Here is a 72089-nt window from a genome sequence, read left to right as displayed (position 1 = left end):
TCCACGTTGTTTCGTACTTTTTTCTGATGGTTGCTAGTTTATCTCTGTCAAATTGTATGTGTTGTTTTGATTCGAGTGTGCATTCTGGCGAAGTCCTTGGTTAGTAACCAAATAATAAAAAGTTTGCAGAATATTTGGCCCTCTTTTTACGTACGTATTGATGCCAAAAATAACGTGCGGTAACAATTTTTGCCAGTCCGTATGGTGTTCTTGTACGAAAAACTTAAGGCAATTCTGTATGATTTTATTAGTTTGTTCTACTAACCCTATATAGCATGATTATATGCGGGTGAGTACTTACAGACAAAATCGTACTTCTGCGCCAAATTTTGTAAACGAGTTGCTCCATGCACTGGATGTCGGTCCCAGTATAATGTTGTAAAAGCTCCAAATTTGAGTATAATATCGTGTTCCAAGAATTTCTCTATATTTTCCGCGTTTATGGCGTCTACTATCTTTGCAATCACATATCGTGTGGCTAGATCTGTGGCTACTAATATGTACTTATTTCTTCCTTCTCTGCTTGGGAAGAGCCCTAACTTGTCATATATCCATGTTGTTGCTATCTCTCCCACCTGGTGATGTAATAGTTCGGCTTGTTTCTTTTGTAGTAGTTTCTTTAGACGTTGGCAATCTGCGCACGTGCGTATCTTGTGAGATATGGCATATGTTTTTGAGATATGGCATATAAAATTTCTTGGTAGCGGTTTTGTATGATTTTGGAAACCCGAAATGTGGACTGGCCGCCTGGTGGTGGAAGGCTGTAAACCACAAATTGGCTAGGAACTTCGGTATGCATAAGAGATGTAGTAATTCACAGTCAGGGTGGTTTTGTTTTCGATATAAGATGCCGTTTTTAAGACAAAAAGACTCTTGCTGATCTGACTGTGGAGATCTTGTCCGGCTCCCTTCCCTCTAAAACGGAATTGATGTCTTTGTAAGTGCCATCCTTGCGCTGTTCCCTTGCGATGTTCGGTAAAAGGTCGTTATCTCCTTCTTCTAGAGTATTAACTTGGAGGCTGTTTGATTTAAAAGCAGGATAGTGCTTACCCTTTTCTTCAGCATTTTCTTCTTTTCCCTCTTCTTTCTTAATATCTTGGGTTTGTTCGAGCCTACTGATTATATCTACTGGGTGTTTGGATCGACTTCTTGCCTGCTAGGTTGTTTATAATCAATAGCACGTGTTGAGTGGGCACGTGCGTCTGTCGTGATGTGGGGATCCTTGCAATACTGATCAAGTTTTGTTTTATTTCACTTTGAATATTTGTAATTCGTACTTCTTCTGAATTTTATGCAATTTACATTTTTTTATTTATTGATACAAATATTGTTTATCAGTGTTGTACTTATGGTCAAATGGAAAAAAATTAGTTATATAGTATGTAAACATATAGTGAGTTGATTTGTCAACGAACTCCAATAATATTGATTTGAAGAATTTATGTTAGAACCTAAATAATTGATAAATTGATCATATTTTTTTTTATTTTGGTCCTCTTCATCGATACTTTTATACAATTAAAGTGGAAATGATTATTAAATAAATGAAAGAATGAGATGAAATGAAATTAATACATGTATTGTAAAGTATATATACGAGGACTATTCGGAAAGTAATGTATCCATATATGAATAAATATGTAACGGCCCAGGATTCTTTCTAGAATTGTAACCAATTAAAAAGTCTGTCGGGAGCCATTGATACAACGATATCGTGTATCATTACATTATATTACTTCTATTTTTATATTTTCATTTTGGGATAACGGTGCTTAAATATATACAAACTACTTGATAGAAGAAGATGAAAAAAGAAATTATAGGTTGTTGAATAGATAGATAAGAGGACAATATAAGAAAAAAAATTATCTGTAACGAAGTTGTAAGAAGAGAAAATAATAAAAGGTAACATTCATAAAATGATATGTAAACATTTATGAAATTAGTCCGTGTTGATACATTATCTGGACTGTGGGCTAAAATAAGCAATAACATGTTTGTTATTGTTATAATACGTCCACACTGTATTTATATTGAGCCCTCCTGAAGTTAATCTGCATGTAATACTGGAGCTTCTCATTTAGTGCATGCTCTGCTAAAAGAAATACAAAGCTCTAACCTAACCTGAGAATACGTCAAACCTTGATAGAACAATCTACTCGAGTAATACCAGTGTTTTTTTTTTGTATTGTAGCTTTTATGCCACAGATTCGAAAGGCGTATTTATATGGCAATCGTAAAAGAATTGCATTTTTTCAACTAATAGTTCTGGTGGTCCCTTTAAATTTATCTATGTCAGTGAGTAGGTTGGTAGCCAGCCCAAAAATGTAGGGGGTCAATCCAACCATATTATAGTTCATTTTCAAGCCTACCGTGAAACATTCTGGAGGACAGTAAAAATTTAGGAGTAGCCCGACCCCTAGACCCCCGTGGATACGGGCCTGCAAGAGAATTATTTTCATGTCGCCCACCACAAATCTTTTAGGGGACAATAAGAAGGAAATTAGTAAAATAATTGTATTTCTCCAACAGTTATTTCGAGTGGTACGCCAAAAGTAAACCTGCGCGCCCCAATTCACCTAAAAACATTGGAAAGTCGCATATCACAAAAAAAAATGTCTAACATATAGTGTGTCCAGAAGCATAGAGTGAGGCTTCTGGGCATTCTATCTAGGAACCACTACCTAGAAGCATTACTCATGATTTTCGAAAGAAAATAATCCATAGTCGTGATTAACCGTCAATCGATTACAATGATCGCACACAAACAATGCATTCACACTCAAAACTACATATTAAATTCATATTGCTAGTAGTACTTGCTTGCGAAATCTTCTATGATGTCAATAACTCATTTATCTTCTTTCTTCACACATATTATTGATAAATAAACACCAATGTTTTGTATTGCGACCATGTTGTCTTGTTCTCTATATCCATCCGCTAAGTACCTAGTTCCTCCATCATCCAGAATGAGAACATATAGTTCAGGATTATAAGGAGCTTTGTGCTCTTATGTTAGCTCGTTCGTACTTGTTTTCCATAATATTGGATTTGCAAATTGTTTTTTTTTTCATATCTCATGATATTCAATCAAATCTATATGTCATAAAACAATATTTTTTAAGAATACATTGTTACTCGTTTTTGAGAACCAGTCTCTGACTCAAATATGCAACTAAAATTAACAGGGGGGGGGTAAAAATTTCCTAGGAAATTATTACTCCTTACAAAATCTTCGGATTTAAAGCCATATTGCCCAAAGTGACTATATATGTTAAAATATACTAAGGAGTGGTATCAATATATAATGTAACATTTGAGTTTGTCTTTGAAGTAATCAATAACCGACAGGGGGGTAAAAATGTCCTAGGAAATTATTACCCTTACCAAATCTTCGGATTTAATGCCATCTTACCCAAAGTGACTATATATGTTAAAATATACTAAGGAGTGGTATCAATATATAATGTAACATTTGAGTTTGTCTTTGAAGTAATCAATAACCGACAGGGGGGTAAAAATGTCCTAGGAAATTATTACCCCTTACCAAATCTTCGGATTTAATGCCATCTTGCCCAAAGTGACTATATATGTTAAAATATACTAAGGAGTGGTATCAATATATAATGTAACATTTGAGTTTGTCTTTGAAGTAATCAATAACCGACAGGGGGGTAAAAATGTCCTAGGAAATTATTACCCCTTACCAAATCTTCGGATTTAATGCCATCTTACCCAAAGTGACTATATATGTTAAAATATACTAAGGAGTGGTATCAATATATAATGTAACATTTGAGTTTGTCTTTGAAGTAATCAATAACCGACAGGGGGGTAAAAATGTCCTAGGAAATTATTACCCCTTATCAAATCTTCGGATTTAAAGCCACCTTACCCAAAGTGACTATATATGTTAAAATATACTAAGGAGTGGTATCAATATATAATGTAACATTTGAGTTTGTCTTTGAAGTAATCAATAACCGACAGGGGGGTAAAAATGTCCTAGGAAATTATTACCCCTTATCAAATCTTCGGATTTAAAGCCATCTTACCCAAAGTGACTATATATGTTAAAATATACTAAGGAGTGGTATCAATATATAATGTAACATTTGAGTTTGTCTTTGAAGTAATCAATAACCGACAGGGGGGTAAAAATGTCCTAGGAAATTATTACCCCTTACCAAATCTTCGAATTTAATGACATCTTACCCAAAGTGATGCATACACTGAGAGATCACATTCAATGTTATGAATTTTTAATGTGACTTCTGACTTTTCCTTTGAAATTACCAGAAACCGACAAGGGGGTAAAGATTTCCAGAGGGTAAAAGTTTCCAGGGGGTAAAAGTTTCCAGTGGTAAAAAATCTCTGTGACACCGGCAAAAAACGTGGGACGTAAAACTCGAAGATTTCAATTATTTTTTTCTAATACCTGTGGGTAGGGTGCATAGTTACTCAGTGGTAGAATGCTTACTGTTGGTGCATGGGATTACTGGTTTCATCCCGGTGAAGTAAATTTGTCGTGGACAACATCACACTCCTGTTTCCTCTCATTTCCTCTTTCCACCAAGTCTTCCATTATTTATTCACTTGCCGTAATCACCGTTTCTCTTCCCAAGGGCATAAATATGGGGTATTAAACCGAAATATTTTTTTTCTTTTTCTGTAAGGGCAGCATCATAGTGAAGTGGCTGTTTTTTTTTACTCCTTCCACAGTTTTATTTTATTTTAACTCCTAGTAACAAGAAAGCTTTCGGTCACTTGACGCGTACTTGGCTTTTGGCTTTCTACGCTTGCACTTGAAACGCATGCTTTCATATAAACTCCTTTTTGTTGTACTTGCAAGAAATGCTTTAGACCCTTCGCAGAGCGTCATAGCTTCACTGCCCGTTCATTGGCTATTGACTTGACCTGATTTGTAAAACGCTTGCGTCAAGCTTGAATGGAACACTGAATGTAACTTTGTTACTGGAATCCAGCTTGCGGCATGATTGCACGTTTTCCAATCAAGCTGGATGCAAGCTTGGCTGAGTTGCAATTCAAGCTTACAGCAAGCGATTTGCTACTTGTCTCTGCTAGTTGGGACTCTTCTTTTAGCAAACACCCGAAAGTTTATTTTTGTGTTCGGGATCCTTAATGCAATTCCGTAGTTATGAAGCACGAAGCATAGTACGGAGCATACGTTAACGTATGCTACATAGGCACTGCCTTTAGATGTTTCATCATGCCGTTGCAGGTTATCTGAGATCTAACACTTTTCCTTATATTACATATAGATATATATGTATGTTACATTTGTCAGCAGTTTGTTATATACGTTCATTTGTATGTGAGATCCTGACCGACTATATTGTTTCAACGGGAAATATGTACACAGATGGAACAATTAGGCCTATGCAGAAAGTATTCTAAAACATATGTTTTCAGTTATACGTTTGCTGTACGTTAAGTCCAAAAACTACACGATTTACAATTGTAACATACGGTTTTACTTATGTCAAGTACGATTCTTTTTCTCAGTGCTAGTCGCTTTCTTCAGTCGTTACCTTTCCTATGGCATTATGATCACCGATAGATGTCATTCCTCATGCGTGATGCACTTACGTAGGTATAAACGCCGAAAGCCCAGAAATCCAATTGTTAATCCTAGTCCTTTTATTTTCGTTTCAGTGATAGTCACTTCTCTCTATTACTTATTTTAAAAAAATCTTCGCAGTCATATCGTTCCATGACATTTTTTCAATATTAATAAATAACTTTAAAACATTGAGGATTATCAAAAAAATGATATTGTCATATATTATTAAATAATTTAACAGTTAACTGCAAAACCTAACGTATAACACAGAAATTTGAGTCTTGATAATTAAGATATCGTAAACTTTGCAGCCATTTTTCTGTTCTATAAGTAAAGATCTCGCAACAATTTAATTTGTGTAATACTACTGTGTAGGTACTAACCGATTGAATTTATAAATTTTCGATCTCTATCATAACCTCAAAGATATTTTCAATAATTGAAATCTTTCAGTTTAACATGCTACCATTCTTCCCTTTAAGCTAAGGGAGACGGAAGATTAAGGCAAAGTAAGGAACTGGGAGAAAACGGAAGTATCGCTATAGAAGCCGCAGACACAAAGTTGTCTACTTATTGACGAGAGATAAAGCCAGGGACCTCATTCACTATAATTGAAAAAGTGGATGAGGCATAGCGGAGAACTTTGACCACTTCGTTTATATAGTACTGTCTTATTCGTTTTTTCGCACCTTTGTAGTAATGATAATGCTCATTATTTTATTTTGCCATAACAAAGGGGCGTCATTTGGGGAGCGCAGCGTTCAATTGCTCTTCCCTGCTGAGTTTCAGAAATATATTACTTTTAACTCATTGTATATTAATATACTAATAAAGAATCTCAAACTCTAATATCGATGGAGCTGCGGTGGCTCAGTGGTAAAGCGTTCACTTCTGGTGCGCGGAGTCTCTGGTTCAATCCTAGCTCGTGCCAAGTGAGCTTTGTAGTGGATAAACACCTTTGTCCGTGGGTTTTCTCAAGTTTTCCCGTTTCGTCCCACTTTCTTCATTCGAAATTACTGTATTCATTCATTTCTCATCACTACCGGCTTCCTTAGCCTCAATGTATTATCGTAGAGCCTTAAACTAATATATATTTCATTTTTTCTAATATCGGTAGACAATCTTACCTCCCGTGGCAAACCTGAAACAAGGCTGCTGCCATAATATTTTACGCCATGTGGATTTGTGTTACTATATTTCCTTATTATTATTAAAAAAAAAACTCAATTTAATTTTGTACCACATAAAATAGGTGTTTATTTAGTTCCATGGTAATTACCCTTCTTGTCATCATTCCCCGAACGCGAATCTCATGGCATTTTCCCTTAAGAAGAATACACTGAGAAAAATCCGTTCATCCGACAGCGGTACGTTGTGCAAATATACGGCATCCTCTTGCTTACTACAGAGATCAGTACGGAGCATACGTTGCCCGTATGCTACATAGTCACTGCCCTTACATGTTACATCATTCCAGTCTTCCTTATATTACATACATATATGTATGTTATCTTCGTCAACCATATGTTACATACGCCCATTTGTATGTGAGATCCTAACCGCCTATATTGTTTCATACGGAACGTACGTACAGATGGAACACTTACACAGAGAGTATTATAAAACACGCGTTTCCAGTTATACGTTTACTGTACTTTAAGTCCAAAAACTACAGGATTTACAAATGTAACATACGATTTTACATACGCTACGTACGATTTTTTTTCTCAGTGTACCATCGTGGCCTTTGCCCTCAAAAGAGCTTGTCTTTCTCGAGGATACTTTCTAACGCTTTCTGAAATTAGAGTTAATCATTAGTTCATTTACATCTCATACTGTAAGTAGTAGTGTTGCACATATTCAGCAAAAAATTCCTGTCATGTCTCGCTTCTCATCCCAAAAACAATACGAGAACTGCATATTCAAATTCGAGACGAGAAGTATGATGAGACTAGGAATGTATCTTCTCGTGTGCAGTACGAATTCATTCAATACTTAGATCTGAAATATTGTTTTAATGTTACATGAATAACACTAATCATCATCATCAGAGGCATTCTGCCATTATTGGCAGGTCACTTGCTGCAAATAAGAAGCTTCCATGATGCACAGTCTTCCGCTAACCTCTTCGTCTTCGCGTAAGATTTTTCTGTCTTGATATTGTTAATTAATTATAGTCTCATTCGCCCGCCCCCTCTCTTTCCTGCCACCATACGCTCTAGCACGTCCCTCATGATACAGTTCCTTTTTAGCCAATGTCCCAACCAGTTTCTCTTCCTCTTACTAATAATACCTAAACTTGTTCTTTTTTTTCCTCACCATTTCTAATACTAAGTCATTCATTTTCCTCTCGGCCCACCTAATTCTCTTCATTCTTCTCCACACCCACATTTTGAAAGCTTTGAGTCGTTTTTCATCATTTTTGCGTAATGTCCATGTTTCTGATCCATACAATACAATACTCCATACAAATGACTTTTAGGAGTCTTTTTCTGAATTCTTTATTCTTTCAACTAACACTAAAAGAACTATAAATTGAAAAAGTGATTAAACGAACACAATCAAGAGCATTTATTAACGATTAAAGATACGGAAGTTATTACATAATACACTCCAGTAATAAATATGGTTTAATAATGTTACATCGTATCCTTCTTGGAACTCTCGTTAAGCGAAAACATTCTGATAAGTTCTTGATAAAATTGAGAACAACAAGCAGGAAACAAATTTTGTTTAGAATTTTACGAAACTAGTCTAGAAAATGTTTCAGACAAGAATTCGACAAAAAAATGTATGCGACATGTCGAGGAAACCTTATTTCCCCTCTTGTCTCGTGGGAAACTCTATGTAATTGAGACCCTGAGTTGAAATATAAAGTTAAACTACTGCAAAACATGAACATAAGTCAATACTCCTAAACTAAATTACTACCTCCTAACTGTCAATAATGTAATTGACAATTCTATAGTTCCGTAACCCTTTCTCACAGTATTTAAGAACACACAACTATAATGGAATTATGCAAATATAAGAATCATTTTTACAAATGTATACTAGAGACTCTAAAAAGAGTCACATCGGTAAAATTTTAAATGTTATAGTCATAAACTGAGGGTAGAATGCTTATCTAACTAAAAAAAACTCTTGTTTACAGTTTTCTGAAGTTGTCTGAAGCATAAGCAAGTAACTTAACCCTATAGCCTATAGAACCCAGAGTCTCAATGCCACATCTAAAAAGCTCTTAAATAATATCTGTCTTTAACTCACTGCATTCACTTTCTACTTTGTATTCTATTTCTGCGAGATCCATATTAAATTTGGCCTCCCATCTGCGCCTAGGTCCTCCTAATGGTCGTTTCCCGATAGGCTTGTGGTTAATACTTTGAAAGCGTTCCTACTTTCTTCCATTCTGGCTACATGACCGATCTACATAAACCTTCTAGACTTAACTCATTTATGCCCAGGTGGTTCGTTATCGATCCAAGAACTACTTACGATATTTCATGTTTTAGGGTTTGCAACAGTGAAATGACACCAGAGTTTTGTTAAAAACAGACCAAACAATAAGTGGTATTTTTGTTGTTTTAGTTGTGTGTCTTGCTGATTCACAGGAAGCCTGAATCTGCAAAATGTAGAGACCTGCACGGGACGGGCCCGGCCCGAGGCCGGGCTTGGGCGGGCCGACTCTTCTATTTCTTTGGGTTGGGCCGGGCTTGGGCGGGCCGACACTGTTATTTCCTTGGGCCGGGCCGGGCTTGGGCTGACCGACACTGATTTCTCTTCAGGTCCTGCCGGGCTGGGGCCGATCAATTGCAAATCTTTAATAATTATTGATTTTCGTTAAACGATAATTGGAATAAAGCCAAACGTTGAAGAAGTGTGTTCGTGAAAATGTTACAAAGAATGCAATAACTATTTACAATTTGTGTTGCTTAGCGGCTCCACTTTCACTATAGAGGATTGCAGGCATTATGCGGTAAATTGAGCTCTGACCTTGGCCTTTACTGAACTCAAAATATAACAAGATGGGGTATTAATGTTTTGCCTGTCGCTAAACAATATTGCCATCTTCACTTTATGCTAAAAGTCAATTAAGTTAGATTTTTGTTACAGGGAATGGAGATTTGTTCTCTCGATGACAGGCAATGTTCTAGGAGGCAATGGTACCATTCGGGAGGCAAACGACAATTGTGATCCAGAGTTTAGAAAATGTTTCTGAGGGTTAGGTCAAATTTAGTACTAAATTTTGAGAAAGATTGGGGCTCGAGCTAATTTTTTAAAAAATTTATCGGGCCGGGGTCGGGCCAAAAACTTTTAAAATTTATCGGGCCTGGGCCGGGCTTGGGCCAAGAATTTTAAAAAACTTATCGGGCCGGGCCGGCCTCGGGCCAAAAATCTCCAAAACTTTTCGGGCCCATGCTGGGCCGGGCCTAGGTACGTTCGGGCTGGATTGGGCTCGGGCCGAAACATTCGGCCCGTGCAGGTCTCTAGCAAAATGTCATTTTACAGTACATGTAAAAATGTTTCAAAGTAAGTTTTATTCTCATCATAGATGATACGTTACATTCAGTGGTTCGTTTTATAATAAGAAAACATGAGAAGTTAATACTGATACAATGGCAATTATTATATTATTAATAATTTTTTTTTTTAAATTGAAGATTATTTTTGCAGTGGGTCGCATCGATACCGAATTGAGAATATTGTATTTCAGATTTTATATCTTTTAGTGTTCTGTGAAAAAATTGTGATATAAATCATGTTGAGGGGCGGGCATTCGCAAGAAGAGAGCGTTTTGGAGTCTTGACTCTGTCAAAATTACTGGTGTGGGAGACCCGGGTTCGATTTCCGGCGGGAGCTCACGTGGTTCGGATACCACGTTAATCAGTAGGTCCACGTCTCATATAACCTCGCTGCTGACCGGGACATTAAACTCAAAATCAACTCAACTCTGGCAAAATTACCGACTTTTTTTATACATTTAGTCTAATTTTGAGGGTGAATTTTATATATTGTATGCACAATTTATTATCTTGACATTGAATCTTCCAAAATGTTGGAATCTTCGATTTGGAAATGATTCGCATCCTATTGATTTCTTACAAATGTTTTTGAGTACAGATGTGGTTGAAGAACTTGTTAACTATTGAGTTACATATGCTGCTTAAAAAAAAATCGCTAATTTTGATTTCAGCGTGGAAGGGATGTATTGCTTTTTCAGGAATATTATTCCTAAGCAGCTATGTGCAACTGAAGTTTAGAAGACTATTAGGAAAGAAGTGAGGACGTATGAAATGTATTGGTATACATATCAATGAGACGAAATCGATTTGAAAAATTCCTTCGTTATGTTCACGCCTTTGATAATGAAGAGATTGATGATAGTAATTGAATGGCGGAAATTCGTCCGCTTCTAAATTTATTGAATAATTTGTTTTGTAAAACGTACCACAAGGGAAAAAAATATTTATATTGACGAATCAACGACAAGGGTGCCGATCCTGTGGGGCCCGGGTCCCCCAAAACTCATGTGGGTCCCCTACTGTATTTATGAATATACAATATTTGGCATAATTTGAATGCAATTTGTTTTAAAATCCTCATATATATACCTTCCGCATCTGAATTGGTCCCCCAAATTTACAGAGAAATCGGCGCCCTTGATCAACGATACCGTATTTTGGAAAATATGGATGCAAGCAATTTGTCCTTTTATAAGCCAATTATTTTTGGCTTTGGATTCAAAGCGTGGGCTGAAGCTCAACAAAACGGATATTGTCTACAAGCAGATTTATATCAAGGCCGACGTGGAGGCAAAGAAAGACCAACTAACATGTCATTGGGAGAGTTTGCGGTTTTGAAATTAGTGGATATTCTCAAATGTGAATTTTCTAGATGGTTTCACACGTCCTAACATTAATGGAATTGTGACTGTAAGGACCAATCGTACAGAACACTGTCCAATCTCCACAGAAAACAGCAGAGCTGAGCTGATTTTGAGTTTAACGTCCCGTTCAGCAGCGAGGCTATATGAGACGTGGACCTACTGATTAACGTGGGATCAAAACCATATGCGCTCCCGCCGGGAGTCCCCACAGAAAAGGAATTGAAGAAGAATAGAAAATGTGAATTTGAATCCATGGTTGACTCATTTGCCAGGCTTATTGTGGTTACCGTAAAACGGGGCTACTTTGACATTTAGGGTTACTTTGACATAGAGCGGGGCTACTTTGACAGATGAGCAACTCGTGCTTCCTGTGAGAATTGTTGCATATACTTTCATAGATAAAGGCTGATATGGTGTCCACGGTGCGAATTACCGGAGGGGATGAGGGATTTCTCCCATTGTATTTCTACCCCCTCTCAATATCCTTCCTGTCTCCCAATATATAATATAAGGACTTCTAGATCCACCACTGTTTATTCCCCTCCAAAATGAATAATCTAATTCGCACTCTGACGATATATATCAACGTGTCGTGGAAGGGTGGAAGAGAGTGGATTCAATGTGTCCTGTGCAAAAAATGGGTGTGTGGGTTTTGTAATGGTGGATCAAAAAATCCTCAGTATGCTTGTTACGACTGTGATGTTGACGACTAAGGTTTTTCTTTCCATTGATACATGTAAAGATAACATACCGGTACATAAGTAATTATGTTAAAAGTAAAAAAAAAAAAAAAAATAAAAATAAAAATAAAGTAGAGTAAAAAATAAAGTAACAATGTAAGGTAAAGCACCGTGTATGTTCAAAGTAAAAGATGTTAAAAGTGAAGCTTTAGAAAAACTTGTATAGTGGTGTATAATGATGTACCACAACAAAATAAAGATTTCGTGCTTATCAAGTATACAGCATACCGTACCATACACATGACCAAAACCGTGTTTTATACACTTTACATAAATTCCATGTCAAAATAACTCCATACGTTGAGTAACTTTGATCTTATGCAGCAAATACATAAGATGTCAAAGTAGCCCCACCCCCGGGGCTACTTTGACCGGTATTTCTTAATTTATTCCCGCCAAAACTTACTTGTAGAGACTTAGGTTTAGTAGTGAATGTGATATGATGAGAATACCTATTGTTATGATGAGAATAGTATCATTCATTGGTTGCAGAAAGTGTCCCGTGTTCCCATCTAAACTAGTCCAAAACCTGTCAAAGTAGCCCCGTTTTACGATACTTGGGAAGATAATGGTGTAGTAAGTATGATGTCAAATTACACTGACACGGATCCTTTACACAAAGTGAGTAGATACTCTTCGCAAGATAACAAACACCGTGTACGTGGGTTTCCTCGGGGTCCTCCTGTTTCCTTACACTTTCTGCATTCCACCATTTCATTCATTTCTCATCATCACCGTCTCCTTTGACCTAGCCGAAATATACGTGAGACATAAAACTGAAAGATTTCATTTCATTTTAAACAAAGAATCACAGTGCAACACCATGCCTTTCACGACTATAACCGTGGCATGGAGGTGGTGTAGACTTGATGGACCCTTTGTATAGCTATTAGAGGGGAAAATTGTACGTGCCTATCCTGTTCAGGCTATTCGATGTTACAATGAATAACGTCTGGATACTCAACCGTACACAATGGCAAAATCTGAATGCTCTGCGTTTCAGGTGTGCGTGCAAAAGGGCCCTTGTGCTGAGATATGGAACAGCACCAATATCTGGAAGTTCAAGAGGTCTTGATCAAGGTGGAAACTCAACTCGACTTCACAACATGGGACATTTGATCGTTACAGGTCAAAAGCGTCGTCATTGCAAAATTTGTAGCAACATGACTTGCTAAAGATGTGACGTTCCATTGGGTACTTCGACAGTTATCACGAATAGTAAAAGAGAGCGAGAAGAGTAATGGGTTGAAATGAAAGCATTTACTGTATATTATTGTGTTTTATAGCATTTTTATTACTATGTTAAAGAATATTGTTCTTTTGGCTTGGTAGATAATATAAATTTCACTTTGTAATATCCATATTTTAGTATCGAATATGAAAATGCTTGAGAATAGTGCCAAGCTTATATATACTAACAGAATAACCCCATATTTACATGTACTATTTAATTTGGAAATTTAAAATCTTCTAAGCAGCTAGTGCCCACCGGGTCGTTAACGACCAATGCGATTTCCCGCCCCTCAAATTTTTGAAAATCGGAAAAATAATAAATTTCATGTTTATTAGTGTTAAATGAAAAGATTTATAATAGCTTTTTAATAATTCGGGACAAAAAAGTTCTTGTAATCAATGGGTTAATGACTTCAACAATGTTAGGTCAACATAATCACAGGTATACTGCCATTATTAGCACGTCACTTACTGCAACTGAGAAGTTTCCATTCTCCACGGTCTTCAGCTAAACTCTTCATCTTCACAGACGACTTTTTGTTGTTTTGATATCACCCACCAATTGTAGCCACCTTCGCCTCCTACCCTTTTCTGCCAACAAACTCTCTAGCACGTCCCTCATGATAAAGTTTCTTCTTAGCAGTTTTGCAGTTTTTGCTAACTATTCAACGTTCCAGAAATAAATTGCATGTCCTTCGTTAACCCTTTATTCAAACCGGAAGTGGTATAAATCAACTACTTCCAGTTCGAACATTCATTGCAACGGAACAAATCGGTAACACATGTTCATAAGTGTTTTTTTTTTTTCAATCAATTCAAGGTCTCAAGTAAACATATCATCACCACCCGTAACATGACCAAGTAGTTGAAATATGCTGTTACTTCCGGTTTCAATATTCATTTTCATTTCCCGAAAACTGTAATCGAGAAATCACGAAGCGGTTTTATGCAATCAAGTTATCGTTTCAAAAAAAAAAAAAAAAAAAAAAAAAAACTACCTTCCGCTAACTCTATTCAAACCAAAAAATGGTACAAATTAACCATTTCCGGTTTCAAAATTGATCGTCATAGAACAAAAGCGGGAAGAGAGAGCAAGAAACAGATTCCTGGCCTTTATTTGGCGTCTAAAGAAAATATACATGTTTGACCTTCATCTTTCTACTAAAACTAGAAGTGATACAACTTTACTACTGCTATTACTTCCGGTTTTAAGTTTGATCTCCATAGAGCAAAAACGGTAAGTTATAGTGACAAGTGATGTTTCGGGATTGTTTGGCCGAAAACAGATTTTTCTACTCCGTTAACTCTCTATCCAAACCAGACTTAATAGAACTTAACCATTTCGGTTTCAATCTTGATTGCCATAGAGGGTGAATTGCAAGTAATAACGAGAAAAAGTCTTTTGAAATTGATTCTGCGTCCCAATAATAGATTTCATGTCCTCCATTAAGCCTCTGTTCAAAACCGGAAGTGGATATATAATCCATTTTCGATATCTACGCTAATCGTCATAGGACGAACGCGGTAAAAGATAGGGACGAATATCAAAGTTGATTGCTATATCGATAGTACATAGGGACAAACTTAAAAAAAAAAAAAAAAAAACGATTCTGCGTCGGAAGAAAATTATTTCACGAGCATCTCTCAACTTAGAGTGGCATTTTACAACTAGTTTTGGTTTGAATATTGGTCTCCATACAACAAAAGCAGTAAGAGAATGCCACTTCTCTTTTCCTATGGATGCATTGTCCGAGGAAAAAGATCTTATTTCCGTATTGCAACCAAAAGTTATACACATATTACTTTCATACCTATATACCTGAAGATTAGTCATTTGGTGCACCTGCATGAATGCATTTCGGCATCGATAAGTACAATTGCCCCAGCAGTATTGGAGCGTGTGTTCAGGTGCACCGCATACAGATGGCAACTCTGCTTGGATATGGGGAGGTCATTTCGAGCTGGTGTTGCGGACTTCTCGGACACCCTGTATTACAGAATGAAATAAATGAATAATGACCATCATTGTGGGAAATTTCATAACATTCAGGCATATAGTGTAATGCATATACATAATCATCATCATCATCGTAGGTATTCTGCCATTATTGGTAGATCACTTCCTACAACTGAGAAGTTTCCATGCTCCACGGTCTTCCGTTAACCACTTCGTCTTCACTTACGATTTCTCTGTTTTGGTGTCGTTCTTCTCTTCTTTCTTTTTGGTTTCGCGGGTAATTCCCGCTTCCAAAGCACAAGCAATTACTATCGCTAAACAAGCTGCTTCAGTGGACATGCTTACGCGATTAAACTCAAAATTGAACTGAAGTTTGTGCAAACAGTTGAATCTTGTATGGCCGAGTGGTTGCGCAAACACGATGTTTGCACAAACATGATGTTTGCACAAACCGTGGATCGTCTATGGGCCTTGTAAAGGGAATATTCGGGAGACGTTAAACAAAAAGTTTTAATTTAATTTTCATATTTAATCTTCCATAAGCGGATTGTTACATATGACTAAAATTGTCTTTTTTTTATTACAGATAAACAGCGAGGTCGGCTCCATTTGATAATTATAGTGCCTTCCGCTTTATTAGTTGGCTCATTTTTTACTGTGTAAGTATTTGAATGACTTAGGAGAACATATGGTAAGCGCCACTTCCGTTGAAATTGCGTTATTCGTTGGAAAGATTGGAATCGAAGCACAGAACAGTATGTAGGAAATTTAATTTCAGAAATGTACCTGCAGATGGCAGAGGAAGTTCGTGTGGTATGTTTGATTGCATTCAGGGACGTACGCAGGGGGTCGGTCTTGGGAGTCCGGAACCTCCAAATCCGGACTCTTTTTTATAAATTTAGTCTAATTTTAGGGGCAATTTTACAATTTTACCTGAAATTGTATTTAGATCCCCCGAAAAGATTTTGACTCCCCGAAAGAAATTCCTGCGTATGTCCCTAATTGCATTGAATTCCATGGGATTGTTGTACCTCTTTTCCTACTTTACTCGAAAGTTAGAAAATGTTACTATTATGTTTCCCCGAGCCGCTCATTTTTACTATTATGTACTATTATGTATTTTTAACCTGTTAGTTTTTACAAGGTTTCTAATATTCAATGTTTCTTATATTTACTGTATTCCGCTTTGAACATATACTTCACAAACTTACGTCACCGACCAAGAGAAGGCAAATGTAGGGCTGCAACCTCCACTCTTATTCTTTGAATATTGCTTTTATTGTTTAATTAAAGTTACACGTTGTTTTCAACAAAGAATCTAATGTTCTGAATTGATTTAGGAAAACCATTTATTGTAATCTACGGTATTAGTATTCATGTTAGTGGCAATTAACGTTGAAACCGAAAATAACTGATTTCCAGTGGCGAAGCGTAATCCCACATGTAGATAATCTAATACTAGTAAACAAATAACACTTAATGTATCATAACAATGTTTAAAATTATAGTCAGAATTCTGTTTTCCTTATTGAGTTAAACAAAAGAAACTACCAAATCTATTTACTTTAAAGAACTTTCTTAGCTGTATTTCTAATACTGTCTACAGTTAAATTTATGTGCATGTATACATAGTTTTTTTGTTGTTGTTTAATTTAACAAGGAAAAATGAATATTTATATAAGTGAAAGTAGACGAAAAGTAGTCTATTATTATTATTATTATTATTATTATTATTATTATTATTATTATTATTATTATTATTATTATTATTATTAACAAATATTTATGGAGAAAAACTACCAAAGTGTATTAATGGAATATTCCCATTTGGCTCCACTACAAATATTGTGATAAGCAGTTCATATTTTCTTCTGTGCGATATTTGCAGCGCGGATGAGGGAAATTTCCTCCTTACTTGCTGTTTTCATTTCTTGCATATTTGAAAATGGAGGGAGAGAAAAAGTAAGTACATTCTTACAATTAACTGTCAAATTTCCTATATACCCATTTGTTACTTGCATCTCAAAGTAAGTACAATACTGCATTTAATTAATGCATCACGCGATAATGACTTCACTAGAAATGTTAATGGTCAGAACGAACTTCATTTGAATCAACACAAGATGTTGAATATTGTATTCCATGCAATGGCATATTTAAAGGGGTGGCTTCCGGGCTTAAGCACTCACCGCAAATTTGTATTGTTTTATATATATTGCAGAATTTTCACATTTCCAGGGATTATGTTAGCAAAGCCCCTCCCAAAACGAGCGAAGTCCCCCGAAACAAAGTCGTAAACACCCCACTGATTCTATGAAATGGAAAAGTCAACTAAAATTACACAGACATATTATTTTGTCCTGTACGGTAGTGTTTGGTAAATTTATATTATACAAACTATTTTGGTGCAGCCCCATGTAGGAAAAGAATACTACTCTGAATAACCCTTGAGAGTATATACCTAAATTAAACAACTTATCATTAATAGAAACACATAATTGTACACATGAACTTCTTACTTTGTGTTAAGGAAATCATTTTATAACATATTAGCATTCAACGATGCCTTCAATGCTAAAACTAAACTCTCAGAGGCGAGCCTTCGCACTTTCCCAACAACGTGTGCAATCCACAACGATAATAGCTTCGCTTCCTAAGCAACTCAGCTCGTGAGCCTGTCTAGCGAGGTGGTGAGGCTCAGACGGAAGGGTCTCCAAGCGTTTCCAACCTACTATTTCTTTTCTCGAAAAAAACTGAAATATTGAAGTATTGACTTTATTATATAAGAGCTCAAAGATAAAGATAGGGGGTGCGGTGGCTCAGTGGTAGAGCGTTCACCTCTGGTGCTTGGGGTCCAGGGTTTGATCCCAGCCCCCGCCAGGTGAACTTTGTGGTGAACAAACACCGTGCTCGTGGGTTTTCTCGGGGTTCTCCCGTTTCCTCCCACTTTCTTTATTCCACCATTTCACTTATCTCTCATCATCACCGTCTCCTTTAGTCTAACCGGCATAATCGTGGGACGTAAAACTCAAAGATTTCATTTCATTTTTTCAAAGATAAAGATAAGGTAGAAAACAGGGTAGGCCCGGCCTCAGAGCCACGTAGTACGCTTCTCCACTGCTGATTTCCATCAATTTCGGCTTGAGCAAAGAGTTCACGGAGAAGACAAGCGTACTCTAAGAACGCTCAACCGATTCCAAGAAACCACATCTCGATATCTCTTATACTTTTTGCTCTTGTACGAGGGTCGTCCAATAAATTATCTCGCTAGACAGAAAAGGAGAGGCGAAGCCCAACACGTACGCCAAGGACATTGTGGGGAACACCACTGCGCAATTTGAGGTCAATCGAAACAAAACAGTGACCGTGAGCAGTGTTTGTGTTACGCAGCATAGACAATGTTTCCGTCTGGGATTTCTTCGCTTCGACAAAGTGGCGACGGTACATAGACCTCCATATGGACTATATCGAAAAACAGTGATGATCATGTGAGCCTGTCTCCATTCTTTCCTATCTAGGTGGACAAATTATTGAATGCCCCTCGTACCTGTCCACAAACAAACGGACAGTCTGGCGAATATAACTATCTTAGATTTCGGACTAATTATGCATAGCACAGTTTGGAAGCCCAAAAATAGATGGCGAAATCTATACATCCACAGATACTCCACCACTGGCCGTGCTTATATATGCTATTTCATCTCCTAAAATCCGTACGTTCTTGACTCATCCTCCAATTTTAAGCATCGGCTAGTGTCCTATATTACATATTTTTAAATTCCGAATTTTTAAGCTAGAGGTAAAAAATGGGAATTTTCGACTTTCTCAATCACCTTTTATTACAGAATATACTCTTATATAATAATAATAATAATAATAATAATAATAATAATAATAATAATAATAATAATAATAATAATAATAATAATAATAATAATTATAATTACAGTTAAAATATAAGTTCCTCTTGGATATTTGGTGGTTTGTTGATGAGTCTGTAGGAATCCAGAGATCATGTGTCCTAAGGTGACAGGATCCTAGGCTCTTTGCGATCAAGGAGTGTGTATAAGAAGTACCTCTCAGACATCAGGTGTGCTAGAGAAGAGGATAAAACTGGGACCATGCGTCCTAGAGAGTGGTAAGCATAAAGGAGCTCTCAGAGACCAGGCGTCTAGGCGTCTTAGAGAGTGGTAAAGATAAAGAAACTCTCAGAGACGAGGCGTCCTAGAGAGTGGTGAAAAGAAAGGAACTTTCAGAGGCCAGGCGTCTATGAGAGTGGTAAAGATAAGAGAAATGTCAGAGACTAGGCGTTCTCGAGAGTGGTAAGGATAAAGAAGCTCTTAGAGATCAGGCGTCCTAGAGAGTAGTAAGGACAAAAGAGCTCTCAGAGGCCAGGTGTCCTAAAGAGTAGTAATGATAAAAGAGCTCTCAGAGACCAGGCGTCCTAGAGAGTGTTAAGGATAAAGGAGCTCTCAGAGACCAGTCATTTTAGAGAGTGGTAAGGATAAAGGAACTCTCAGAGACGAGGCGTCCTAGAGAGTGGTAAGGATAAAAAAGCACTCAGAGACAAGGCCTCGTAGAGAGTGGAGGTGAATATCAATCGGTGAAGAGTGATGCCTTCTGGAATGTTATGACTCCCTTTTATCCAGAAATGTTGCCGACTTCATTTATGTTCGTCACTTGACGATCGTTGAAGACGATTGACGATGATTTCTTTGTTTTTGTAGTCTGTAATTTGTTTACAGCCAATACATTGTGTTGGGTAGAACTTTGTAATATTGATGCATACTGTGTCGTTACTGGTGATAAATGATCAATTTGCATTGTTTAGACTACCTCCTATTTTTCTTTTATTTTGGTGGGCATTTCACAACTTCGACAATCTTCTTGTGTTTTCTGGTCCAGATAATAAACAAATCATTCTATAAATAAGTGCCAAAAATGGAGTACACTAATTTAAGACTAGACTTATACACAATATTTGAACTAAATAAATTCTTTGAATAATACAGAATATCACGATTGTAGGTATGGAATTGCGATTGACAAAGGTCACGTGAACCCTATTTTTCCTTACCTAAGCGATGCTGGTACAACTGCTCCTGAGAGTTGCTTGTTTGGACAAGCATTAAATTTGTATAGTATACTATGTAAGTATGTATCATAGAATTCTACCTTATTAATTAATTAAGTACCTACTTAATTAAGGAAGCTAGTGGATTACTATTGACATTTTAGACCATCTATGGAAGAATATATTATACTATAAGGAATGTTAAGGTACTTACCTTAGTAGCAAGGTTGGTTCGCCTACTGTTGAAGATTGAGTGGGATTTGGTCAAAACGGTAGGTGATAGTCGGTGCGAGCGTATAGCGGAAAAACTTACGTTGCCCCAACGTTAGTTAAATGTATGGTTGCCAACCAACTATTCCCCCGACCTTCATACAACGATACTAGAATTGATTGCTTTCTCAACCAAGAAATACGTTCCTTTGGCGTTGGCTAACTGCCAAGGAACCGCGCGTTTCGTTGTGAAATGGGTGGGAAATAGTTTGGGTGGAAAATGGTTGCCAAAGTGTCTAAACTTGACGTTAGACCACCGTTGGTATAAGATATTGCCACCATTTCCCCAAAGTTGGACCAACCGATTTTGCTACTAGGGTAAATTTATTGATATATTATTCATGGTTATAAATCATTAATTTGCTTCTGTAAGTTAACTATTAATAAATCATAGTATCGTTTTTTCATGTTCAAAGTTTCATGAAGTTACATTCATATTTAGTTTTGAGCGATACCATGAGAGAAGAAATTATAATGATCCTGTAAAAGGCCAATATCGAGATTTCAACTTATGTATACGTTTCTTGGCCCCCCACATACCTAAAAAAATATTCTCTCGATGTATGTCTGTCTATTCGTCTGCTTGACCTGATGTATTCTTGCCTAGAGACCATAACGTTCAACGTATTTCACCGAACCTTAAACTAACTTTTTAAAGAAGATCCTCCAGACGGGATTTCGTAGTTTCAACTACCAGAAATAAAGGTGGTTTACTGGAGGGTGACAATTAAAAAAAGCTACTTTCTCGAAAACTGCGTAACGATTCTTCACTAATAACCTTATAATATAGTTTAGGGCAGTGATCACAAAACTGTCGATCGCGAGCTACTAGTAGCTCGCAGGGACAATTTCGGTAGCGTTAGCGTCGAAGGTTGTTCGAGTACTTTTCTTAATTGTTGTGAGGAACGTTTATTGGCCAATTAGAATCTTAGTAACTTAAAAATTCTTAGAACTAAGTTTTCTGGTGATATATGGTGATGTGCAAGACGTTTTACGATTTTATGTAGTTACATTGTTTCTTTGGGCAATGTTATATGCATCATTTGCAAATTTGTTGTTGTGTAAATGTGGGATAATCAATCTGGCTACTTTGAAAAATACGGTAGTAGATGTCACAAACTGCGCGTTTCAATACATCTCATTATCAGCTCCTTTGGTGACAATATAGCTTCAAAGAGCCTATGGTCTAGGAGCTCAACTGATCTACCTTATTTTTTTCCTACAGGTTTACCTAAAGGATAGGGCATATATAATTATTCAAGAACACTGGATAAATTACGGAAAACCGCTAATAGCATTACTGTTCATTGTTTCCATACACCAAATGTTTTCCTTTATCTCGCTGTCTGTATTTTCCTTCTCTAAAAGAGGGTTTAACCCTCTAGCAGAGTGCTTCCTTTCAGCTAATTATAAAAAGTAAAGTAAAAAACGTCAGTAACATTGCAGTTTATGGTGTGACAGGTGCATTCGTGCACATAGTGAGGCAACTAGAAAATGAGACTAGATTTGCATAATAATCAATCATAAGCAGAATTTGCTTGCTTTGAATTATTTGAAGAGGAATATAATCTTTGCACACACAACTTTGCACGACCCAACAAGTCACGAAATGGCTTCTGGATAAGTGTTGAAATGTAATGGTGTTCACGCTCCTCGTCACTGCTTTCTGCACGAAACATAATCAGAAGCAACTTTTAACTGGTAATTTGTAATTTGGATAAAGTAAAGTAATCAAAAGTGGAATTATCTGGCGAGTATGTGGTGTGTGATAACAGATTCTTTTGGCCAAAAGGAAAACTTACTTTGGTTTCTACTACCCCGTTAAAGAATGGGATATGAAACATGCGCACTGCTTCCGTTCTTCAAATTATCCATTATTGTTTGGCAAACATTCTCCCTATTCATCTTCACGAGGTCTGGCGTTACTCTAAGACTTGCGTTGTGGTAATTGGAAATGATGTCTCAAATTTTGTTAATAGTTTATAAAGTTGTTCTGATAGATGTTCTTGGACATAAGAACTCGTCATCTTTCGCAGATTCTCTTCTATCACTGAACAGCTTACAGAATGTCAAATACGGCAACTAGAAAAACAGTGTCTCCATAAACCTTCTTCGACATATCAAATGTTTGCATTGGAGTTTCCCTCAACTAGTACGAATCACGACTTGCTCTGTATTCTTAAAACCATTGAAAACATGGCAACTAGAAAAAACAAACGATTCCCATCAACCTTTTTCAACATATCAAATATTTGCATGGGAGCTTTTCCTAAGCGAACACAGAATTATATATTCACTTTCGTGCAGCTCAGCTGAAAATTTCTGCATGTGTTGTTAAAGCCATTATGAAAACTTCCGTGCCAAAAGTAGTTCCATAGGAAAAGAGTATATTTGAGTAATTACCATACTAGTTTAGAGCAAGCTCATAGTACTTTTCAATCTTCTATGACAAAATGACCCACATATTTACTGACTACACATGATCCTTGTAATTTATAAGCTATTATAAAAATTCTATCTAATGGATTAACTTCTATTAGAAATAAATTAATTTCTAGCGCATTTCTTTGTACACCAATTTCAGTTTTGGGATTGACTTACTTACGTTACCGACAAGTGGAACAATTTTTACTGTCGAAGCAAAGACCAAGTTGGGAGAAATTGAATGTCGTAAGCTTTTGGGTAGGAATCGTATGCGGTATTTCATTAACTGTTGTTGCCAACTTCCAAGCCACTGGACAACTTGTTGTTCACCTCATTGGGGCATTCGTTACTTTTGACCTACTTCTTGCCTCCATGTGGATTCAGGTATGTATTTAGTTAATATTGACACGGAATACATTAAACTTATTCATTAAACTTTTGCTCCTGATTGTACTTTTACTTTATTTCTCTTCAATATGATTTGCAATAAGCAGTAAAAGACCTTTAAATATTTTAAAACTTAATTATGATTAACATTTTTTATGTAAAAGCTGCTTTTTAATTTTTTCTTTAATTTTTGTCTTTAATTAATTTAATTGCCTTTAATTAATTTTCCATATATCGAGATCAACTACCTTACACAAGTAATCCTGTAAGTTTAGGCATTGAAAACATGATTATACAAGTGTATTCTTGAAGGTGTACATACACACACACACACACACACACACACACACACAAACAAAAAAAAAAAAAAAAAAACAATAAACGTGTCCCACCTTGGAGCCGGCCTTAATATTATAGTTATATTTAAAAATACGGAATTGTGTCGTCTACAAAATTTGTGTCATACCAGCATCAATAAGTCTAGGGCATGTACTCACTCCATATTTGTAAATGCTTAATCATGATGCGGTACTTAAGCATTTTAGTAACCACTGAAAAACATAAATTACACACATTAAAAATATTCCTCCCAAACTCTGTTTCTTCAATTCACCATAAACAAAATGTTCATAAATATTGGTGTAAAAATTATGTCTAAATTTCTATAAAAGAGTTCATTATTGCTATGACTACAATACTGTTCTCATATGCGTCTCTTAATACGTTAATGATAGATAATACATAGCATAACCGCAATATATGAAAACAAAAGTATGTGCTGACGTTAGTAGGTAAATAGGTACAGCACCGGTAGATCAAGCAAAAAGTCGAGGATCGAGTTTATACTAGTGGGATGATAATAATGTCACTACATTATCTAAGAAAAATATTTATTAACATAAATCTGTGTTTGAAAAAGAATATTAATATGGCCATAGTCGCCAATACTCTCCTATCAATGGTAATTTATTTGCCGCACAGTGACAATATTCTGTTTCATTAATGTAAGCTATTCTATACTATGTATATTCGCCACTAAAGATTATAAGATGTATTTGTCTAATTTTGAAACATTTTGAGTAAAATAAATAAGACGAAGTATACTTCTCATTTGGTAACACGTTTAGGCACTCAACCTTCAGAATATTAATACTTAACCTCATATATAAAACTGAATGTTGGTTTGTGCTATATAAATCCACAGTGTTGGCTTGATATACCTCTAGGTAAAGAACTATATGGAAGAGATCAAGTCTACGTAGAATTTTTAAAATAAATATTCTAAGGGAAGAGAGAATTCAAGCTTATGCCAAAAATTAAGTATTTCAGAAGCCTTCAAGTTACTCATTATATTACATTCATCAAAAGCTCACTCAAAATAAATGAGCACTGCCCCATGCATTTTTTATATATATAAAATTTAGCTTCTAAAAGGAGAAATGTGCTCTTTCCATGTAGGGAAAATGGACAATTTCTACAATATATTTTTTTATTTCCCATTTTGTAAACATTTTCAAAATAAGGAAACAGTCAATCCGATTAATAAAACGTTTTTGAAATTGTTAGCATTTAGATCGACCTTTACCATTGTTATTACACTTTTATAGAAACGTTTGTCCTAAAGGGAATAAAGGAATTTTTTCTCTTTTTTTTGACGAGAATACGGCTGCACATTTGATATTACTTTTTTTTTTGTCTATTCTTAGTTCTTGCATAATGGTAGTTTCTTATAATTAATTGCTATTCAAATACGAATCCTAAGGAGTGAAAAGAGTTGAAAAAATTTTTGCAAATAGTATACGTAAACCTATTCTTTCAGTGCGAAGACCGGGCATTTTATCATCGTGTTCCAAATATGGAGAAGAAAGCAGCGAGACTGAATCGAATAAAATTAACCCATAAACTGTTTATGTAACTTACGAAATTAATCACATTACTTTCGTAACTTCGCAATAGGCATTGGTATTTATTTTACATTTTCATTAACAATTAAATTATTTTTCTGAATTGTTTTGACGTAGGTCATTCAGCAAGTGAGTGAAAGATTGAGAGCTAAAGTGCTCTAAGTCCCAAACAAAATACAATGATAATAGCCTGTTTGCTATCGGATTAGTAGATAATGAACTTCATATTTAAATATAAACAATTACAAATGTTCCTAATTTGTACTTTTAACAATTATTTAAACAGTACAGTAAGTTTCCTTTCTAGTATTATTTTTCTTTCAGAAAAGAAAAGAGTGTTGTTCTCTCCAGATTTAAAAACTAACTGGACTCGGTAGAGATGTTTTGAATGCGCATAACTAATCAATAGTTATTTTTGAATTATGTCCACCATTTACAACCATTTGTTTCATTCCCTGCTTATGCTCAACAATGTTATTTAAAAAGTATGAAACACTGATATTATATATGTCTGTCACACTGTACATCCTTGTAATTATAAGGTAGGGGTGCGTAATTTCGCCACCGGCTGTTATTGTGAAGGTCTCATAAATGAAGAGTTAAAAGGAATCATTATTTAGTCAGCAGTTTCACGCTACCTGAAATGAAGTACATCACCAGGAAAAGAAACTTGTCAGGAATAAAGGATAGCAACTCTTCATTCTTGTCATGCTGATCTTATATTATATGTTAGAAATTCGTCCAATTGTTAACCAAACTGAAATTTAAAATAACACAAGAATTATGTGAAATATAATGCATAACTTCAGAAAATGGCCATATACACAATTTAATTCAGTTGATCCAACAAGATTTACTTTTTGAGGCACACCATAGTCCATTTCAGCTGTAGCTCTGCAGCTACATTTCTTCCTTTTACACTTATCTTGGCCCCGCCGACGTTTACCAACGACACTTATCTCATGGAGAGATACTAGTACGTGCGAAACGTCTTGAATAGCAATATAATTCATTGCCGTGTGCTCCAAATACATGACTCGGAACATTTAGAGAATCACTTTCTAATTCAATTATTGGGATTTACCGGTTCATCAACCGAAACTGGGAGAAAATTCTTTTCTCAAACTCACATCTTTCTAAGCTTTTTCTTAAAACTTTCTTTGGATTTTATTCTCTTTCGGTCAATATTTTTTCAATGTATGTTACAAACAACTTTTGTACCGGATCCTTCCTCTTCAGATACGCCATATTCTGCACATTATTGCACGAAATTTATCACAGAGCACAAAAGTAAGCTCTACGCTTGTGATTCCTCATTTCCACAAACAAAGCATTTATCACTTTCACTACGTGTACAAGTTTCACTGAAAGATGTTTGAATGTATTATTTTTACAACCGTTGCAGGTTTAATGAAAGATGCTCCACCAAAGACGCATGGATCATATCAGCTTCGGGATTTGCTAGAGGTGGAGGCGTAGAGTGGTAACTTGTCCCTTTTCTTCATCTGAACACACATCTATTTCGACTAAATTAGTGTCATCAATACAATTTTCCTAATTGTTTATTGTTAATTAAATCAGAAAGGTCGTCTCCACATTCAAGAACATGAATCTTATTTCGAAATAAAACTAACGTTGTCAGTCCTGTTTCAACTTTGCATTCAACCATTGGGTTATCTGAGTTTACTGAATACCTTCATAATAATCCAATAGCGTAGTCGCTAACGCTCTTTGATGCGAAATGTCCCTGCTCGATTCCTGACGTGGATACTGGGTCGAAAGTGTGTAACAGCTCTTTTATGCCAGCTATCCTGAATAAAATGTATATTGAGTTTTATCTCATTGAAATCCGCCAAATACTGGGACAGTATCTAACGTACAGGTTCTAGGTCGCTTCTTTCCGTCCCTTTTCCTCTCTTCCTTCACTTTATTCAGATAACGTGCTCAAATGAGACGCCATTCGTCATATCGTCGCATGAGAACTAGAGGAACGTAACTCTAAAAATGCGGTTTTCGTTTTCTTTATGTTTGGATGTAATTTTGAAAGCCCCACTTGGTGTAAATGGAACGTAACTCCATCTGTTCTCCTTGCCGATCATCTGTTGTAATGTAGCTCAATTACCATCTTATTAAAATTACATCTTTCTAAGAAAATAATTTTTTTGTCCTCTCGCCTGTAAACTTACGAATATAGAGTTATGTTCCTGTGGTTCTCATGTGACGATATGTGAAAGCCTAAAGGCATAGTTGCCGGTAATGCCCAGAGGTGTGTATAAACAAACAAAACTAAATTCATAATAAATCGCGAGTTTATAGTAAACTGTGAAATCTCAAACCTTCCAATCATTTAAAGTTCGAATATTCAGCTTCAGCCATGCAACATATAAAGGTAACCAAGAAAGATCTATCGCTTTTTCACCCACCACTTTCAAACATCGTTATGTTACCGAAGACGTACCTGGATGATAAAAAAATAGTCCGCATCAGCATCAGGAACCTTTTCCCAACGTACCGGAAGGCTATGAATCCCATCGCGGTAGAACTTGGTGGGCCGTTAAACGAAGAAAGTATCAAGTGCATTTTGCACCTCTATTAGGAATTTGGAATGATGTCCTCTAAAGTGATTGTCCAAGTAATTGAACAGGTCATAATGTGACAGTGCAATGTTCGAAGAGTATGGCGGATGCATTCATATTTCCCATCCAAGGCCTAGTACTATGTCACGGATTATCCTAGCAAAGTTTAGCTTAGCGTTGTCTTAAACGAGAAGGACCTCCTTGTGATTCAGAGTTGCTGTCTCCAGAGTTTTGAGTTTTTTCTTGAACACGGATCAACTGCTGATATTACACAGTTGCATTGATGCTCTGTCCAGTTGGTAGCAGTTTCCGATGCACCATGCCGCGAACAGTCTACCAAACACAAAGTTCTTCCCAAGTTGATGAAGATGCTGTCGAATTGTTTCTCCACTCAAACTGAATTGCAGTACTAGTGGCCACTGTTCTCCTCAATTGCTGCCTGGAGATCTTCATTTATACATGTGTTCACGGTGCACATGGTGCGTCTTCGAGTATTTAGCGACCGTCCTTAAACTTGTTAAACCACCATTGCACTATCCGCGTAGTCAAGACACGCTGAGAAAAGGACTCGCATATCTTCCGCCCCGCTGAAGCGGCGTTTGATCGCAATTTGAACTAGTACAGCATACACGCCCTTACGAGGTGTGGAGGTCTCATGTTCACTCTGTCCTTTCACAAGTTCACGGTGTAACTGAACTGCCACAACCAGGTAGTATGTTGGATATACCCACACCAACAACTGACCTTCGCCCCTCCATTCTCATTCAAGTCACGGTGTGAGGGACAATGGAAACCGACCTCCAAGAAAAGCGACAGAACTTTCTTGGTTACCTTTATAAATTCATGAAGGAATTTGAAATTAAAATGAATATCCTTATATTTTACTGAACTAACATGGAAGTTCCTATTCTACAGAGTGAAACCTAGTACATAAATGAGCGTTTCGGCGAAACAGTGGTGTGGCAATTTATCTAACTTTCGAGTAAAGTGGGAAAGAAGGTTAATCATTCCTATGCAATTCGATGCAATGACAGATATCACACAAGCTTTACTTACTATGTTTCCGAAATCAAACTACTTACATACTGTTCTGTAGCACAATTCCAACCCATTGAAACTAATAAATTAATTTTACCGGAAGTAGTGCTTACCATTATGTTCACCCGAGCCACTCAAATGAACACTTGAATATGGAATTTGCACATCAATAAAATATAACAAAGAAACCTGCCTACTCTTATTGAATAAATATAAAAGTACCTAAGAAATTTGTGTCGCTTTTGTGGATGTCTGTTTCCATTGTCCGTCACACCGGGAGTTGAATGTGAATAAAGATAAGGCATAACGCAGTTGTTGGTGTGGGTATATCCAACATACCTGCTTGTGGCAGTTCAGTTACACCGTGAACTTACGCAAGGACGGAGTGAACATGGGACCTTCACACAGTCATAAGGGCGTGTATGCTGTACGAGTTCAAACTTTGATCGGAAGCGGAGCGGAAGATATGCCAGGCCTTTGGTCAGGGTGTCGTGACTACGCGAAGAGTAAAGCCGTGGTTTAACAGGTTTAAGGACCGTGACGAAACCTCGAAGAAGCGCTACCTACCGGAAGACCAACACATGTACAAAATGAAGATCTTCAGGCAGCAATTGAGGCTCACAGTGGCCAGACATGTGAGGAACTAGGGCTACAATTCAGTGTGAGTGGAGAAACCATTCGGAAGCACCCCCATCAGTTTGGGAAGCACTACAAATTGGATCGATCGGTCCCACATGATTTGACTCCGGCCCAGAAGGAAACGCGAGCAGACACCTGTGTTTCTTTGCTGTCTCGTATGAGAATGGATCCATTTCTGGACAGATCTTGACATGTGATGAGCTGCGGGTTCTGTATAAAGATCCACTGTGTCGTCATTATTGGTTAGCATTCCATAAACTGGTACCAAAACAGCCGAAACTAGTACTGCACCGGAAGAAGGTCCTCCTGTGTGTTTGTTGGACTGCTTGCGCCATAGAGAACAGCTACCAGCTGGTTAGAGCATCAATGCAACTGTGTAGTGTTAGCAGTTGAGCCGTGTTAAACCATAACTCAGAACTCTGGAGATAGCAATTCTGAATCGCAAAGCGTTCCTCCTGTTACAGGACAACGCTATGCTAAACCTTGCAAGGATAATCCGGGACATCGTACTAGGCCTTGGATGGTAAATATTAATGCATCCGCCATACTCTCCGGACATTGCACTTCTTGATTTTTATCTTTACTATTCCTTGGATAATCACCTTAGTGAACGCCAGTTCAAATCCCTAGTAGAGGTGCAAAATGCAGTTTCTTCGCTTTCTAAAATTGGCTTCTCTCAAATTACAATGTTTACGCATATCCTTTGTAAATATATGGTTGTCGTGCACATTTTCGGCCCGGATGACCAGGGCATGATTGCCCGGCTGGAGCTAATGTGGTTCACTTTCCACGTTAAGCTGTAGATTCACGTTTCATATAACCTTGATGCTGAACGCTACACTAAATTCAATTCAAATCAAAATAATATTTGCGGATTCTTTTTACTCAATATGTCCAGACGATTACGGATGTTGCACTTCGAAATAAACATGACCTGGCCAAAGTCCTTCCTAAACCTTCTTTTGGCTTTGAATGTTTTATATTTTCAATACAAAAAGTCTTATTTAATTTTTAATATAAAATTCTTTTTTTTTATCGTTAGGTGTTCTTCTCTTATCAGATGTGTCCTGTGTATAATACAAAATGTGTAGCTCATTGGAGAATAGGATTCGCTTCATTGAGCAGTATAGCTTGCGTTATTATGATTGCAACTGCTGTGGCATCTGCTACAGAGTTTAGAGGTAAGTACATTGATTCAGATATTCAGTTGATTAATATCAAGGTAATAATTATTTTGGAACATAATTATTTGGGGGCTCAATTTGAAAACAAAAATTAAATTTCAAGTTTAATTTATTACATTTTTTGAACATTACATTTCTTGGTTAACTGAATATGAATGCTATTGCGTTGCAAATTTCCCTCAGCCGACTCGCCGACTCTAGGCGCCAATACAAAATAATTTTCTTAAATTACGAAGCTCAAACAGTAGTTCTTTGTCCTTTGTTCGTGGGAAAGATTCAATTCCCATCCTCTTGTAAGATATTTCATTAGCGGTCTGCTCAGTTAACTGATGGATTTGGAATTTCCTTATTGTCATGCTAACATTTCCATCAATCATAAGTGAGCAGATTGGATGGATTCATAATGGCTGAATCTGGCAAAGTCAGTCCGTGCTATGTTTTTCTAACTTGGGTATCTTTTAATTACTTTCTACCTTACTTAATATTTTCATATTTTAGGTTCATGAAGATTTCTAGACTTCAAAACGGTGCTAGTAAAATTATGAAAATTATTCTATAACTATTCGTTCATCTGTCCGTCCGTCCATCTGCTGAGAGGGATCAAATAGCCAAAATTTACTTTTATCTCCATGGACTCACCGTCACAGCAATCGATTCCATCTCCACCGTTAGTTCTTCATTTAAAGGAGTGAAAGTATTAACCAGTGTTTATTTCGATAGTGGATTTCAATAGAGGATCTACAAGATGTCGCGAGAAATTATTTTCATATCGATTTCTCGTATTCAGAATGCCTTCAATAGGTGAGGGAAATTAGAATCAAAACTGAATCCTTCCATTGTAGTGTGCTGTCAAGGAACTAACAGAGGCATGGTTGCATGAGGGTATCTTGGACTCAAAATTCTTTGATGCCAGATATGCACTAGTCCACAGTGACAGAAAAGCCGAGAAGGGTACTGGGGGAGGGGTCATGCTTGCAGTACTAAGAAATAAAGGGTGAATGATATATAATGATGTCCTAAATAATGGCGTAGACTCTCTTTTGGTGAAAGTAAGTGGGGAGAAGGTAACAATGTATATACTCTATGTGTTGTGTATTTTCCGCCTAATTCTGTCATTTGTAAATATGATGAAATATTTCAGTACATAGAATAGAAGTGTCAACCAGGCTGCACCCTTCTTATACTTGGTGACTTTAATTTACAAGACATTAAAGGTACTGGTTTCGATTTTATGAGCGCCGCTGGCAGTATACATGCCTAAATAACTTCATGCCATTATACGAGTTAAAAACATTCAATGATGTTCAGAATAGTTTTAAGTATAACACTAGATTTGGTACTAACAAATGTAGATAATGTAGTGGTTGAGAGAGAAGAACCCCTTGTACGTACTTGCAGAGGATACACATCAAACAGAACAATAAGGTAAAGATAAAAAGTCAAAGTAAAGTACTGGTTATAATTTCAGTAAGGGAAATTACAATCAACTGTATCATGAATTGGGAAAGATATAGTGGGAGATACTGAGTAACTATACAGATGTTGATGGCGCTGTCGAAAAGTTTTATTCCACCTTATATAATATCTTTGACAAATGCATTCCAAAAAAGAAACAGTGCACGGGGTACTATCCTAGCTGGTTCACACTAAAAATTGTAAGTAAAATTAAAATATAAGCTCGTCTCCACAAAGCGATAAGACTCGGAAAATCAAGTATTTAATAAACTTCGAAAAACGGTTAAGAAAGATATACAAGCCGCATACACAAACTTCGTTAGGGAAGCGGAATATTGAATCCAAGATGACATATCTACGTTTTGAAACTTTATTAAGAGTAAAACAAGGCATTTAAATGGTAATGTATTGTGATGTGAGGATAAAGAGTTAACATGTGATAAAGATATAGTAAATACATTTGCAGCTCACTTTAAGTCAGTATATACAGATCGAGCACCACTGCTAGTTGAAAGAAACGATTCGACATTAATTGAAATGTATGCAAAAAATGAAATGTTACAAATACCGGTAATAGAAGTGGACGCGATTCGAATGGCAATCAGGAGACTAAAATCAAAGTGTTCGATAGGTATCGTTGATGTACCACCATATGTGGTAAAATGTGAAGAGATTTTCTTATTATCTTTACACAGTTTATTTAACCTAATATTTCAAACCAGCACGTTTCCAGCAAAACGGAAACTTACAAAAGTTTGCTAAAAATAATGACAGTAGGAAAATTCAAAATTATAGGCCGGTTTCTCTTCTAAGTTAGTTTGCAAAGATATTTGAAAGTTTAATTTATAGGCGCATTATGAATCACATTAAACCAGTGATATCTGATTATCAACATGGATTCCTTCCTGGCAGATCCACAGTAACAAAACCTTACTGTCTTCACTGATCATCCAGTTGATACATTCAAGAGTAATAATCAAGTAGATGTAATTTATACAGATATTGCGAAAGCGATTGATAAGGTAAGACACTCGTTGTTAGTGAATAAACGTAAATTTCTCAACTTTCTTATCAGTTAATTGCTCTTACGAAGTCATATTTGGTTGATAGAAAACAGTATTTGGCTTATAAATCCTAAAGATCATTCAAGTACATTCAATTTTCTGGAGTTCCACAATGCTCTAATTTAGGGCCTTTACTTTTTATAATATTCATTAATGACCTTCCTAATTGTATAAAAACCTCACATAAACTCTGCAGATGATCTAAAATTATATAGAAGAATTATAACAGCACAGGACTATGTCAGTTTGCAGCAAGATCTAGATAGAGTAAATGAATGGTGCAGGCGCAATTTGTTAACCATAAATACAGATACATGCAAAACCGTGTTTTTCAGTAAGAAACGGAATGCTGTTAAATTTCAATCTAAGATAGATGGTACACAATTAAAGGGGGATCAAATTGTCAAAGATTTGGTTCAACATATGATAGGAAACCATTGTGTGAGCATCATATAAATCAAATTTAAATGACGTGAGCAGGAGTCTTGGATTCATTTTGAGAATAGGAAGGGAATTTGATAAGTCAAATGCTTTACTGATATTATATTTTTCATTTGTTAAATCAAAATTAAAATATGCGTCTATTATAAGGGACCCCCAAATGAAGAAAAATTCTAATAGAATAGAAAGAGTTCAAAATATATTTCTGCGGTTTCTGGTATACAAAAGAACAGATGTCTTCCCCACATATGAAAATAGCATTTCTCTTAATGAAAATTTTAACGCAATGTCTCTCAATCACTTAAGAGTGTTAAATGACATGATATGCTTGTACAAAATATTAAATAACAAATTAAATATAAGTATTTGGTCTCTGCCTTTCATCTCAAAGTACCCAATGGAAACATAAGTGTGGGCAATAGAAATGTCTTTCATTGTATGAAATCTCGAATTAATACAATGAAACAGTCACCAACGTGGAAAATGGGTGCAGTGTACAGCGAACGAGTAAATTTAAAAATGTTCAGGATATACATGGTATGAGTCAGGATAGATTTCGCAAATATATTACAGCTATTCTATGTAACTCTGATATGAACACTGTAATTGTCTAGAAATACCTATTGTGTTCTTCTTAAATAAATAAGTAAATATGTTATTTCTCTTACGAGAATAGAAGTGGTGGATTTAACAATAAACTATCTGTACATGCTCCTGTAGTATATTTGTATTCAGGGTGTTTCAAAACAATACCGACCAATTTTTTGAGATGATTCATGACACCAAGATACAACAAGAAGTATAGACCAACCTTGGAGCACAAATGCTTCCATTCGGAGTTATATGTTGCCGAAAACATAAAAAATAAACTTTAAAGGTGCATAGCTCCAAACTTATGGGACCTACCATAGTCAGGTCCAGATTTCACTTAGAATCTGGTATGTGCCCTATCCAAATATCAATGTTTCATAATCCTGAAGTATAAATGCATCCGCACAATTTTCATTGCGGAACAAGGCTCGACGACTTACAATCGTCTTGGATGTGTTTGCAATTCACCTGAAAGGCTTCGGTCCCTTCTTGCCTGTTCCACAACGTAGCAATCGCCCTCTACTGTAGTTGACCATGGTCGGTCCCTACTTTCTTTTTCAGAGCCTTGTCTGTTGTTCAGAATGTTTTCAATGCAAGAGAATCAATGCTGTGGGAAGCACCCAGCTCCTGGGTCACACCTTACACACTTAGTTCTTTTCCAGTTTTCCAGCGATTCCTCGCCTATGAAGTCACTCAAATGCCTCTGGGCCATGCTCTTGTGATACCATCATATTACACTTTAATATCCCTCTGAATTACACGTACTATTGCATCCCTTACATTAGTGATTTATTTTGGTGAAGCAGAAATATTTGGCGCTACGATCACCTGAAGTCGTTCTATACAATATCTTGCTCTCAGTGCACATACGGGAAATGCCTGATATGATGCCGAGCTTTTATTCATTTCCACTGAGTATACAATGTTTTATGTCTTTTTTGTGTATTTCATTCTGAAGTTTTGCATATCATAGTGTAATATTTCCAAAACAATGACATTGTAATAATGAAACCCTTAAGTAGGACATTCATAGTTCCAGTTTCAATGAAGAAACAAGCTTATAAGCAAAATATGGTAGCATATTATCAGTGTTTTTCTGAATAAGTACATATGGATAGGGACGGAATGGAGTGCCAGTATTGTTAGTGTTGGTTTCAATAGAAAGGTAAGGGTGGAGACGGAATCTGGTTGGAGTTTTACCATTCCCAGTTTTAATAGAGAGGTAGCGTATTCTTAGGACGTTGAATTCATATTTTTAAAAATATTAATATATCTAAACCTTTATGAGCTGATGCCACTATACAAGCAGACAGACGAGCATAGCCGTCCTATAAAACTTCCTCATACGATGACTCAGTGGTAGAGCGCTTAATTTCTTGCGAGTTAGTTCCCTTGTTTGATCCCTGGTCAGGTAAGTTGTGGTGGACAACATCGTGACAATTGGTTTTACTGAGAGTACTCCTACATTCGCATTTCACCGATTCTTCCCTTAGTCATCAGTCTTCCTTCTCTCAAAAAGAATAAACGTGGGACGTTAAACTGAAAGATTTTAGTTCATTTTCATACATAGTTTGGGATTTCAATTACAATAATTTAATTCGTTTTCGCACCGATGAGATTGAATATAGTATATTTCCTCTTTGCTGAAGCGCATGCTCCTCTCTGAGTTATAGGTAGAAGAAATTTCTGTAGCAAGTAGATGTTTACAGTATGCCAAGTGTCGGCATTGAAGCATTGAATGAAAGCTCATTGTCTCGAAGTTGTGTCACTTCTCACCACTCCCAAGTACAAAACCTCACTGTTTGGCCATAACCCAGGAGAGTCGAACCGAATACAAGAGCTTCCCGAAAGTCCTCGAGTTCCCGCCTTGTTCACCCTATTTGATGATAAAAATACCACGTACATTACTTTACTCAATGTCACAGTCAATTTATAATACGAACCAATAAAATAATTAAGATCGAAGCAGTGGAGAGATGAATGGTGGGTATTAAAGACATGTTAACAGTTTGGGAGTAGTCATAAATCCATTAATGGAGTTCTTAAAAGACCTAACTACATTGTAGAAACTCGTGTAGCTTACCATTGTTCGTTCGACGACGTGCACGTTGCTCCGTCTACTTCCCCTACTGCTTGTTCTGTTCACTGAAAATCAAAAAGCAGACTATAGATGACATAAAGTATGGAACTGTGAATTAGCAACATAGTTCTTGATTTTACTTTTATTATAATTTCAGGGAAAGACCGTCTTCATTGGCGGCCTGAGGATGGTGGGTGGGAGATGCATGTTGTAAGCAGTATAGCAGAGTGGATTATGGTATTGTCTTGTGTGGCCTTTGTGACTACATTTGCTCCAGATCTTAAAAGAACGCATGTGGGAAGGTTAGAGGTAAGCTGTTTCATTCCTTGAGAACCTGCGTTCTTATGTTGCAATTGAGATTTCGCATACGGTCTTTTCAACTTAGTGCAAATATATTACTAACAAGGAAACCGATTAAAGTGTGACCCGAAATTGTGGACGAGCTTATGCACGAACGAAGTGTTTTTGTGTATAATTAAACATATTAGAGGGGAAAACCCACAATCTCAACCGTTCCTGAGATATAGAGGGGTACGGAGAAAGCTGGTGCATTCTTTTCCAATGCATTCTTTTTATGGACTCTTCAGTTTTGTAACCCTAATATCTAACAAGACGTATTACTACAGTTTCGTGGATGAAGGGATTCTTTATTTTTAAACATCTCGTTTACTTGTAGTATCGCTAAACATTCAAAAATTCGCAAAATATCGGAATACAAGCCTTCCTCTTGTTCCTGTATATGTCAGGAACGGTTGAGATCGAGAGTTGTTCCGTCTAATGGGTTTAATTGTACACAAAAGTACTTCGTTTGCGCATAAACTCGTCCACAATTTCGTGTCACACTTGAATCGGTTTCCTTGTTTGTACTTAATAAACTTAAATAACGATTCATTGTTTGGTAATACGTACTATGTACATACTTTTAAATTAGTAGAAAGTCTGAATATTCAATTATTGAAAGCTTCGTGTTTTAATATGGTACGTATTCTTCATCAGTTCACGATTCTTAAGATTCACACGCATTCAATTATGCAACCTGAAACACAGTAAAGACATTTGGGTTGTCAAACTTAAGATGACTTCTGCTATAATTGTTCCTGACATGTTTCCTAAGTATGTCTATAAAAATTGTAAACAGTCTGTGGAAGTTGACTTGTAAGACAGAGTAAGACTGGTATAGATAATATTTTTTAAGCACCAAAGTCGACTGAATGTCACGTCAGCTGTGCTGCAAACAAGTACAACTTACTCATTAGTATAAATGTTCTCATTACAATGCAAAAGAGGGAAAATATCATATGAAACAAGAATTATGGATAACACTTTATTAAATGAAAAATTGAAAAAAATGTAACTGCAATCAGGTAATACAGTGTATTAAAAGTGCGACTTGGGATTTCATCTAAATGATGAAAAATTGTGTAAGTAATTCACGTATTAACAATAAAAATAAAAAATATTACATATCTCAAAATAAAACCATAGAAAACAAAAGGATTAGTGAAATCTATAAGAGAAAGAGATAGATTATGTCGTTTAGTAATAAAAAAACAAAACGATTTCGAATTTATGAAATATTACAGAAGGTATTGAAATAAAATTTACACAATTAATAAAAGAAGTTAAAATGACAACTATAGAAAACAAATTATATTATATAAAAACAATGATAGAAAATGATGGATGGTAATAACAGATATTATAGATAAATGATATTATAGATAAATATGTAAAAATAAATGAACTAAACACTAAAAATGGTCTAGTAACGTATGAACGTGAACCAATGTTGATAGTTGAGAGTTTTAATGAGCATTTTTCCAGTGCTGGCTATAAGAATAGTTAACAAAGGGATTGATAAAATAAATTTTACTTTGAATTCCCAAACTAAAGTAATAAACTCTAATTTTTTAATCCAATCACTGAACAGGAAATTGAACGCTTTATAAATGAATTATCACCAAAACAACATCTCGTATTGATGGATTATCAGCAAGTGTATTGAAACATACGAAATCAAATATATTAATCATCTTTGCATTATATCTTTAATCTAAGTTTAGAAACAGATGTATTTCCTGATGATTTTAAGATTGCAGTAATAATGCATATATATAAAATAGGCTCAAAGGCTGATCCTAAAAACTATAGACTTATATCAATCCTCAGTAACGGTGCTAAAATGTTAGAAAAATGTATAAAGAGAAGATTAGTTAATTTTCTTGAAGAAAATAAATTCTTTTCTCCAAATCAATATGGATTTCAAAAAGGTAAAAGTACACCAGATGCGATGTTCAAGTTAACAGAGATTATTTCTAAAAATGTAAATAAAACTGAGAAAGTAATTGCAGCTTTCCTAGACCTAGCTAAAGTATTCGACACAATATCACACAATTTTTTTCTTAAATAAACTAGAAAGATGTGGAATAAGGGGTATATCGCTATCGTGGTTTAACAGTTATTTGAAAGACAGAAAGCAGGCCGTCCAAATAGGTAATTTTCAAAGAAATTATTCATATGTAAAACAACTGTCCCACAAATAACTGTAATAGGTCCAATATTATTTTTAATCATATAAATGATTTGTGTAATTTAAAAATGGACGGACATATACAATCATTTGCTTATGACACCTCTCTTATATTTACTGGTAAAACATGGACAGATGTATTCAAGAAAACTGAAGCAGAAATGAAGAAAGTGAAACAATGGCTTGATAATCACCAGTTAGTATTACCTAGGTAAATGCTGAAAAACAGTTATATAACTGATATATAACATATATATAAAAGGTATGTATTTAATTTTTGTATCAAGGGCCACAAAATTTTTGAACAGCCCAAAATCGAGCTTTCATATCTTTCGCGGAATAAGTACTTTATATTGAGTAAATTGTTAGTTTTGATTTGGCTTTATTACGTGTAGTTTTTCACATATAAGACATACAAGAAAACGTTTGATTTCAATGAAATATATTGAATTTTTTGTACCAGGTGCCACAAAGTTTTTGAACGGCTCCTAAATCGTTTTCATTTTTTTGCTTAGTAAGCACATCATACTGAGTAAATTGTTAGTTTTTGTTTGGCTGCACTATATGTAGTTCTCAAATTATTGGGCATACAAGAAAATGTTTGATTCAATGGCATATTTTTAATTCTTTGTATCAGGGTCCACAAAATTTTTGAACGGTCTCTAAATCTAGTTTTCGTATTTTTTTACGGAATAAGCACATCATACTGAGTTAAATGATAGTTTTGGTTAGACTACACTGTATATAGTTCTCGAGATCTAAGACCTATAAGAAAATTTTTGCCTGAAATATATTGGATCTTTTGATCCAAAAAGGGACTTGAAAGTAAACTAGATAGACGGTATGACCAATTTTCAGTGTTAACACTTTCAAAATTATATTTGTAGAAGATATTAATATATGTTAAACAGGATAGTAACAAAGGGGACGTAATAAAACATGTATATAACCAGAAATGTGACAAACAAAACTTTTGAAATTAAGGGAACGAGCAAATTTATAACTCAATATCAAACATATTGCAGAGCTCCGATGGTCTATGACAAACTTCCACTCAGAATCAAAGAGGAAAGGAATTTCAATGCATATAAAAGGTTAATTTTACAGTGGTTAAAAATATCAAAATATTTAAAAAACTATTGTTAGCTAAAAGTAAGAATTATATACCTCATATGTTACGGCACGAAAATAAATAAATAAAACATGAGAATCAGGCTCACACACAAACATTTGCTTATGTGTGCCATTTTCTATCTTTTCTTTATTCTTTGTATTAGGAATACAAAAAATTCGCAATGTAGAAATAAGTGCATAGAATTAATATGCACAACACCGGAAGATAGACATAACTTCTGAAAGTCCAAAGTTCTATCATCTATAAATATTGGGTACTTTAAACTCTGTTAATAAAGGGAATCTAGGAAGTCCGATTTCCTTTAGGGAAGTAATAGCACTTACTGATAGGGAATCTGACTTGCTAATTTCAGTACCAGTTAATTTTTCCTTTTCCTTTTATTTTTAATTCCATTAATACTGTTTATTGTTATTTTGTCAAATTTAATGTTTAATATAAAAAGTAAATATAATAAAAGTGGTTCTCAACCTAACTCCTATCTTTACCCGCTCGTATGAGTGCAAACCCAGTTGAGAGATGTGAGTGCGAGCCCAAGTGACCACGAGCGCGAGTGATTGCGAGAACAGTCGGTGAAAGTGGTCGGAAGCGCGAGACCAATTGAAGCAAGTGAGCGCGAGCACAGTTGAAAGAAGTAGGCTCGAGCGCGAGTGAGCCTAGTGCAAAATGTTCATCTATGGTTTTTGTCCATTGACTGTTTCCGCTCACACGGTACTTGGATGCGCTGCTTTTGTCCTTGCGCGGTTTTTATTCATGCGGAATTTTTGTCCCTATATCTCTTTACCTGGAAAGAGTGCGTCAATTATGCAACCTGAAACACAGTAAAGACATTTGGGTTGTTAAACTTAAGGGACTCCTGCTGTAATTATTTTTTACTCACTTTTCCTAAGGATGTCTATAAAAATACAGTCTGTGGTAAGGATTCTCAACCTGTATCATATCTTGCCCCGTTGATGTGAGTGCAAGCCCAAGTGACCGCGAGCGCGAGAACAGTTGAAGGAAGCGGTCGGAAGCGTGAGCCCAATTGAGGTAAGTGATGGCGAGTCCGAGTGAGCTCGAGCCCAGTTGAAAGAAGTGAGTTCGAGCGCGAGTGAGTCTAGTTCAAAATGTTCATGTATGGTTTTTGTCCATGGGTTGTTTTGCTCACGCGGTATTTGCATGCGCTGTTTTTGTTCTTGCTCGGTTTTTGTTCGTGCGCTGTTTTTGCCATGCGGTATTTGCATGTGCTGTTTTTTTCCTTGCGCGGCTTTTGTTCATGCGCTGTATTTGTGCACGCGGTTTTTGCATGGGCTGTTTTTGTCCTTGCGCGGTTTTTGTTCATGCACTGTTTTTGTACGTGCGCTGTTTTGACCGGATACCATCGATGACCTAGCAATTATGTATGAAAATTTGTTCGTAGATCCACACGAATCATAACGATTACATTAAGAATTTTCAAACTAATTAGATATCTTCTTTGTTTCCTTTAATAAACAAGAACAATTTCCGAAGCCTTGGTGGCTTGAAGGCCGATGGCTTGAAGAACCGAACAGTTTACTAAATTTGTGTTAGCTTTCATTTTTGCAATGAGATGCGAAAATTAAAATAATTGAAAATAGCAAACGGGGCGATTAGGGGAGCAACACTAAATTCTTTTCCGAGTCAATAAGTATTGTGTAGCACTTGTAAATCTGTGGGTGAGGAGAGAGAGAAGAAGAATGACAAACAGGTGTTTGTTGAGCAATAAAACATTCTGTGTTCAGAGAAATCAATTAATACGATAGTATATAATGACAAATAGGATATGTTTTTAAAAAAATACAGTACATTTTATTTTCAAAGAAAAAGTGTTTCTAGAATTTAGTTAACTAACTAACTAACTAACTTTATGGCCTATGGAACCCGGAGGTTCAGTGCCGCGTTCACAAAAGCTCTCCACTGACTTCTATCCTTAGCTAATTGCATCCAGTTTCTACTTTGTATTCCTATCTCTGCGAGATCCATCTTAATATTGTCCTCCCATCTGCGCCTAGGTCTTCCTAATGGTCGTTTTCCTATAGGTCTACCAGTCAAGACTTTGAAAGCGTTTCTACTTTCTTCCATTCTAGCTACATGACCTGCCCACCTAAGCCTCCTAGACTTGACGACCCTAACAATGTTGGGTAAACCGTATAAACTATGTAGTTTCTCGTTATGAAGCTTCCGCCATTCCCCATTCTCGTTCCTCTTGGGTCCGAATATTCTTCTCAGGATCCTGTTCTCAAATACTTTCAGTCTATGTTCTTCCCTCAGAGTAAGCGACCATGTTTCACAACCATACAGAACAACAGGCATGATTATCGTTTTATATATTTTAAGCTTCAAATTCCGCGTCGACAAGAGATTTTGAACCGAATAGTAACACGAATTCCCTGCTTTTAGTCGACATTTAATTTCTTCGTGAATATTATTTTCGTCTGTTAATATTGATCCTAATATTTGAAAGTATCCACTTTATCAAAAGCATTATTTAATATTTTAACGCCTCCACAATTTGCCGTATTACGGTCCCGACGCACTTCCATGTATTTAGTTTTCTCTGCATTTACTTCTAAATCCATGTCCCTGCAAGCGTTTAATAAGATCTCTGCATTTCTTTTTATTGTTCTCCTATCATCCCCTATTAAATTTACATCATCAGCATATGCCATAACCTGGTGAATGCCGTTCAACTCTAGGCCCTGGTTGCTATCTTTGATTTTCCTTATGGCGTATTCCAGCACAAAGTTAAATAATAATGGCGACAAAGCATCTCCTTGTTTCAGGCCATTTTCGACGTGGAAGCTCGTGGCCAAAAATTTTCCTACCCGGACTTTACTTTGGGATTCACTTAAACATATCTTAATTAATCTAATTAGCTTTCTCGGTATTCCAAGTTCTGTAAGAACGTTGTATAATGTTTCTCTCCTAACCGAGTCGTAAGCCTTTCTAAAATCAATAAGAGAATTTAGTTAACGGCTAATGAAAAGCCAAAAATAGCAAAAGAGTTTCAAAATAAACTAGACTTAAGGCTATAAGTATTTCATAGATTTCTATGGCTAAATGCCTCTCCAAATAGGCTATATTTAGGCTATAGGCTAAAAATAGGCTAAATTGGCATCGCTGCCAATTGCGCGTATGGGTGATGTTGTCAGATTTCATTTCCTTTCCTGTACAAGTATTACGTGAAAAGGTTTTTTTTTTTTTTTTTTTTTTGTGAAACACAGATGGGAGAACAAAGTAAAGGCTTCAAACCGAAAAGGTGAAAGAATAAACCCTGGTTTAGATTAATTTGTATATAAAGAAACAATTTAAGAATAAGATAATGAACCATTGTATGTAGAATCATGCTTTTCTACCATAATTATTCAGAAACATCTTTCTTCTTTCTTAAAGGTACACTAACACTTGATTGAAAAATACATTGCTGATTGCAAATAATATTTCTCCCACGCATCGAGTATTAGACAATTTTCATTGGGTATTGTAAACGCCTTTTTCGTTTAACTAAGATATTGTCCAAATACAATACATAGGTATTATCGTACTGACCAAGAGAACACATTTTGTGGTTAAACTCTCATGTGTAGTTTCCGAGAACCTCGAGGAAACGTACTTTTGTGAATAAAATGTATGTCATTCGTTTGCCAAAATACATGACGCATTTGATTTTCGTTACAAGTGTATATATGTCACTAAACACAGTTTTAACAGATTGTCCATCTTTTCCGGCGTAAAGAAGATACACACTCTTTACTCAGATTCTATCTGCAATGCATATTACATGTCACCAAAGATTTATGTAAATAACTGAATTTCAGATAATGCATCTCCATTGATAAGAAACTGTTATGTCATAGAAAATAATTCTTGAAAAGGAAAGAAAACATTAAATTTGACATGCTTGATTAGAGAAATCCAAAGTAGAGAACTTAAATCACGGACGTTCTGTAAGCAGTTCCGTCCCAACGACCGTTCCCAACGTTTCCGCCGTATTAGGAAAGCCTCCTGGAATGTACTTTGTGGGATGGTGCGCAAGCCTCTTGTCGCGTTGTTCTCAATCTTATTTATGCTTTGGAAACGACGTCCTTCCAAAATGATTTTAAATTTGGGAACCAGGAAAAAATCTGCTGGCGTTAGATCCGGAGAATACGATGGATTGGTCATAACGAGCGTCTGATGGATGATTGTCAGATAACTGTGGATGAAGAGCGAAACGTGAATAGGCGCATTTGCACGGTGCATCAAAGTGTGGTTTTCCCACAGGTCAGGCCTCTATAGGTACATATACATATAGCCTAATACAATATTCTGTTCTAAGAACTTTGGTCGTGAATATTCCTTATTTTTAAAAGAAAGAAAAGGTTTCTTTTGATTTTAGGGATATTTCTTTCCTACTCTTTAAACATTCAACTATATCATAGACTTAATGTCAAGAAAACTGAAAACAATTTTTTACATTTTACAAACCAATGTATAATTATGTTTCTTTCCTTGTTTAGGTTACATTCGACCCCATTGAAAGCAGTCCGTTCTTAAGGAATGATGATGATGATTCTTGAGTCCGTGAGGTTGTAGCTTGACTTGAAGAAAGAAGTATTACGTTACATTATAGAAAGTATTTTTATTTTGTTGTTTTTTTTTTCTGAAAATAAAATATTTTTATACCAATTAGCATCTTTTCTTCATACATAGAAATTCTTACTAAAAATACCATAAGTGTTTATATAGGCTATGGTATCAATATTTGGGTTTTGTCTATGTATCGTTTTGCTATTTGTAAAGGATAATTAAGTATTTTCACCTAATGTCTTGTAAATTTATAGACCACGAGGTAGCGATCAGTGTGCACACTCAAAGTCGCATAGTTCGAAATCCCTTCTCATAGATCCTTACCTATAGCGTTAGCAACACTGTTTCCCAAGATGTTCATTTTATGGCAAATTCAAATCATTTTCATTTGGTGTCAGCTAGTAGAAAAATATTGTAGCTATTAGCTAAATGTTGGCCAATTGTACACTTGTAATTAGAAAATTCTAGCGTTTCGTCTTCAGCGGAAACAGAATATTTATTGAAATAAAACTTCTTTAACAAAGAAAAAGAAAACAAAATATGACTTCTTTTAGATTGTAGTAGTGCATTTTTCTATATTTTTACTTTACAATGTAGGCTATCTGATATACTGTAAGACGTGATTACTTTGCACCTTCAAGAGTTACTTTGCAAAAATATGAAAAGAGTTTCTCAGTTCTCTGTCGATAAAACTATATGTTATAAAGAGAAAGTTTCAACTGCTACCGTAAGATAGAACAACTAAAAGTACATTGGCTATAATGTTGCCAGTGAACCCTAAAATGTGAACTAACATAAATTGGCTAATACAAGGTGTCTGAAAGGTAACTATGTTATTATCACAGTTAGAACAAAATGTGAGAGGGGAAACCCTATCCAAATATGATGTTTTCAATCTAAAGTGCAGTGTTAAAAATACTTACTCAAAAATGAGTAAAATTGACTCAAATTTGAGGACATGTTTTTCTCATAATAGCGCAGAATATATTGTTCTGAAAAGTCAGGAACTGTGGGTGTTGAAAATATAAGAAGAATATGTACTCAAATTCGAGTAAATATTACTCAGTTTTGAGTAGAAATGCTCTTATAAGCGAGATAAAATTGCCTTAAATAAAATGAGAAACTGCTATTTCTATAAAATAACGAGAACATACCGGTATCTTCTGAAAAATGAGAAAGTAAACCGTAAAATAAGATGAATGCAATCAACATTGATAAACTCTCTGTTCAAAAACTAGTAATGTTCTCCTCACAATTGAGAACATAAATACTCAAAAGTGAGTAGAAGGGTATTCGAAATGATCAGATAGCCGCAAAATTGAGAAACACACTTTCTCAACAATTGAGAATATTTAACTTCAAATGTAAGAAAAACTCTTCTTAAAAAATGAGATGTGTTGCTGTTTTAAAAAAATGAGTAAAAAAGTACTCAAAAATGAGACTACATTAGTATTCAAAAATGAGAAAGAAAGTATTTATTCTACTGCGTTGGTGACATAGGGAAATTCCCTGGAACTAGAAAGGTAGATTACTCTCACACTGCACTAGACAATTTATAGTAAGTACGCCTTCTACCTACAGTTTTCCTCTTAAAAGTTGGAAAATAGAAATAATTTTTTAAAAATGCGAGTACTTCAAAAATTACTTCTATTTTCCAGCTTTTAAGATGAAAATGTCGAACATGAACATTAATGAGTAGAAGGCGTACTTACTATAATTTTTTTATAACAGTGTGAAATTCATCTATCTTCGTAATTCCGGGGAATTTTCCCTGTGCCAGCAAGGCAGCACAATAAATACTTTTGTTTCCTATTTTTGAATAATCTAATTGTTAAAGTACTTTTTTACTTAATTTTGAATCTTCGAGGTTACGTATTTATGCTGAGACCTGTTTGTTTAAATAAACAGCATAGATGAGAATTTTAATGCAATCAACACACAAGTTCCTTGTAACTTCAAGTTTTCATTATGTTGGTTTACGTAGTTTTAAACACGTGAGTCGGATGTGGTGGACAAACTTCATGTGCATTGGTTTCCTCGATATATTCTCGTTTCCTCCTACTTTCTTCATTGCATAACTTCATTAATTATCATTTCCTTTTCCTTTAACCTTGAAACATAATCGTGAGACTTTAGACTGAAAAAAACTTTTATATATATTTGTTCAGTTTTATTAAAAGACAATATGTTTGTACATTGTATTTTTTATTTGTCAAACAATAAACTAAGTCTATACATTATATACTTCACACATATATTTATACACACTCAAATATTTACATTCTTTATACAAATTCCTATTTCTTATCAAGTATTCAGTTAGACGTCGTAACAAATGTCTTTAATAAATAATTTGCTAAATACTTGACCACAATTATTATAACAATATACCTAAGACAATGATACATGAACATTCCGAATATACCTACAAAGCACTATGGCAGATGTACATGTCTGTCCACAAACTGTACATAACATGAGTACTACTAAATAATTACAAGGTTATATCTGACAAAATATCGTATACTACAGAAATAAAACTGAATCCGCATTACTGTGAAAGTTACTAGCCCACAAGTTCGTGAAAAGCCTGAATTTGAATTCCTGAATAACAGAAGACACTTGTGCTGTGGTAAATTTTGAAGAAAAGAAAAAGTATTCGTTGGAAAACAGTGTGTACCGATTGCTAATGGACAATATAAACGGCAATATTCGAGATCCTCCCATAAGCTTTTCATTTCCTATAGATGTGTTTATGCCTTCATCTTCCTAGAAACAAAGAGATTATGTAATTAATAACCACAGAAATAAAAATCAAATGAAAGACTTGCAAATTTCATTCTTGTATGGCGATGTCTTTAATAATATTAGTGTTGCTACGTTCTAACTCGCATTACTATCAATTGAAATAAGAAGATATAAACTCTGGTAAAGACAGTAAAGAGAATCACGCAATTTTCTTCAAATAATATTGAAACCAGAAGCTGAAGTAGATCTACCACTTAGTGTTTTAGCAGAGTGATTAGAGTGGTGACGGAATATATTCTAGGGACGCTTAATCGATTAAAAAATATACAATATGAGATTACTGTTTTTACTCTATAGTGATCAACGTTAAAACCGGAAATGGTTTATTTCTATCATTACAAGTAGGTGGATCACATCCATTAACGAACTCCTCTGAGATAATTATCTAGCAATTGATTGCAGAAAACAATATTAAAATTATCTTTGTTTGAAGAGCTATCGTGCGGGGTAACGGACGTACTAAGCCAGAGGTGTTTACCCTCGTAAGGGTGGCCCTCTCGAGTGCAACCTCACTCTCAAATTCCCTCGCCCATAATGACGCGAGGGCGATGACAAGCTTGGACAGCGATGCCGAGGGCCAACTGTCACTGTCAGGGCGAGAGCAAGGACAAATTCCCAACACAAAGTCGAGGGCGATGGACAACTCTCTTCTCGAGGGTGAGGGGGAGTCAGTTCGGAGTAAAGTGAACACCTATGGTATTAACATTACAATATTGTATATCCCACTTGCATGATCCTAATAAAAATCAAATTAAAGACTTGAAGACCTGACTCATCTATGGCGATCTTTTCCAATTAAAAAATAACATTATAAACATACGGAAATTGAAAGGTAATCAAAAAAAAATGGTCCTGTTTCATGTATGCAAGAGAAGGAAACAATAAACCTGAAAATTAGTCATTTCTGCTTATGTGTGACGGGGGTAAATTAAGTGGCGTCTTTTAGGGGAGCTTCCTGAATCAATACTTGTTCTGTCACAATTCATTTACTCAAGTGGCCCCGCGTAGCGTAGTCGCTAACGTTCTCGCCTTTGGTGCGAGCGGTCCCTGGTTCAATTAACGGTGGGGGCACTCGGTCAAAAAAGTGTAAAACTATTTTTTCATTCCAGCCATCCTGAATGAGGTTTTCCTCATTCACACCAAACAAATGCCGGGGTGGTAAATAACTTATAGATCCCAGGCCGCTTCCTTCCTTCCCCAATCCTTTCTCCCTTCCCTTTCCCCGGATTATGTGCTCGCCGAGGGACGTCATCCCTCATATACGTGACGGGCTAAATGGCCATAGATACCGAAAGACCAGAAATCTAATCGTAAATCCTAATCATTTACTCAAAGTCGAACAGTTCTAAGAAAGGACATTAGTCATCAATATAAGTAAAATCCTCTGATCAGGATTAGAACTTGTGGTGTTATTTTGTTTCTGTTGAACGAATTACTAGAATGATTTGAGAACAGTAGCGTAACTAAGAATGCATATCCCCCTACACGCGCTGAAATATTAAAAGTGCTCTTCCCCTTTCCACGTTCATGGCACACGTAAAATTTATACAGCAGTAGAATTATTTTTCCATCTAGTCGGAAACTCTTTGCTTATATACAAAAATTGCACATAAAAATAATAGCAATACAATTATTATTATTATTATTATTATTATTATTATTATTATTATTATTATTATTATTATTATTATTAAGCAATTACTTGGGACTAAAAAGTTTTTTAAAAGAAATAATTTCTAGGAATTATACCTACATATATAACATTAACCAGCGAGGAAGCAGGAAGTGCAACCGAGGCAGCTAGTAAACGAAAGTATTCGAAATATTCCAAATTAAAAGAAGATAGTTTTTTCACTGCTTTTGCTACTGAAACCATGGGTGCTTTTAGTAAAGAAACGAGTAAATTTTTGACGAATTTGGAGTCAGCTTTAATTAATAAGTCAGGTGACCCTAGAATCAAACATTTCCTGTTCCAACGGGTAAGCCTTGCCATTCAAAGAGGCAACGCAATAAGTGTTTTAAATTCATTCCCATTCACACACAAAATGGATGAAATTTTTTATTTAAAATTTATCCCAAAATATTTTGATAAAAACAAAAAGAAAACAACAACAACAAAGAAATGTTCGATTTACAAGTTGAAAAACATACTAGACAACAATGAGTAAGGAAATTAACATTTGTGTGACATTCTATAGTGATTTTGTCATAAAGATGAAGATTCACTTATCAATGATAACAAAATCGATTATCAGTTATTGTTAAAATTTTAAAATTAATGTTTTTTTTAAATTAATACAATCAATAATATCTTAGGTAGTCCTAGTGTGATGGCCTGTTGTAAAACTGCACCAATACTAAGGTTTTAGAGAAAATATGGTATTATGTTCAAATCAAATTTTATGTTCTTAATCGGTAGTCAGAAAAAGTAGATTATACATATTCTCTGTTCAACAAGTTTTGATCGAAATTATGTAAATTGTTGAAATTTAAAAATAAAAAGATTTCCAAATAAAAAAATTCTAGTAATTACGAATTAGATTTCTAGGCTATCGAGATCTAAGGCCATGTTAGCCCGTCACGTATGAAGGATGACGCCCTCCGCGAGCCCACTATACGATGAAAGGGAAGGAAGAAAGTATTGGGAAAGGAAGGAAGCAGCCGAGGACCATTATATTAGGTACCTTTCCGGCATTTACCTGATATGAATGAGGGAAACCCAGGAAAGACTTCATTCAAGATGGCTGATCTGAAAAAGCTGTTACACTCTTTCGACTGAGTGTCTCCACCGGGAGTCGAACCTGGGACCGCTTACATCAAAGGCAAGAGCTCAAGATTGGCTCAACCAGTGCCATTGGCAAAGGACTCAACCAGTGTCATAACTTTTGGTTGGGAATGGGGCAACTGCCCTCCCAATTACGCTTCCAGTTGTTTGATAGGACCCATTTGAGTTAAAACTATCTTACTCTGTATGATGCTATATGAACAGGAATTTATAAATGAAGCTTAGAATAGGTTTACCACATAACAGAAAAAAAGTTAAGTGAATCGAAAATGTGTTCTGAGCCTCATTCAATAAAATGTGTTCTATTAGAGCCCCCAAATATAATATATATTGTAAAATTCTCTTAGTATATGTAAAGAAGAGCAATTATCGTACTCGGGAGATTGGACTTTCACATCACCTTTTATTATAAAAAAAGGTCTTTTGAATACAGAAATATATTACAATAAGTCATCCTCTAATATTTCAGGTAAGAAGTTGGAAGGAACCCAATGTAGGGCTTTGTCGGTGAGGTTACACTCTTTGACCAGGCGTCGTGAGAGGGGATGACTGTGTGAATATGTGTCTCTCGGTGACCTGGCGTCGTGAGTGAGAAAGGGAACCCAATGACCAAGCGTCGTACGGCTTTAGGAAAAGTATCTCTCAATTGACCAAGAGTCGTGAGAGGGTAAAGTGTTCCCAATGGCCAGGCGCTTTGGGCTTTGAAGGTTTGATCAACCTGGAGAGATTGATGCTTCTTGAGCCGTGCTGCTGACTTTTATCCTAAAATGTCGGCTACCTTCGGTGATCTCTGTCTTGCCGAAAGTTGGCTATGGCGGGCGACTCCTCTTCGGTACTGCCGTATGCGTTGTATCTGTTTGTTGCAACAACATGTAGTACAAATATGGTTACACCATGATGTGAAGACATGTGGAACCTTACAACCCCGTGGCGTAGAAGAAAATAAGCAACATGATTATTTTTGCCATTATTGGGAATCTGCATATCGGTCGCAGTGTACATTGGAAATGCAATGAAACACCTGAACATAAAATTAAAGTTAAAAGCTTTGGTCATTTATAAAATACTGTCTGCAACACTATCACACAAATAAAGTTAAAGTTGAAGCACTAACTGTTTGTCCTCTGATCTAAGTAGGATCCGTATATAGTACTTCATCTCCCGCAAAGGAGAGGTTGTCGAGGCTTTGGTGGTTATAAATAATAATTATAACTACGTCACTGATAGTAATTTCCGTAGCATATTTTGTGAAGTTTGCACGACGTATGGTGATATTATGGAAAAGTTTCTAATATCGGTCTAGTTCTTAGTAGACGTAGGAAATGGATGACAGAACACACGAATATAGTTTGTAAAGTCACTACTACGACAAAAGTAGTCATGCCGGAAGAAAGTTTGTTAACTGAAAATCTGATTTTGTGATCACTCTGTGTATATATAGTTTATTATGTTGGTGGCAATTATATGATTCGCAGTGGATATGTGAAAAATGCTCTTGCAGGCTCTGTGAAGTTCATTCACTCGAGGCGGAAAGAAAAATACTGGCTTCCAATTTCGTTCATTGAAAGAAATTGTATGTATGTAGGCAGGCTGAATGACAGAATACAGTGAGGTGAGGAATTATAAGAGAAAAAGACAAGGAATCTGTTGCAATGTGAATACTAAGGCACGCACTAGATTTGGTAACTTCAAACAGTTAGCCTTATCATATTCCATATCTTGTTTGCTGCTATTCAATGTTTTGTCTCTTTTTTTCTCTCTCTCTGCCGCTGAAACATGAAGAGTGTTCGGCGCGTGTCGCTGGTTCGTATCTGCTGGAATCATGTTATTCTTCTTTCTTCCCTTGTTTTTTCCTCTTTTCTTTTTCCTGTCACGTTTTCTTTTATCCCTGTATTACATATGTTCTTCGCCATCATAATATGGATTTATTCTGTCTTTAGAGATATTCTGCTCTCTCTCCCTGAAACTTTCGGGCATGCGAACTCGGTAGAAATTAATATTTAGTTTTGAATGTATTGTGGCCAGCCCGCAGTACCTGTCGGTCCATTGTGAGGGTTCACCGACGCGTCGAAAGGGAAAATAAATTAGTGTTTTATCTCCATTGTGGAAAGTTTCTTGCTTATGTCTCTTGCGAAAATATTGCTTTTGTTGTTCATGAGCTTTTAGTAAATTTTGACGTAGTTTTTCTCTTAATTTTACAAGTTGGTCTCGTTCTAGCTTTAGCTGAAGAGTAGTCTCTAATTGGCAATCGCCGATTGTCCTTGGTTCGTACCCGTATATTAAAAAGAAACTTGATTTCTTCGTTCCTAATTGGACAAAGCTGTCTAAACCAAAAATGATTTGTGATAAGAGTTTTAGCCATGTTTCATGATTTTTGTTGCACGAAAAATTTTAAGGAATTTTGTAGAGTTTTATTCATGACCTCGACTAATCCTATATCTTGGTGATTAGAAGCAGGGCAGAACTTAAATTCAAAATTATATATTTCTGCTAGTTTTTGAAGTTTCTTCACTCTGTGCACTGCATGTTTGTAAAGATGAAGAAAACGAAAGGCGCCAAATTTTAAAATAATTTCTCCCAATAAAAATTGTTTAACTGTATCTGCCGTTATGCTATTAACATCTTTGGCCATTATATAATAAGTGCTTGTTTCGATGGCAACTAAAACGTACTTGGTTTCTCTTCTCCATGTGGATAAGTTCCTAAGCCGTCAAAAATTCAACACTCTCCTACAAGGTCTGGCGGTGATGAAGGAGTTCTCCTTGAGGCTTTTCCGGGAGTTTTTTTAAGAGTTGACAATCTCTGTTGTTCTTAATTCTAAATGCTAAGTATGACTTCATGTTTGCCATGTAGTATTTATTAAAGATGGTCTTATATGTATTCAAAAATCCAAAATGGGGTGCTGACGGATCTTTGTGAATAGACTCGAACAATTGTCCTGCCAAACTTTTCGGAAGGCACACAAGATAAATTAACCCAAGTTCCGGATGTTTTTGTGTACGGTAAAGTAGGTTGTCTTTTAAACGAAAATACTTAGCTGCTCTCATAGTAGAACTTTTTGTTGGTTCTTTCCCTTCTAAAACTGCTGTTATGTCAGCGTGCAAGTCATCTTTGCGCTGCTCTTCCCGTAAGTTTTTCAAAGATACTGGTTGTTGTATTTGAATAATGGGTTCTTCTAAAGAATTTGAACGGTACGCATACATATCCTGGGTTGCCTGGTGTAGGTCCGTGGCTTCTTTATTATCATTGCTGTTTAGTTCCAAGCGGCTGTTGTTATCGGCTGGGTGCTTTTTTTCCTTCAATATGGTAGATGTCAAAATTACAGTAGGCTAAGAAAACTGTGTACTTTCCAAATTTGTCCAGGTTCGTGTGTAGAGAAGTAAGACATCTAGCGTCTGTACACAATTTAAACTTGCGATTAAGTATAAAATATCTGAATTTGCGTAGAGTATATATAATAGCTTATAGTCCTTTTCGCCAGAGTGAGCTGTTAGTTTCGGCTGTTGTAAGGCGACGGCTACAATACAAAACAATTCTTTTTTGTCCGTTTGGGGGGTATAAGAAGCTAGTATCCCCCAATTTGGTGTGAGCGTGCCTCCATAAATACAGTCTTATCTCTAGTTTTCGTGAAAATTGTAGAGAGATGGAGCATTCAAGATGTCTTCTTTCAGCTTCTCAAATAATTCATCATGTTCTTCGGCTAATTTGAATTTAGCATTTTTAGTAAGGAGCTGTTGAAACAGTTCTGCCTTAGCTGTGGAGTCCTTAATATGACTTCGAAGATAAGAGCAAAGACCTATAAAGATCTTCAGTGTTCGTTAATAGTTAGCTTTTTTAAATTCTTTATCTTATTTGCTATTTTAGGTGAGATGCTGTTCTTTAACCCTGATACAAGGAACCCCAATACTGGGACTCCTTTGTATAGTAAGTGTGTCTTCTTGGGATTGGCCCCAAAGTCATGCTTCGGAAGTATTTTGTAACAAAAACTCCAAATCTGAAAGTTGTTGTTCCCACATATATGAACCAATCACGAGGTCATCTGCAAAACTGGCAATGCCATTTGGTAAACCATCTAATATAATTTTAATTACAATACTTAAAGACTGAGAAGGGGTGCGGTGGTTCAGTGGTTGAGCGTTCACCTCCGGTGCTTGGGGTCTCTGGTTCGATCCCAGCTCGCGCGGTGTGGACTTTATGGTGAATAAACACCGTGCTCGTGGGTTTTCTCGGGGTTTTCCCGTTTCCTCCCACTTTCTTCATTGCACCATTTTATTCGTTTCTCATAATCACCGTCGCCTTTAGCCTAACCCGCATAAGCGTGGGACGTAAAACACAAAGATTTCATTTCAAAGATTGGCAACTTGAGCAATGACCCATCACGCACCTTAGAAATTTATAACTTTTGCGTGTATTGTTCACGTCAAAAGATTGTATTTGGTGCTTTTTGGATGCAATAAAATTTGGTGATGACTTGGGGAAATGTCCAGGGTCGAAATTAAGGTTTTCCCTTTTTAAAACCTGCAGAACATATTCTGTAGACTGTAACGGGATGCTTAAATATTTGGCATAACTATGACATCCCTATAGATCTAATACAAGCCATAAACCTGAATTGTTTGGGTTTTTGATCCCAATTAGAGGTGAAGAGTTACTATTCATCTGTGTCTCAGTTATAATTTTGTACCTAATAGTTGTGGTATCTGCTTATCAATTTGGTTCCTTACTCCTAGTGGAATAGGTGGGGAACGGTGATGAAATGACGGACTTTTATCTATGCGTATTTTATGCTCGTATCCCCTAAAATAGCATATACCGCCGGATTGTATGAAGAAATAACCCTGTATTTGTATAATAAGTTGCTTCCAGCTAATCTCTGGTATTCCGGTAAGTCGGGATTTTTATTGAAAAGACCAATGTTAAAAGTTTTAGCGGTATTTTTAGTCTTTCCTGTATCTCTTCTTAAGTTCTAAATTCATGTTTCTTGTTTTAGTCTCTTTCTATTTTGAAAGAAAATTCTTACACGTTCTCCTCGGTATACGCCACTGGTGTGCTTTTATTTAAAGTTATTATGCGTGCCGTAGGGATTGAAATTAATAACGTGGGGCAGTTACTTGGTATTCGTACGGCCTCCAATCCGTATCGATCTAATAATGATTGCAGTGGAGTGACAATGTAAAATGCTACATCATGATTTTTTCTGGAATTGAAGCCAGGATGTAGAAGGGAAATTTTGCTGGGATTGTAACTTTACTAGCTGTGAATACATTTGCGTTCCTCTGCAAGTACAAAGAACGAGTATTGCTTGTGACATTTCTTCCGTCTTTTTTCCTTGGGAAAAGTAAGTTTCCTAGGATTTCTGTATAATGATATAGAATTATGCTCTAGGTCTATTGGTTGGCATTAACGAACTAGGATTCGTTTGGTTATGAATGCCATTTAAAGGAAATGTTGATTGGCGGTTAGGTTGACCGATTAAAGAATGAAGTGCCTGTGACAATTCCACATAGTCCTCCTTCTGTATGAGGTCCTGAGCCTTTTCTAATTCATGGAGTCAATCCTGCAACTGTTGTACTTTTGGAATGATTCCAAGGCTACCTTCTGTAAAAAAAATTCTTTGTAATTCCACCGAAAGAAAATGGACCTTTTGTTCCTCCGAAGCCGCTGGGATTAGCTGTCTAATGGACCTTAAATTCCTTAGGAAATATGAGTCGACCGACTCATTTTCGTTCTGCTGTATTTGAAAAATTTCTGATTTTGCCTTATATGTTGGTAAATTTGGACAAGACAATGAAATTAATTTAATTTTAGGTTGGTCGTAATTTATGTTGTTAAATTGTATTTGATTTTGTAATTATAATACAAAATCGAGAGCTACATTCTGTAAATAAATTGGCAATATTTCTTTCTTGTTTCCGGGGGTCTATGCCTGGAGTAAAGCCAAATGATCGAATAACAAAAAATACGATCCGGGTTGTCTGTACTGTGACCTGAATATCTAGTTAGGTGGGGAATATCAACAGGTATTCGGGAGCCTGATTCTGCCATATTACTATCGTTCTCTTTATATGTATTCTTTCCAGATCTAGTTGTCGGCGTAAATGCCTGCCTGCCAAAACCAAATCAATCTACCGTTAAGAGTAATGGGAGTGCTATAACAACACGGATATTATATTTATATAATCCTGTCTTATTAACACCAACACTAATACACTGTACTTTAAAAGTTTCTAAGTCCGTTTTTTCCGTTAATAAAAATAGCGGCCCGTAGGAAAGTCCTTAAGAAATGTCTGTTAAAATAGACGCCGACGCATCTACCATCTAAAATTCTTTCTATATAATATTTAGTAAGGCTTTCAACTGGGTGAAATATTCTCTCATTTATTTAACTTGTGAAGCACCGTACTATTTCCAAAAGTATTGTATTTAAGGTGTTTTTGCTGCCCCACTATCTGAACAAAATACATTCCTTTAAGATGAAGCATAAATGTAATCTGGGTTCTACTTTAGTAAACCATCAACTGGCGCCACTAGAAGTATCGAACACGTTTATTAAGGATTTCACTTCAAGGTAGGGGGCATATTACAGGGGGCCTTAACTTTAAATATTCTTTGGTCTTCCAAGTTGCGAGACTGAGCTCAATTTCATCTTCGACATTGAGATACGAATATAGATTTTGATGGCTTTTACTGTACTGAATTGTTGCTCAGGATTGGCTTCGTCACAGGCAAAGTGATATACAGTTGCAAAGCATGACACACATCCAAAACACTATTAACATTGGCAGTTCTCTACGACTAAATATTTGGCTAATTCAATCCAACTTAAAATTTTACTAAATTTTTTCTTCACTACTTGTCGGAAACTTGTAAACTGTTGCAACAAAGGTGATAAATCTTCCGAGTAAAATTCACTAAATCTGTTATACCTCATTCCTGATTTCTTTCTCATTTAAGGTACAGAGAACTCTTGGCTGGAGCAGTGAGAATTTTAGGAATTGAGGAAAAAGTATGCAGTAATATGAAATCTGGAAAGTGATTTTAACATCCAAACATTATAAATGTATACACCGAAACTTAAATGCCCCCTTTCACGATTGTCCTGTTAGTTACACCATTGCTTGAGAATACAGATTCTTCTTTCATAGAAAGGAAACTTTAATACTACATATATAGATTACGTTAGAACCATCTATCAGTATGAAAACCAAATTATTTATAAAACCACCTCTTAAGATATTTCCAAAATGTATAACGTGGAACGTGAATGCATTAATTACGAAACTATGACTACAATCGAACGATAATGGACATATTCCCTATTAGTGAGCTATACAAAACAAATTATGTCTAATGAAATGCCTGATACGACTTACCTGTAGTTCTGCAATGAAATATTCGAGTCTCCTGTGAGGTGTCGGCCTCCCCCTTACTATTTTAACTCTTTTCCTAAGTGTGATTACACCTTGTAGTAGTAGAAATGGAAGCAAATGTAGTGCGCAATTCATTTCTATATACAGAAAATATGACTAAGTCAGTATATAAAAATTTTTGGAATTCGTAGATATTGCAATTGTCTACCAAAATCTTTTTGACTGCTTTCTAAAGCCCTAGATAGTTGTTATATCCCTTAGCACAATGATGGGGAATATTTTGAGCCGCGGGCAAAAGAAAAAAGAAAAAACTATAGGCGGGGCAATATAATTTATAAAAAAGAACAACGGTCATTGTATCAAACTCTTTTAGAAGAAAGCCCTATTAATACGCGAAAGTTCATGAAGGGGAATGTGATAAATGGTATTGTGAATGCATTTGTAAACATTTCTCATAATTTGGCTCGAAGTTTAATCCACTGATTCTCAGAAGTGAAGTTATATTCGTCAAGTAATGAATCACGTTGTGAGTTGGATGGAAACTTTTAAGGGGCTACGTCTAATCCGCGGGCCGTGGTTTGCCCATCAGTGCCTTAGAACGTAATGATAATAAGCCAAAGATGTTCAATTTTAATTTCATGTACTTCTCTTTTAAAGGAATTACGTGATTCAAAATACTAATTCTTAGTTTTACTTTTCAAAGTAAAGCTTACAAAAGCTACTATTTGCTGCGATTGAATTATAACAATAAAACACTGTATATGAAAAAATTCTGTAAACAAAATAATGTAAAATATAAAAAATGGGTGCTTTGCCAGAAATAGAGGTATGTAGATGAGAAATAGACTCTTGTGTACATACTATTTATACATGCAACCTGAGATATGATAAATATACAAGAAAACTTGATCTTACTCACCAAGAACTTTCTCTAGCATAAATTATCAGTGACAAAGAGATGTCATTCAAAAAAGGACTGATAAATTGAGTGCTGATTCTCAAGAGGAAAACTTACTTTCGGTAGCTCTTTTCCATCTTAAAATACATGATGTTATGTTCTCCCCGCTGGTCTAGTAGCTACCATGCACGCCTTTGGTGTAAAGGGTCTCAGCTTCTATTTTCGGTGCGAGAGCGTTGAAAGAGTGATTCGGATTCCATTTTAAACTGCAGGTCTACGTCTCACATAGTCTCAATGTTGAAAAGGAAGGCTAAAAGTTACTCAATCTATCAATCAAGATTATATTATGGGGAGAAAGACCCACAAAGCGAATGTAAGAGTGAATTGCTAAAAAGTGGATATAACACAAAGCTCTCTGTAGATCATTTTTATTTTGTTATTCACGTAAAATGTTTCAAAACAGTACAAACTTCTCTTTACCGGATGACTATATACATTAGCACAGCAGACGACATGTTGGTTGATTTAGAGTTTAATGTTCCTTTTCAATACCGAGGTATGGACCTACAGCTTAACTTGGAATGAGATCTACAAGAACTCCCACCCGTAATTGAGGCCGGGTCTGTCACACAAAATTCTCATACGCTAACCATAATCACGAAGGAGCATCTCAGTGTGGAGTATATGGCTGTTCTTCTTACAAAGAAGATACTTCAATCTTTGAGATTAATGTTTCATGATCGTGCTCCGAGGAAAGTGATAGTGAAGAATGAAAAGGAATGGTAACACTGATGAATGAAGAGGAAATCAGAAAATAGAGAAACCTCTGTGCAGGTGATGGTTGCTTATTACGCAAGATCAAACACGGAAAAACACACATCAGAGATGGGGAATTTCAACTGAATCACAGCGGCTGTTTTTTCTTTCTTTTTAAATAGTGTTTATGTAGTGTTCATGTAGTGTTACCAGGTATGAATTCAGCAGCGAACATGGCAGATATTATAAAACAATTAGGTCAACAACTGACTCACCAAATGGACAGCGGATACTCAGTTAGAGCAAAACTCTCATCAAACGGAACAATTACAACAAAATATGGATGCCAAGTTTAAGCAAATGTATAAACAACTAAATCATAAGTTGGAACGAACTGATATTAAAATGCAGCAAATTCTGCACCGATTTACGGATGTGCAAAATTCTGTAGAAATTGTCGAAACCATACTGAATGAACACAGTAGTCAAATTAAGGAATTGCGAGAAGAGGTAAACACTGTTAAAGAAAAGTTTAATATTTTTAACCACGATCCGGTTAGAGTTGGCAATACTGAACAAATAACATATCAACCTGAAGTAGCAGTGGACGGGGGGGATTCTTCCGAAGAATATTCAATGAAGGCAAGGTGACCAGAATTTTTAGTTGTAAAAACGGGACTTATGCGAATCGGCGATGGGGGGGGGTAATATCTGACTTCCAGATTGTGTTTTGGGAGTCAGGAGTGTTTTCAATTTACAAAATACATAAGTATGATAACACAGCGTTTCTAACTTAAGTACTACCCAACAATACTTTTAACTACCGTACTTGAACACTCAGAATTCCCACTCAATTCCCATTTGAACATTCAGAAGTTTCAGACACGGCTGAACTTTCTCAATAAATGTTGGTACGGAAGAGTGTAAAATTTGCATTGACCATTTATATTTTGAATAATACTTACGGGACACCTAGGTCATTTTTACTTAAAAACGGGACATTTAGGCGTCCCGTTTGAGAATCAGAAAAAAAACGGGACAACAGTTGAAAACAAGGGACGGTTCCGGCTAAAACGGGACATCTAATCACCTTGAATGAAGGATGACAGCAAAGCTAGCAGTTTGATAGATGGAAGAAGAAATCAGTCACATCACCTTAATATAAATATTCATGTAAACTCCAATCGTTGTAAGCACATTCGTAAGGTTAATCATTTGAGATTAAGTGAGATTAGGTCCTTGACGAAATTTAGTGGAAAAACAGACGACATTCCGGACAGCACTTTCTTGGAAAAATTCGAAGATGAAAGTGATTTAATGGGAAGTGACTAATCTAAATTTCTGAAAATATTACCTTATGTTCTATTACTCCCATGCTCTGTGTGGTTCAGTACAGTCAAAGATAATTTACGTAATTATTTGGATTTTAAGAATGCCTTGCTTACTAACTTTGAGGACGACCAATAGGGACGCCCTAGTTCGGAATCGGCATTTTAATCCGAAAGTTGACCGAAACCTCACTGATTTTGTCATATTTGTGTACAACGAATTACAATTAATTGATCAATACCAACCGGAATCGTAGCCTCAATACGAATCTTGTTACCTTTCAAGTTACAACAAATGCTGACTTCTGCGGAATGTATTAATTTTAATCATCTTATTATGATAGTTCAAAATTTTGAGAGTCAATTTACATTGCAGGGTAATAATAATCGAAATCAAGATAATCATAATCGTAATCAAGTTAATTATGTATCAGTTCGAAACATTAATGTGAGAGAAGGAGGTGTTTGTAATGCGAGAAATAATAGTAGATCCAATGATAATGAAAATAGAGTTGAACATAATTTTACCGAATCTAATTTTAGAAAGAAATGGAACAACAACCGTAATGCTTTTCGGAACCAAGCGAATGACAGATCTAATTTTACACGAAATGGATTTCACAATAGATTCATAGGTGACACAAATTATCCAAATATAAATCGAAATACTGTTGAAGCAAATAATAGACAGAATTGTATACAAGATTGTGGCGTACAATGCAACTTAATCGAACCCTTTGGCAATGTAACTTAAGCTAATGTTCAGGCGTCCGAGAAAATATATTCAATTGATTTTTTTTCACTTTGAATACAATTATAATTTCATTTGTTATTAGTACTTTGTTTGAATTCTATACAGATAATAAAAATGATGGATACTCGTTTTCAGCACGTTTTGATATGAATACGAATATCGTTTACTAAATGTTATGATAGATATGCTTGAATAAATAAAACATATTGTACTGTATCCTAACCCACATAAACTTTGCTGATTCTTAATATAATAATTTCTTTATTTGTATTATTCCTGATAATGATATTGTAATGATTTTGGTAGAGTCAATAATGGACCGAGATTTATCCCCTTCACCAATTTATTATAAAATTTGTAAAATACAAAACATCTTTGATTACAAAGAATAAATAGTGTTTTATTTTGTTAATGTCCAAGTAAGAGGAGAATAGGTGTTTTGCACGGTGCCCATTCTCACAAGGCAGTCTCCAAGGCACCTGCCGGTTCCGGTGAGTCTGGAAGGATAGCCCCCTCAGCTGAAGGCAGCTTCGCGAGGCTTCGTTGTAGAAAGGACCCCTAGTCCATTGCGACCTCGGGAAGGATAGGTGTACCCCTAGTCCAGTGCGACCTCAGGGCGGTGTAGGTGATTTGATCAGTTGGACGACTAACGCTGGGACCCTCGGTGGCCCTCCTTTTATTTGTCCTGTTGGGGTCCTTCCGTGAGGTCCGTCTTCTTTCGGCTTTCCTCGGTGTCTTCCATGTCGGCTTCTTGTCTGCTACGTTGTTTATAATCAATAGCACGTGTTGAGTTGACATGTGCGTTTCTCGTGATGTGGGGATCTTTGCACCCCGTACACTGAAAATAAATAATCTGGAAGATTATTTTGAGAAAATACATAATTTTTATGAGAGATATTTGTCGACACTACAACATTGACACCTGTGGGGATATCGTATAGACACTAGAAAACACTATAAATACTATGATACACCAAGATCAATATGAAAGACTTGTTGTGAAATATACACATAATGGCAATAACACTGTAATTCCGTCCCAACTAAGCAGGATCAAAAACAGTTTATCATTTCCCTCAAAGTGGGCAGAAGTATAATCACTGTGATGAATAAATACTTCTGTATATCAGTTTATTAAAGATCGGTCACATTCGGAAGAAGTAATCTATATCGGTGGAGTCTCTTTCGTAGCATTAGTACGCGCCAGTGAATTGAATCTTCCTAATGGTGATGATATTTTTAGCCAATTGGTTTTGTTTTGTAACGGGACTTATGAATGATGAGGCAAAATTTAATTATTATGAGAACGAATAAAAGAGAAGAATCAGTTCTGGAATTTATTAGTTTCTTCTAAAAAAAAAAAGAAAAAATAGAGAATGTGAATTTCTTGTCACTCGAGAAAAATAATGTATTAAGCATTCATGTATGTTCGTATTGGAGAAGTGATGCGAGAAAGAAGAAAGCATTGTATTTCGACCTTGCAAGGATTAATGACTTTTGAAACTAAAAAAGAAAAAAAAATGCTGATCTTGCATTTTGCGACAAGAACGAAAATACAAATGTAACGAAGTTAAATAATAGATTCAGATACAATTTATAGTTGAAATAAAGAAGTGCGAATTTATGTCAGTGCAAATTTTTAATTTCGTTTCTTCTGTTTCTGGTCCTCTTCTGTCCCGGTAAGTACTCGGAATTTTGTTAAATTCTTCTTCCTTTTTTGTATCTCTTTCTTCTTAATTTTGTACTCCCTCAGTTTGGTCCTCGTAAAATGGTTTTAAGCGGTCGATCGCAATTTCTGGAATTTTGTACTTGAATTTAGACGGTAATTCTACTCGATATAAATTTGAATTAATCTTCTCCAGGACGTGTGTCGGGCCGTCGTAGTGAACTGTGAAGTGTAGAGAAAAACCTACTTTCCTTGTGGGATAATATACCTGAAAAGGTCCCCTGGATTATAGGTTGTTTGTCTATGCCGCTTATCGTAAAACTGCGTTTGTCTGTTATACATCTGTTCCAGGTTGTTTCGTACATTCTTCCTGATGGTCGCTAGTTTATCTCTGTCAATTTGTATGTGTTGTTATGATTCGAGTGTGCATTCTGACGGAGTCCTTGGTTCGGAACAAAATAATAAAAAGCTTGCAGAATATTTGGTCTCTCCTTGTACGTACGTATTGATGCCAAAAATAACGTACGGTAACCATTTTTTTCCAGTCCGTATGGTGTTCTTGTACGAAAAACTTAAGGCAATTCTGTATGATTTTATTAGGTTGTTCTACTAACCCTATAGAAGCATGATTATATGCGGGTGAGTACTTATAGACAAAATCGTACTTCTGCGCCAATTTTTGTAAACGAGTTGCTCCATGTACTGGATGTCGGTCCCAATATAATGTTAAATCTCCAAATTTGAGGATAATATCGTGTTTCAAGAATTTATCTATATTTTCCGCGTTTATGGCGTCTATTGTCTTTGCAATCACATATCGTGTGACTAGTTTCGTGGCTACTAATATGTACTTATTTCTTCTTCTCTGATTGGGAAGGGCCCTAGCTCGTCATATATCCATGTTCTTGTTATCTCTCCCACCGGGTGATATAATAGTTCGGCTTGTTTGTGGTAGTTTCTTTAGACGTGGTGAGAAAGATAGTTTTTCAGATATCGCATATAAAATTTCTTGATAGCGGTTTGGTATGATTTTCAAAACCCAAAATGTGGACTGGCCGCCTGGTGGTGGAAGGTTGTAAACCACAGATTGGCTAGGGACTTCGGTATGCATAAGAGATGTAGTAATCCACAGTCAGGGTGGTTTTGTTTTCGATATAAGATGCCGTTTTTAAGACAAAAAATCTTGCTGATCTGACTGTGGAGATCTTGTCGGGCTCCCTTCCCTCTAAAACGGAAATGATGTCTTTAAAAGTGTCATCCTTGCGCTGTTCTCTTGCGATGTTCGGTAAAAGCTTGTTATCTCCTCCTTCTTGTACAGTATTAACTTGGAGGCTATTTGATTTAAAAGCATGGTAGTGTTTACCCTTTTCTTCAGCATTTTCTTCTTTTCCCTCTTCTTTCTCAATATCTTGGGTTTGTTCGAGCCTGTTGATTATATCTGCTGGGTGTTTGGATCGGCTTCTTGTCTGCTAGGTTGTTTATAACCAATAGCACGTGTTGAGTTGACACGTACGTCTGTCGTGATGTGGGGATCCTTGCAATATTGATCAAGTTTAGTTTTATTTCACTTTTAACATTATTATAGTTTCTTTGTAATTCGTACTTCTTCTGAATTTTATGCAATTTACATCTATGTATTGATAGAAATATTGTTTATCAATGTTGTACTTATGCCCAAATGGAAGAAATAAGATACATAGTATGTCACCACATACTGATATGATTTGTCAATGAACTCCCATTATATTGATTTGAAGAATTTGTTAGGACCTAAATAATTGATTAATTGATCATATTTTTTATTTTAGTCCTCTTCATCGATACTTTTATACAATTAGAGTGGAAATGATTATTAAATAAATGTAAGAATGAGATGAAATGAAATTAATATATGTGTATTGTAAAGTATATATACGAGGACTATTCGGAAAGTAATGTATCCATATATGTATAAATTTGTAACGGCCCAGGATTCTTTCTAGAATTGTAACCAATTAAAAGAGTCTGTCGGGAGCCATTGATACAACGATATCGTGTATCATTACATTAGATTACTTATATTTTTATATTTTGATTTTGGGATAACGGTGCTTAAATGCATACAAACTGCTTGGTAGAAGAAGAAGAAAAAAGAATTTATAGGTTGTTGAATAGATAGATAAGAGGACAATATAAGAAAAAGAATTATTATCTGTAACGAAGTTGTAAGAAGAGAAAATAATAAAAGGCAATATTCATAAAATGATATGTATACATTTATGAAATTAGTCCGGACTGTGGGATACCAGTTTATCACACGCGGCGGGAGCTGGAATAGCACCATCCATCTTCAACCACTGAGACGACGCTACTGAGAGAATTAGGGAAGTTCCGCTAGTGCGTGTTCCATGCTAGGACCTTACTCTCTCACGTACACGTAGTGGCTTCGCGCAACATACCGTTTCCTAGCTATGGCACACGCGGGAAACTTACTTTCTGGATGTGCCTCGTATATACAATAATCTTCACGAGTTTTGTTGTGTGCTGGAAGATTCGAAATCTCCAATGTTTTTGTACGGATCAACCATTAATTTTACGATTACACACTAATGGCATTTGTATTAAACTCGAAACGTCTGTGGGACTCGGTGGTTCAGTGGTAGAGCGTTTACCTCTGGTGCGTGGGGTCCCGGGTTCGATCGCAGCACCCGCCAAGTGAACTTTGTGGTGGGCAAACACCGTGTGCGTGGGTTTCCTCGAGCTTCTCCTATTTCGTCCCGCTTTTTTCATTTCACAATCTCATCATCACCGTCTCCTTAGTCTAACCGACATAACAGTAGGACGTAAAACTTAAAGATTTCATTTCATTTTATCGAAATGTCTGCTGTCTCGTGCATTTGAATTGCCAGATGTACTTCTTTAAACTGTTAATATCAAACTCGCAACATGCAATTATTATGACATTTGCAGAGGTGCCGTTAATTACGAACGCTTGTTCCACGTGTTCTTGCATTGTTTTCTCAAAACACTTCGTGATTGCTTATTTTGTAATCGTGTTCTCTGTCACCAGTTATGTTATATACAGAACGAGATTTACAGTTTAATAATGAAATTACTCTAATATATTCAATGTACTCCCACCGGAAATTGAATCCAGTAGTTGTGTACCAAAGGCATACACTACTCAGTAGACAAATAAGGAGGGCCGGGCATTTCATGAAATCAAACAAACAACAGAAGACAACGGAAATCAAATGAATTGAAATCATTAAGTTTTACGTCCGACGATTATGCCTGCTAGGCTAAAGGAGACGGTGAAAACAACAGAGTTACCTGAGTCTTCGGTCTCATAATGATGAGACAACATGATCAAACTATTCACAATTTGATACAAGAAATTCAAATTAAGCGATTGTGACCCTTTTTTATAAGTTGCTTATGAGTCTTACTAGAAATGACAATACCAACGAGTTGCGACTATATTTTACATTCATACCAGGACGCAAGCAGAAATTTTGGTTGGGAAGGGTCCAACGTTATTTGAGGGTTCCAATATTATATTACAAGGCATTATGTCTATGTATTGTTGAACTGGTGTTATTGTGCAGTCGAATAAACAGTAAGTAATTGTTAAGTTTTACCTCTTCTATTCTCAGGAGGAAGTGATACAATTATATAGTTTTTACAAGAAAAGAAAGGGTCAGATGAAGTGTGAGATCAAATAGTAAAAATACACGACTCATTCGTCTACCAAACATTATATAAGATGTCCATAGAGAAATGGTACCGAACAATGAAACACAGCTCGTATACTATGAGATAGACACATACGGTTTGTTGAAACGTGTTCTACATATCTCAAAGTAGCTATTATTGCCAATTACAACACTTTCTCATGTGCTTCTATAATTGCCCTCAGGATGTCTAGACGATATTCAACCTCCATCCATACACTGAAGTATGACAGCATCAACGTTTTCGAGCACTGCAGCAAGTGCGGCAAGATGTGAAACAGGCGCTTCATAGACACAATCCTTAGCGTGCCCCCGAAGGAAAAAAACGAAGGCGCTGATATAAGGGGAGTACGTGGTCCAGGCAATTTGTTCTTCACGGCCAATTCACTTTACAGGGAAACAGTTATTCAAAAAGTTTCTAACATCTACAGACAATGCGAAAGTTGGTTTGGCTTCAGTTCCAACACCAGGCAAATTAGGTATTTACGAAGCATATCATAATAATCCATCTATATAACCGTGTTCTCACCAAAGAATAATAGTATTATAGACCCTGTCTCTGTCTTATATCATTTACAATCCAGGGGCATTTTAACGGTAGCAGGACTTCGTAAACCGGTATGGTTTTATTATGAAATTGTACAAATATATATTGAGTCACAAAGTTGTGAGGGAAACCGGACCCGGTGGACCCTACGTGAATACGACCCTGGTGATAACATTAGTTAAATTCAGTACAGAGTTAATATGTTGCTCACAGTTCTCATGGTTTTTTAATTTTTTCAATCCAATGACCAAAGTAGCATATTACACCTTTCAGGTCAAACTAAAACACAATCACATACTGAGCAAGGCTATGTAATAATATGTAAAAACACAATCACATAACAGTTTCAACACAATAACGTTCTCTTGATCAGACTTCCACTTCTTTCAGGTCTGTCAGTCATTTATTGCTGTAAATAAAATTTGAAACATCAACACATTTTAGTTTTCGCCTCCTGGTGATAGTTAACTTTGGTGAATTATGCCTGAACTTCTTTCTTATCTTTCACAATCCGTCAACGCAATAATGATACACAGTAGTTTGCAATCGAAGAACAGAATTCTCAACATAATAGGATAATGGTAACAATTTTTGCTACAAGTCATCTTCGGAGAAAAGGGTTTCCGTGTTAAAAGCGCATTGAACTAACTAGTAGTGAACAGTATTTTCAGAGGGGCCGCGGTGGCTCAGTGGTAGAGCGTTCACCTCTGGTGCTTGGGGTCCCGGGATCGATCCCAGCCACCGCCAAATGAACTTTGTGGTGGACAAACACCGTGTGCGTGGGTTTTCTCGGGGTTCTCCCGTTTCCTCCCACTTTCTTCATTCCACCATTTCATTCATTTCTCATCTTCACCGTCTCCTTTAGCCTAACCGGCATAACCGTGGGACGTAAAACTCAAATTATTTTCAGAAAATTACAGCAATTACATTCAAAACAACACATTAAAAATCTTTTTAAGTTTTACGTCCCACAATTATGCTGGTTGGGCTAAAGGAGACGGTTAAGATGAGAAATGAATGAAATGGTGGAATGAAAGAAGTGGGAGGAAACGGGAAAACCCCGAGAAAACCCACAATCACGATGTTTGTCAACCACAAAGTCCACACGGCGCGAACTGGGAACGAACCAGGGACCCCAAGCACTACAGAGGGACGATCTATCACTTTTTTCTTTTTTTTATTTCCGGAAAACAAGTTACATGACCAAGCTATTTAGCATATCATATTGATGCTTGGTAGACGTGATATTGTCACTGAACAATGTCAATTTTCAAAGAAATTGAATGGTACAATAAAAATATAAAAAATCAATTGTCAAATATTACCTGTAAAAAGCGAGCGAAGAGTTGTTGTTCTTGAGATTGAGTAAAAGTCTTTTTCCTTACCCTGTTAAGATACTCTACATATAGGCGAGGATCACAATAAGGTCTGTATTGGTCTATAAAAAGAATAGTAGTACCAATTAACCAAACTACTGCCCGTCGTTTCATAGGAGGATACCACTGAAAGTCAGGGAAGAAGAGAATAGTAGATGTAAAGGCGGACGCTGGACAGCGGCAAATTAGTCCGAGAAAGCCGCATAGCCTCTGCCACACAGGTTGAGTGTCAACACAAGAAGTATAGCGATGTTCCAGAGTATCTATGTGCGAAAACAAGTCACAAAGTTCGGATGTACTGCGGCCTATTTTAGCAAGTCGTACGTTGGTAACTACTAGATTATTCACAATGCCATACCAAACGTCCGTGGCTCGTCCCATGAGGTATGGTGCATGAATTGTTTTCCAAATAATCATCCAATTACGATCTGGTGTTCGTTGCTGGCATAGGGGTATGACACTTTCAATAGTCGGCGCGAGTAACACAGTATAAAGGAGTTTTGGGGTCCAATGTTCCGGCATATCCTCAAAAGGCACTGTGGACCATGCGAGTGCTAACTGTAAAATATACGAAGGACACATATTTGGAAAGCGAACATATGCGGGATTGTTGTTAGGCCAGAGATGAGGCACCCAACAATGAAGCCACTGCGCTGTCTGTGGTGCCAATAGTTCATTGTCCATATGCATCTTGGCTGTGGCCATATATAATGCTAGGCATTTGTGTCGGACACTAAAAAGATCGAAACCTCTTTGATTACGTTGAAGATAGAGCACCTGCCTTTTCACACGAAACATGTAAGTTTTCCAAATGAACCATCCATAGAGTGAATCAATTTGGCGCGCATATTTTTCTGGCAATGGAAAAATTCGGGCAGTGAACCATAACTTTGAGCTGACATACACATTTAAATATTGAATTTTCTGAGCAAGCGTGAGAGAGCGCAGGCGAGTGTTTGCTAGATGCATACGCAAAGTTCGAATTAATGGGCTCCATACGTGATCATAGGAAGGAGTCAGGTCAGCTGTGAAAGGAACACCTAAAATAGTCTTATTAGTTGTGTGATCAAATGCTTGTGACAAATGTTCTGGTAACAAAGTATGAAAGTTGTTTACAGAAAGGATGGTTGTTTTCCGCATGTTGAGATGAAGGCCGCTTGCGCGCGAGAACAGCTCCACTTGCTCTAACGCACACATGAGTTGTTGAGAGGTTGAACAAGAAATAGTTAGATCATCCATGAAGGCAATGGCTGTTAATTGCCGAAAGGAATGAGTGTCCCCGCATTAAGCGTCGACAATCGATGGAGTAAATGCTCAAGGGCAAGACAAAACAGAAGACCTGAAAGCGAACATCCTTGACGAACTCCTCGAAGGAGTTCAAAAGGTGGAAGAAGATGCACATTTATTTGTAGCTGCGAGGTCGCTCCTGCGTATAGGTGACGTATTACAGATATAATTTGGGCAGGAAAGTTGTATCCTTGCAAGACCCTGGATAAATAGTCGTGTGACGCGGTGTCGAAAGCTTTGTGGAAATCGCAAGCTAATAAACCTACAGGGAGTCTTTTAAATTTGAAATAGGCTAGAATATCTCGAATGGTTGCAAGAGCTGTATGGATGTTCCGTTCAGAATGAAGCGCCGTTTGAGCTGAACTGATGTAAGGTTGGACAATCTTCTTGATACGTTGAGTCATGATAGCAGTGAAAATTTTATAGTCTGTATTGAGCAGAGTGATAGGTCGATAGTCAGCAACTCCAGTTTGGTTTCCTCCTTTGGGTATTAAAATAATGATTCCATCGTGCTGATACATTGGACCACCTTGCAACAAAAAGTTATATATATTGCATAGGGTCGGACCTAGTAAAGGAAAAAATGACACATAAAACTGGTAGATCAATCCATCTCTTCAAGGCGCCGTGCGTCGCTTGACCGTGCGGAGAACGTCATGTATTTCTTGAACCGTGACAGGTGTGATAAGTTGTTGTCGTTCTTCATCGGAAAGGCTGTGTGGAATGCTGGCAACAAAGGGATCTGACAACGAGGTATTGCATTGCTGAAGTGAGTACAGTTGGGTATAAAATTCCTGAAAATGGGCGTAGAGTCCATCAGCTGTCTTAAAGGTTGTGCCAGTCGTGGACGTCACCTCTGTGATACATTGTAAGTTTTGTCGTCGTAACCTACGTATGTAATGGTATAAGGAGATAGGTTCCGCAACCATTCTGCCTGGTGTCCCTTCGTTAACGCAGACACTAAGAGAATGTTCCAACTGTAGCTGTTTTAAGTGATGTTTCACTCGCATGATGGCGGCCATATTTGAAATACTGCTTGGTTGTTTCCCGAGATCGCATAAAGTGGCATATAAGAATTCAAAAGTTTCTCTATATCTCTGACGTTTTTGTTTGCCCATTCCTTGAAAAAACAAACGAATTTGGGGTTTGACAAAATGATACCACCAGATATTTATATTCGGATAAACTGTCTGAGCACGTGTCCACTGTTCCCATCTATCAGCAAAGAGTTGTTGTATTACGTCATCAGTTAAAAGCTGACTATTTAATTTCCAAAAAGGACGACCATACAACCGGGGAATGTTCTGAGGAAATCTCAATATGAGCTTTAATGATGAGTGATCCGAAAAGCTCAAAGCTAAATTTTGAATGTCAAACACGCTAGAAAGATATTCTTTTGAAATAAAACACATATCTAAGCGAGACTGAACTCGCGCCGACTTATATGTGACTTGGTGATTATGATGAGTATGTAACCAAATATCAGCGAGACCTAGTTGAGTGACGAACTTTTGGAAAGCTAAACATGGATTAAAAATACCAGTTGTGTCCTGGGGGGACATAATACAGTTTGTGTCCCCGAGAAGAAGGAGTGGGTAACATGTGGTGGGTAACAGTGATAAAACCTCTTCCGCATAAACGCGCTCGCGGGCCACACGTTGAGCTGTTCCAGAAGGCCCGTAAACACAGAGGATACACAACTTGTCTACGACACAACTAATCGCTCTACAAGACGAGGAGAGTTGTATGTGTGAAGCTACTAGTCCTCGTTTTAATAAAATTGCTGTACCTAACACGTTGGGAGCCACATTCGTTATTGCTGTATAATTGTAAACAAATGATAGATCACTAAAGGTCAGTTCTTGAAGGCAATATATGTCACAATCTTGCTCGAGTAAAAACTGGGCTAAAACCTCTTTATTGGCCACGCTACTAATAGAATTAATGTTCAAGGTCATATATGAACGTCCGTTAACACTGGCTATCTTATAAACACATAAGATATAAACAAAAACATGTTTTAAAACGCCTATCCAAAT

General features: G+C 36.3%; 1 protein-coding gene across 1 annotated transcript; it reads left to right on the top strand.

The window, feature by feature from the left end:
* The first annotated feature begins 19440 nt into the window (after positions 1-19440).
* On the top strand, positions 19441-44863 carry LOC145681159 (DNA damage-regulated autophagy modulator protein 2-like). The gene is made up of 6 exons (XM_081752612.1): positions 19441-19542; positions 20433-20554; positions 23333-23556; positions 30759-30897; positions 36689-36840; positions 44693-44863. The coding sequence occupies exons 1-6, from the start codon at positions 19526-19528 to the stop codon at positions 44750-44752; spliced, it is 714 nt and encodes a 237-aa protein (XP_081608738.1). The 5' UTR covers positions 19441-19525; the 3' UTR covers positions 44753-44863.
* The last annotated feature ends 27226 nt before the right edge of the window (positions 44864-72089 follow it).

This window comes from Thermobia domestica, chromosome 3, assembly GCF_964235325.1.
Source record: "Thermobia domestica chromosome 3, izTheDome1.hap1.1, whole genome shotgun sequence".
NCBI classification, from domain to species: Eukaryota; Metazoa; Arthropoda; class Insecta; order Zygentoma; family Lepismatidae; genus Thermobia; species Thermobia domestica.
The sequence above is the reverse complement of the archived record's forward strand: the minus strand, read 5'-3'. Positions and strand labels throughout refer to the sequence as shown.

Bases quoted from the DNA above. Each gene is read 5' to 3' on its own strand.
- LOC145681159 (XM_081752612.1), top strand. The intron at 20,555-23,332 runs GTAAGTATGTAT...CACCAATTTCAG, and splicing joins AAATTTGTATAGTATACTAT to TTTTGGGATTGACTTACTTA. The intron at 30,898-36,688 runs GTAAGTACATTG...TTATAATTTCAG, and splicing joins ATCTGCTACAGAGTTTAGAG to GGAAAGACCGTCTTCATTGG.